The sequence below is a fragment of the Mytilus trossulus genome, chromosome 14 (assembly GCF_036588685.1).
Source record: "Mytilus trossulus isolate FHL-02 chromosome 14, PNRI_Mtr1.1.1.hap1, whole genome shotgun sequence".
NCBI lineage: Eukaryota > Metazoa > Mollusca > Bivalvia > Mytilida > Mytilidae > Mytilus > Mytilus trossulus.
The window spans coordinates 19,822,206-19,894,294 of NC_086386.1; the positions used below are offsets into that span (position 1 = coordinate 19,822,206).

Genomic DNA, 72,089 nt, shown 5'->3' on the forward strand with positions numbered 1-72,089 from the left:
TTGTCGAACATTTATCAAGAACTGATCAAATTAAATGTATTACTTTCAATATGTATATCCGTTCTTGTATAATGAAATGCAGCCAAGTATACCGATTGATAGTACATTGAGGACATTCTGGTGTGACACAGGTGACTGAACTGAACTGAACTGAATGTACTATGTTACTAGGAACGTAAAAACAAGAATTTGTATAGTTTACAAATCTTTGGTCAAAGAATAAAATAAATGGTTTGTGAATTTCAAATAAATGTGTCGAAATATTATACTACAGCAACATAATTATCTTGTACCGCATTATGAAAAATATAAGGATAAAACAAAATAAAATACATGTGCCGCTTTTATACGGATGATTAAGGAACCACTTTTAATTTCTTCCAATGTCGTAGTTACTTATGATAAGGATCTCATAATACTGATCCATTACACTAATTACAATAATTTATGCTGGGTGGCACATTCCTTTTTTTAGTGTGTTCATGCTATAAATCGAACACACATAACGTTACACAGTAGCTAAGCGTTTGGTCATTCAAAAATTACGTATCATAAACGGAGCAAGTTGTCCCTGAAATAAAGTAACAAACAAAAAACAATAATCGTATCATTTGTACACGTGAATAAAGACGTAGTATGCAATGTTTTATCATTATCACTACGAAATTCAAATGAATTTATTGAAGGCATGTTTGTGTAAAACGGATTGAAATGTTACATCGACGAAGATTTTTTTTTCTTTTGCATGTATGGAACTAAAAAATTAAATAAATACTTGTGAGAAATATCGTAGTTTATAAGGAACAATATAAATGTACTGTTTTCGATTTTAATTAGATGAAAACTAACCTTTTAATTTTATACCGTAAGAATGGTGATTTGCATAACATTGTTGAACTATCCGTCAGAGTGACGTGTAGTATACATGCGTATTCAAAATGAAATACAAAATCATACATAGATAAGATAAACTAATAAACGAAATATTAAGAACTTATTAATAAGGATGACTGAATGCATGTACAAGAAGGGACTCACCTTTTTATCAATACATCTAAATGAATAAACACGCTTCCAAAAACTGATTGTTTTCTATGTAACTATTTAAATATTTACTGTATATAATTTACGTTCGTTTTTCAACCACGAATAGCAAAACAGTTAATTATAAAATTCATGAAGTATATCGCTTCAGTTTATAAAGTACATTTCATCCCACTGTGCCATGGTTTGCCATCTTCATTTTTCTCTAAACAAAGTATGGTTGGTAGCATGTTATGAATTTATTTAGAATTTCGGAATTTTTTTTTTACAAAACCAATTTAACGGAAAAAAATTCACGCTATCATTAGTCGAAAGAAATAAAAAGGCAGGATGAGCAACTTGTCAAAATGATGTCAGGATGACGATTTATGTAAAAAAAAAGTCCGGACAAAGTAATAAAAAAAGGCAGGACCGAATAGACTGGCAAATAAAAAGACAGGACAGACAATTAAAAAAAAATCATCCAAGTCCCCCCCCATCAAAATTAAATGGCAGATCTCTTAATTCAGAACCAACTGAGAAGAAACAGTTTAATTAAATATTTCAACGTGAAAACTGTTAAGATTTTGAAATTTAAAATTATGAAATCAATGAATTTCACATGCGCTTGTGTTAAAGCTAGAATTACTATGGGATCATCAAGAACACAATCCTGTACATGAATACGACGATGTGGGTTATAACAACCTTGACCGGCTACGTGAATACTGAACAGTCCATTCAAGTTCTATTTTCGCAGGTGTGAGGTCGAACGTTTGAATTGACCAATGCAAACGATCGTTCCTTTACGAGTTAATCTATTAAAGTTTCTTTGACTGAATACGTCGCACTACCTTTCGCTAAGCTTGGCCGCATTTCAGTGTAATCAACGTTATGGTACAATAGACATTATAACAAAACAAATATACGTTAAAACTGTTTTGTCGACAGTGTTTTTGTATATCTTTTTTTTTTGCATATTAAAATCGATCTGTAAACTGCTTTGATGCAAATATTTGTACATAATTGACAATCAAAGCACCTAACATACAATAAGACAAATTGTCCCAACATGGTAATTAATCTCATATGTGACCAAACATGACATTTCCAGACTCTTGGAGGTATACAGTCATTGTGAGAAAAACAGAATAAACTGGGAATGTTTTTAATCAAACAAGTTTATATCTATAAGCATTTAATTACTTGGATTTTATATATATAATTACAAATCTTTTTAGTCTGAGATACATTATTTTCTTTTATATCTTTTATTTGCTTTAAACTAGCTTTCAATAACTGCGAGTACTTTAGAAAACTCCTTTGAGTCTTTTGTGATAGTGTTTTTGTTTGTAATACGTATCGATCTGATACGTGAAGCTCTTTCAACTGATTAGCATTGTTTTCAAGTTGTATTGCTACACCAATATTCTAAGTTTGGGGACGGTTTTGGCGTGAGCAAACATTTAAACACCGCCACATTCTGTATATGTGCATGTCCCAAGTGGGGAGTATGAAGTTCAATGGTTATCATTTGTTGCCTTGCATCATATATGTTTTACATGTATTGTGCTGTACATAAATTAGGTCAATAGTTTTCTTGTTTGAATTGTCTATCATTTGTCAATTCAGATATTATGCATATGTTTTGTTATAACTAAATGGCTAGTTTTTATTATAAAAATTATGTACATATACTTTTATTCTCCGGAAAATTCTTTAATACAGTGGAGATTCCTTCTAACCTCTCATTAGAACTGTCAAAATATCTGTCATAGAACTGTTCTTACCTGTCCTAGAACAGTTCTACCTAGAACAGTTCTACCCTAGAACTGTTCTAAGTAGAACTGTCAGAATCAGTTATAGGTAGAATTGACTAAATCAGTTCTGGGTAGAACTGTCAGGATCAGTTCTAGGGTAGAACTGTCTAAATCAGTTATAGGTAGAACAGTTCAAATCAGTTCTAACCGTAGAACTGTCAGCAGAACTAACTAAATCAGTCAGGACTGTAGAACAGTTCTAAATGACGTCACTGTAGTAAGGGCACTTTAGAATTTAGAAGAAATAAATCACTTCCAATTACTTTGCTATTAATATAATAGCAGATTTTCCATATTTTTTACTGATCAAACGTTACAAGTACAAATATCGAGTGAATAGAAGGTTATCCAACTCATCGGAGAAATATTTTTATAAGATTGCATAGGAAACATCATTGTTTACGTTTCTTCGTTCCCCGTTTTTAAAAGTCTCTTCATAAATATAACTCTGCATTACATTCATGAAATTTTAATCGTAATTTACCTTGTTTGCCTTGGATTTACATTCATTTAAGATTCTGTTTTGACAAATGTTCAAAGGAAAATTGTATTGTGAATGAATTATGGGATATTAATGAAAAAAGTGTTGTATTAGAACGTAAAAAAATATATACATTTGCACCATCTCGTCAATTTAGCCAGACTTATCCATAACAATTATAAATGATATCTGGGAGTCTGGAACTTAGAAAAATATACTCATCTGAACATGAATGAAACATTTGCCCCTGGACGTTCGGCTACAAACAAAATCATGCATATATATTAACAGTATACAATTCCAAGAAGAGAACTTCCCATACATGTAATTTTATTTTAAAATAAAGTATATGAATCAGTCATGTGAGTGTTGGAAGACGACGTAAAATAGTTTTGTTTAAAAACAAAAAACATTACAAATCTGAGACTACTATATAGTAGTTTCAGCATAAACTAACAGACTTAAAAAGTCACTTTAGTGACGGTTCATTATTAGGGATACAGAGAGGAAATAACGGCGCACTAAATGTAGATATAGTATAAATACACCTTATCGCTATTTGTCTGCCATTACTGGATATCACACAGGTTCCCGTCACAAAACAAAATATCTGACGCCACAATGGAAAAGTGATTGTTGTATGCTTCAAAAGTTCAAGAGGCCTGGTCAGCAAGAAATAGCAATAAGGTGTATTGTGTTCCAAAGTTGGTGTCATTTTTATCATACGATCCGTCCTGACATAGAAATATTATTGGTTTACAATGACTGAGGCCATATATATTTACATGATAAGTGTAAATTAGTTCAGTTTTGGTTGATGTGGTCAATTATTTTTGTTAAAACGACTCAGTCTGATACATCTATATAGAAACTACTGAAATTTGTTTACAATTCAATATTTTGAATAAAAAGACAATGAAAGAGGACTTGCAGAAAATTGCTAGTACTCTAAATTGATGTTGAAAATTTTTTGTAGCCAATGTGTTACAATATTGCTGTCATTTGAATTATACAATCCATCGTAATATGTAACTATAAGTGATTTACTATGCGGCTATATATATATATGTATAAAGATTTACATTATAAAGTGTAAATATTGTCAGTTTTGGTTGATGCTGTCACATATGGTCAGTTTTGGTTGATGCTGTCACATATGGTCAGTTTTGGTTGATGCTGTCAAATATGGTCAGTTTTCATGGTTTTGGTTGATGCGGACAAATAATTTTTTTATATCCATGAGTCAGTCTGAGATATAAAAACTACTGAAATTAGTTTACGATTCAAAATTTTTATTAAAAAGAGGACATGCTGGCACTATAAACTGATTTGAGCATAATTTTGTTTTCCAAAATTGCTTTCATTGATATTAAACAATCCATCCTGCTATAAAAATATAAGCTCGTGCAATATAAAATTCTACTCGGAACAATATTCCCCAATATTCAACCAATAACCCTATAATATAGATCATTTGTATTATCATGATTATACACTCGATCCCTACATAAAAATATTACAGATTTACTATGCGACTATAAGAGTTACATAAAAAAGAGCAAATATGGTCAGTTTTGGTTGATGTGGTCAAATACGGTCAGTTTTGGTTGATGCTGTCAAATATGGTCAGTTTTGATTGAGGCAGACAAATAATTATGTTACATGAGTCAGTCTGAGGTATGAAAACTACTGATATTTGTTTCTGATGCGATATTTTGAATAAAAATAGGAAATGCTGGCACCCTCAATTGATGCGGAAAAAAATTTGTGGTCATTGATTTCCAATCTTGCAGTTATTTATATACTACAGTCCCTCTCGACCTAAAATTATAACTGAATTGCTGTGCAGCTATATAGATTTACAAAAATATACAAAGCGAATATGGTAAGTTTTGGTTGATGCAATCAAAAGATTTTATTACACGACTCAGTCTGAAGTATAAAAACTACTGATATTTGTTTATGATTCAATATTTTGAATAAAACGAGGACATGCTCATTGGAGGATCAAGCAGAGGGGGTCCAGGGGTTGGAACCCCACTTTATTTTTGACATCAATGCATTTGAATGGGAGCATAAAAATGGCTGGATCTGCCACTGCATGCTGGCACTATAAATTGATGCGAACAAATGTTTTTTCCAAAATTGCTGTAACTTGTATATAACAGTCCCTCTAGAACTAAAATTAAAACTGAAGTACTGTGCAGCTATATAGATTTGCAGAAAGAAAAAATCAAATGATGGCAGTTTAGATTGATGCGGTCAAAAGATTTTTGTTAAACAGGTCGTCCGAGTTATGAAAACTACTCGTAAACTGGTATTAAATTGGTTAATGAGGTCCAATAATTTAGTTTTGTGATAACGAGCCATCCTGACTCCCGGAATAACAAATGCAAAACAATTCATACCATAATGCCCCACCCCCTCTAATACTAACGGCCTAATTTATGTACAAAAAATGAAGAAAAAAAACAAATAATTTATGTAACACATCAACAAAAGAAAATCACTGAATTACATGCTCCTGACTTGGAACAGGCACATACATGCAGAATATGGCGGGGTTAACAGGTTAAACATGTTCTCCTGCCGATTATAAATCTGAAATAAATCCGGCAAAATAGAAAATTTAACTCTCTCTATATAATTTCAATCGCTTTTTTACCCAGGCCTTTATATTAAGGCAAAGAGTTCTTAAAACTTATAAATCAACTCTAGCCGTAGAATTTATAAATCAATTTTAGCCGTAGAATTTATAAATCAATTTTAGCCGTAGAATTTATAAATCAATTCTGGTCGTACAATTTATAAAAATCAATTCTAGCCGTAGAATTAGAAATCAATTCTAACCGTGGAACTGTTCTAGAAGTAGAACTGACCAAATATTTCTGATACCAAATATTTGGTCAGTTCTAGCTAGAACTGTTCTAGAAGTAGAACTGACCAAATATTTGGCTAGAACTGTCTAAACTGTTCAAGGGTAGAACTGTCAGGATCAGTTCTAGGTAGAACTGTCCAAATCAGTTCTAGGTAGAACTGACCAAATCAGTTCTAGCTAGAACAGTTCTAACCTAGAACTGACTAAAAGGTGTCAGGCTGACAGTTCTACGTACTGTTCTAGAATAGTTCTCCTGACAGATTTAATGAGAGGTTAGAAGTGATCTCCACTGTATGTCCAGATTGAGAAGAAGTTCCCTTTTTTTTTTACTGGTTGCTTCCAGCAAACAATTCGCCGATATGTTTTCTGTATGCAGCGTGACCTTTCTCGTAAAAATCCGGTGATAGCAATAAGCAAGTGCGAAAGGAAAACTAAACGTAAACATCGATCCGTCATCAAGACAAACTATATTTTATTGTACCTGTTATACACGTGCTACCTGAATATCCATGCTTCTTTGTTCATTGTTTACAAACGGGTGGCAATCGTTAAACTTCGGATTAAAAGCACCACCATTAATGAGCTGCCATATTTTCACAAAAACACTGACCAACTAAAATATTTTTTGACGATTATACGAAATTTATGCGAAAAAAAATGATAAAATGTTGCACAGTAGACTAAGTTTATGATAGGTGCATGCATTGGTTCAATAATCGGATAAGTATTTGTTTTCTCCAATCACTCGTTTCATATGAATTTAATATTTAGCAAAAAGTAAGGAATCAATCGGGAACAGTAAAATGACGTAAAAATTGTGTATATTAAATACGAAAATTTAAATGAAGCACCTTTTCTTATCTTTTCACTAGTGCATTGTACGTCACGGTTTGCAAGTGAAATTTCACTTAATACCAATTAACATTGCTGTCTATATTCTTTTTTCAACACAATGATAATGACACTTTACTGCTTGTTTGGTTCGTTCACATATAACTGTCAATATAATGGAATTTTATGCGATTGTCTTACAAATGAGTGGGTTTAGCTAGCTAAAAATCATTTCTACATAAGAAAATGCCTGTTGCAAGTCAGGAAGATTACAGTTATTAATCATTCGTTTGATGTGTTCGAGCATTCGAATTTGCTATTCGATCACGGAATTTCTGTTTTGAATTTTCCATACTATTGTTATTTTACTTTTAACTCTCAATTATTCTCTATACAATGTATATTATGTTTAACATAGAAACAGCCAATGATAATATAAGGTAAAACAGTTAAACACATCAATGAATATTGCATTTCGATTTTGTTCGGGGTTATTATATGTTTGATATGATAATATAAAAATTATTCAATGTTATATTTGTTCCAGTTATTACAATATGTTTGATATGATAATATAGCTTTACAAGTATCTTCTCATTCAACTCTTTTGTAAAATCATTCATCCATCCAATTTCACTTAGAAAAAAAATAACATGACAAGAATACCAACTCCTAGAAAAATTCAAATCGAAAAGTCCCTTATCAAATGGCAAAATAAAAAGCTGAAACACATCAAACGAATGGAAAACAAGTGTTATATGGACTCAGTACCGGCATTTCCCTATGAAGAATTAAATCGTATTTTATAGCTAGTTAAATTTCTCATTTGTCTGACAGTCGCATAATATTCCATTAAATTGGCAAAAATGTGTGAACAAAATAAAAATACACAATTTGTAAAAATGTCAAAATAGGGGCACAGCAGTCAACTTTTTTTTTATTATCTGAATCACTATAAAATCAAATAGATATGTCAACAAAGAGACATATTTGAATATGGCGAGTAGAGTTTAAACAGTTAAGCTAAGTTATCAAATATCTCCCACCAAACATTCTTCTCAGCGCTTTTGCATAAATATTGAAAATCAAAAGCTGGTATTAAATATTATTTGTTTCCATAATGATGCAAGTGACTTTAAAATGATCTGTCTATTCATTTCAAGAACGAGATGTATTATATAGTTTTGTCCATGTGTTAAGACGTGAATCCGTGTGGTGTTTAACGAGATGCCTAAAATCATCCGATATCCAGACATAAGTAAACAGAAAGATCAGATTTTTTTATCATGAACAGCAAAAATAAAAATCGTAAGATATGCAAGCATGGTATATTTAAAATGCTACCTTCTGCATAAAATTGTAAAAATAATCTATAAATTGAAGACAAATCAAATTCAAAACTGATTTCAGTCTTTCCTAAAATTCAATCTAGATAAGTGGTTGATGTTAAATAGTCGTTTTGACATTGATATTGAAACGGTACATTACATTTTATTTGGTTACATATTTTTCTGGCAAGAACAAAATTTCAAGTAGTTTTACGATGATTTTTTTTAAATGGAAATTTCTTAAATTTGCATATTGATAAATAACTTTTCAATGTGTTTAAGGTGGTACCCATTACTTTAACTAAAATTAATTTGATTCTTTTAATTTTCTTAAAATTTTGACAAAGCATATCCTTTGACCCTTTGACAAAAAAATAAAAAAAATAAAAAAAATTGAGCGAACCGTTTTTTCAGAAAAATTACACTGGTTCTAGCAGTTTCACTGGGGTGAAGCTGATGACCGTAACTGCATTCACGGTCATCCCAAGATGTCGGATGAAAAATTAGGTCAGTAGTTTTATTGTCTGTTAAAGTGTTTCTACATCATGTTCTTTACAAAACATACTTTGATACGATGTAAATATATAAAAGATTCACACGGAAGTCACAAGTCTCTACCGAGGAACGTGTATAAAACGGGAATTTGGATTTGAAAAATTCGCGAGGATGACCGTAAATCGTAATCGAGATGACCGTAACAGGATTAGCAATTCATAACAAGGCTGACCGTAATTGGTTAAAAGATTACCGTTAATTGTTAAGGATGACCGTAATTTATAAAGAAAGACTAAATTTAAAAGGATGACCGTCAATTGAAAGAAATATCCATATTTGTATGCATTGTGTTTTGTTGAGTTTGTTGAGTTAGGGGCTTGGTTAGTTCTTTTTAACTATTTGGCTTGTAGTTGGATGCTACATATGACGAACCATATATTTGAAGCATGTCTTATTTTTGTCTACCTTTAGGATAATGTTGTCTTCAAAAATTACACCTTTGTTAAGCCAATTTAGTCTTACTCAAATGATAGATGAACCTACTCATTTTACTGAATCGTCGTCATCATTGTTAGACCTTTTTATAACAAATGATGCTCACATAATAAATTACTGTGGAGTCGGGCCACCTTTATTAGACCAAATACGTTTTCACTGTCCTATAATTAGTCTTTTGAACTTTCCAAAATGTCGTCAAAAAACTTTTAAGCGGAAAATTTGGCTATATGATCGAGGAGACTGTGACAGATATCGTAACATTTTATCTGAAAAAATTGGGATTCCGTAATTAACTTAAATAACGTTGAACAATTTACAACCGAAATAACAAAAACTATCATAGAAGCTGCTGAAAATTGTATTCCAAATAAAATAATAACTGTTCGCAAAAATGAACCTTCATGGCTAACAAATGATGTTAAAAAAAAGATAAGGGAAAAAAATAGAATTCACAGAAAGGCTAAAAAATATAAAAACCCATCGGAGTGGTCAAAATTTAAGAAAATATAAAATGAAGTTACTAGTTTAATAAGAAAATCGAAGGATGATTATAACAACAATTAAATTTAAAAAATCACGAACAGTAAACCGTCCACTACTTACTGGTGGAAAACGGTTAAACAAATATCCGGATTAAAAACAAACGACGCAAGTGTACCCCCATTAACGGTTTAATAACAACTTAATATTTGATGAAATCGAAAAGGCAAATGAATTTAGTCGGATTTTTTTCTTCCCAGTCAAATATTGATGATTCAAGTGCTGTGTTACCTGAAGAACTTCATAATATTAGTGATGACAAAAGTCACATTAGTTATATAGAACTTACTGTTACTGAAGTTGAAGATATAGTGAAAACTGTTAATCCCACAAAAGCTTCTGGCCCAGACCTCATAAGTCCCAAATTGTTAAAAGAAGCATGTTCTGTTTTAAAGTATCCACTATGTAAACTATTTAACTTATCGTTAAGTACGTCCACTTTTCCAGATCAATGGAAAAGAGCAAAAATTACCCCAGTTTATAAAAATAGTAAACCGAATGACGTTAAAAACTATAGACTTATTTCCTTGTTGAGTGTAACATCAAAGTGTATGGAACGATGTGTATATAAACATGTTTACAATCACTTTATGCGCAATAATATTTTAACGAAAAATCAGTCGGGCTTTACACGGGGGGATTCAGCAGTTAATCAATTAATTAACATTTCGAATGATTTTGGGAAGGATTTAGATAGCGGTAAGGAAATAAGGATAGTATTCTGTGATATAAGTAAGGCAGCAACCATTTGATTTTCTGGTTGCTGCCTAAAGCGTTTGATCGAGTCTGACATAAGGGACTGCTATTCAAACTTCAACAAGCGGGCATACCGGGTTCTTCACTAAAGTGGTTTGAAAATTATCTTACAAATAGAGTCCAGCGGGTGGTTATTAACGGTTCAAGTTCCGAATGGTTACCTGTAAATGCAGGCGTCCCACAAGGGTCCATTCTAGGCCCTCTCCTTTTTTTTATATTTATAAACGATATTGTAGAATAGATATAGGAAGATGTGGTGTGAGTGCCAATGAGACAACTCTTCATCCAAATAACTATTTAAAAAGTAAACCATTATAGGTTAAAGTACGGCCTTCAACACGGAGCCTTGGCTCACACCGAACAACAAGCTATAAAGGGCCCCAAAATTACTAGTGTAAACCCATTCAAACGGGAATTCAAGCTCAAATTAAGCTATTCGCAGATGACACTTCATTATATATTATGGTTGACAATCCAACAGAAACAGCTAAAATTTTAAATGACGATCTAGATAAGATTTATAATTGGTCAAAAATGGCTTCTTAATTTTAAAGCCCAAAAAAATGAAAGTATGATAATTTCAACAAAAAAAAAAACCCTTTCATACTCCATTTAATATGAACACCCAAGAGCTACAAAGAGTAAGTAAACACAAACATCTAGGTGTCTTTTTTTCTAACAACAGATCCTGGAACGACCATATTGAACATATAGTTTCTAAATCTTACAAAAGAATAAATAAAATGAGAAAAATAAAAAATGTTCTTGATAGATTTTGACTTGAACAAATTTCGCTCAATTCTTGAATATGCTGATGTCGTTTGGGACTCTCAAAATCAGAATTTGATTGCTAAACTTGAAAGTATTCAGCTTGACGCAGCGCGTATCGTCACGGGGGGTACTAAACTTAGCAGTATAAACAATTTATATGTTGAAACTCGATTGGAAAAATTATCTGAAAGACGACGCAATCACAGACTAACTCATTATCACAAAATTTTGAATAATAAAACTCCAGAGTATTTAAGAGACTTATTGCCTGATTCAGTAGGCAGTAGGCATGATCATAATACAAGACAGAGAAATAATATTTCACAAGTCAACACACGGACCCATTTATATTCTGAATATTTCATCCCTGCAACAACAAAACTATGGGACACTCTTAACTTAAACATAAGAAAATGTGAATCTTTATCATAATTCAAAAAACAAATTAGTACCCAAAATAGTAAGATCCCAGCGTATTATTATATAGGACATCGTTTTGGTCAAATTCTTCATGCTCGCTTAAGAATGGATTCAAGTTCATTGAAGTCTCACCTTTTCCTTCGTAACTTAGTAGACGCTCCAAATTTTCGTTGTGGTGATGTAGAAACAAATTCTCACTTCTTGTTATCTTGTCCTATATATACTAATTTAAGAAAAGGACTATTGGATTCTGTTTCAGTTCTTCCTGTCCAAGTTAACACAAAAACTTTGCTTTTTGGATCAACGGTACTCTCAGATGAGCAAAATGGTCTTTTATTTAGTTTGGTGCAGAAATATATTATCAAAAGTAAACGTTTTAACCCTTGATGTTAATGCTTCATCACTCAATAGGAACCAAAGCATTTCACACTGTATACATTACAACAATACATGTTTATTTTTATACGCCCGTCAAAATTTTGAAGGGACGTATTATGGTATACACATGTCCGGTGTCCGTCCGTCCGTCCGTCCGTCTGTCTGTCCGTCTGTCCGTCCGTCTGTCCGTCTGTCTGTCCGTCTGTCCGTCTGTCCGGCGTAAACCTGTCGCACCGTAACTTGAGAACGACTTATCCAAATTGCATGAAACTAAATATAGTTGTTTCTTATAAAGGTCAAATGATCTGTATACTTTTTGGTGAAAATTAGATTTAAACTTTTTGATTTACGGCACTTTGTAACTTAAACAGGGGTGTGTTTTTTTCACATGTCGCAATGTATCTCAAAAACGATTCTTGATTATGGCTGAAAACTTTAAACACTTCTTTGTTATATTAATCTAAAGATCTGTATACTTTTTGGTGAAGATTCAAAATTTTATTTTTGAGTTATTGAGTATTTTGTTAAATAGGGGAGGTTTTTTTTACATGTCGCGCCGTATCTCAAAAAATAATTTATGATTATTGCTTAAAACTTTACACACTTCTTTGTTATATTAATCTAAAGATCTGTATACTTTTTGGTTTTGATTCAAAATTTTATTTTAGTGATATTTAGTTTTGTGTAAAAAAAAACAACAGGGTGGGGGGTTTCCCGCCGTGTCTCAAAAACTATATATGGTTATTGCTTAAAGCTTTCTCAAAAAACTATTTATGATTATTGCACATAACTTCCACATAAGACGTCGGGCGTATCATGCGCTCATGGCGCAGCTGTTTATTTTTAATTTTTTTGTCATTAATTTTTTTCTTCTTTTTCTTCTTTCACCTTTTTCATATTCTTATATTTATTACAGAGCATGCCAGTATTTATATTTATGTATTGTTCAATAAGTGTATCATTTTTGTAAAGGAGACAGATTTGTAAAAGCAAATTGCGTGTTTCTGAATCCTGAATATTATTTCCTTTGTATAATATCGTATCATGATGAATTATCTGAATAAATATTGTTTAAACTAATGTTGTCTTATAAATACGTCTTTCACCAACACGATTAATTATTTGATACAAAAAAGGTAATACAAATACGGATATTTCTTAGAAATGACGGTTATACTATGAAAGGTACGGTCATCCTTTATAAATTACGGTCATTCTTTCGAAATTACGGTCATCATTTTACCAATCACGGTCATCCTTATTCAATGTTACGGTCATCTTGAAAATATTTTAAAGATGATTTACGGTCATCTTAGCGAATTTTTCAAATCCAATTTCCCGTTCTATACACGTTCTTTGGTAGAGATTTGTGACTTCCGTGTGAATCTTTGATATAATTACATCGTATCAAAGTATGCTTTGTAAAGAAAATTATGTAGAAACACCTTAACAGACAATAAAAACACTGACCTAATTTTTCGTCCGACATCTTGGGATGACCGTGAATGCAGTTACGGTCATCAGCTTTACCCCAGTGAGTTTGACAAACTCTTATTTTGATCATTGAGAAGCTTAATATTCCCTTAACAACACAACGTAATTAAAACGTTTTTAGCTGATTTTACAGAGTTATCTCCTTGTAGTGTTAGGTACCACATTTAAATTCTACATAATTTATTCTATAGAGTTTACATAATTATGAGTATTAAAATTGCATCCTTGTGATGAATGCACCGTATCAATTACATTATTGTATGAAATTCATATTTGGGATGTCATTACGAGGCAAAGATATTTATAACACAATGTTGACAAGTGTACCCATATTTTACGTCAACATGTTTGGTGGCAGATATTTGACGTATATTTTTATGTATTTTTGTAAACTTCTTCTTAAGCTGTTATACTTCGTATGCTACATTTATGTGTACTCGACTGTCAAATTTAAAAAAAATCTACATAAAGCTTTGAGAGAAATTCTAAATTGCACCAGACAAAGAGTCATTACTGTCGGTTTTCCAATGAATCTGTCATAACAACTGAACAGGATGTTTTCCTTTAGTATGTTCTTAATAAATATGCAATTAGCTCATTTTTACTAAAGGTACCACTATAAACTAAATTACACCAGAAAAAGACTTATTACATTTTGTTTTCAACAAGACTTACGTCATAATTAGATGTGCACTTATGTCGGATGGTTAAATCTATGTTTGGTAATATCAATTTGCCGTGGCTAGGTATTTATATATAGTTGATATACGCCAGACGCGTTTCGTTACATGGACTCATCGATGACGCTCAGATTAATATCATTAGAAAGCCAAACAAGTATCAAGTTGAAGAGCAGTGAGAACCCAAAGATCAAAACAGTTGAGCCAAATTACGGCTAAGGTAATCTATGCCTGGTATACATCACGTCATTGTGTTATGTTTATGTTTAAGTTTTGTATTTTTGTTTTTCGTTTTTGCTAATGTGGTTTGTTCTAATTGACAGATGAGTTTGTCTTTATTGAGATTAAGATTATAACACAATGTTGACAAGTGTACCTATATTTTCGAAATTTTTACTTCAATGTCTGTTTGTTTTGTTCCCACATTGTTATATATATGTTACACTGAGAAACGTGTCCTTCCCCCCAAACGTGTCCGATACTCCCAAACGTGTCCACATCGACGCCACTGAACTGCAAAACATGTCTAGTTGTAAAAAGGGCGTCAAAGCGTGTCATTTGTATTATTTAAACGCCTAGAAACGTGTCCATTTTTTAATAAACACCCAAACGTGCCCAATCCGTCAAACGTGCCAAATCCCCTAAAAATAAAACTGTCCTTTTCCGCTCCAAAAAAAATATAATTTAATTCCGAGTTACGATTTAGTGTAAATACTTAAAAACCGTAAAGTGTTTAGGCCTAATCCCAAATTCCCGGAATAATTAAGGTACAATCCACGAGTTCAGGCAAATATTCTTCTGCATCTCATTATTAAACTTATACAAAGTATGTTGTCGTCCTGTCCATGCATAATATTTGCCACTGGACGTAATGTCTCTTGTTTGCGTGTATTTAAGTGAAACACCCAAACGTGCCCAATCCGTCAAACGTGCCCAATCTGTCAAACGTGCCCAATCCCCTAAAAATAAAACTGTCCTTTTGCGCTCCAAAAAATATAATTTAATTCCGAGTTACGATTAAGTGTAGATACTTAAAAACCGTAAAGTGTAAATTCTTATAACTGTACACAATTCATTTAGGCCTAATCCCAAATTTCCGGAATAATTAAGGTACAATCCAAGAGTTCCGGCAAATATTCTTCTGCATCTCATTATATAACTTATCCAAAGTATGTTGTCGTCCTGTCCATGCATAATATTTGCCACTGGACGTAATGTCTCTTGTTAATAATAAAGTTCATAATAAAAAACCTTACTACCAGTTTATAATTTTTAGAGCTCTTTTCCATTTTTTGAGAGAATCGAATAGTTTCTTAGTGAAGTTTTTTAAAAAAATCGGTCTTTACTGGCCCTTTAGATTTTTAAGTTTAATTAAGGTTTATCCCGAATAATCGTAAACAAATTTAGGCCCAATCCCCGGTATGATAATAAAACTTCTGTATAGTATTTATTGTTAATATGATATCGTTCAGATAATGCATGAAATATTTGGCACTGGAATTATGAATCTTGTTTGTATGTCTTCACTTTAGTAGTGATGCTGAAAATCTAAAATTTATTAAAATATCTGATAAACAGTTTATCATTTGAATATCTTTTAAAATATCAGAACTGTTGAAAAGAAGGAAGTCAATTCTTTCAAAATCCTACCGTGCAATATTCGCGGATTACAGCTGATTTCCAAATGCTTGCAAGGTAAAACTTTGTTTGGCTTGCTTGCTTTGTTTGTGTAACTGTCAATACAAGCTTTGTAAATAAGACTGACATCTTTAAACAATATGTTTAGGCATAGTTTAACCTGAAGATATTATATTTGAATTTAATTTGGTGTTATCCTATGGTAAACGCTTAATCCAACTGAACTAGAATTGTTTGTACATGTATGTGCGTTCTTAACGAGCATAATACTTGCAACTGGAGTATAAGCAATTTCAGTCAAAAGTCGATTTATATGTTACATATTAAATTTGCAATAACAACCGGCATTGAACTAACTGATACTAATAAATGATCATTTTATCAACTGTGTCCCCCCCCCCCCCATTATAGAATTGCCGTAAACGTTATTGATTTTATTCATATATTAGCGCTAAAAGACGTGAGACGTCCTGGCGTTAAATAGTGGACACACTTTGGCGAATAACAATTAGCGGACACGTTTGGGGGTTATAAAATCAGACACGTTTAGGGAATATTGGATATTACGGACACGTTTAGGGAGAATAGACACGTTTGGGGGAATCGGACACGTTTGGGAGTGTTACATATATAATGCGACTGTCATAAAAGTGAGACATATAGCTAGCTATAAAACCAGGTTTAATTCACCATTTCTACATAAGAAACTGTCTATACCAAGTTTATAAGAATATGACAGTTGTTAGCTATTCGTTTGAGGTGTTTGAGGTGATTTTGCTATTTGACTGTTGGTTTTGAATTTTCGTTGTATAATATTTTAAGCCTGGTATATATGTGGTAGAGCTATGTTTTTATGTTTTATGTTAATTAAGATTTTATGTTATTAGAATACATACGGGATATATTCTATTTACAGTTATTATAATTTGTAGTCTGCTAGTTTATTCAGATAGAACATTTCCTACTGTTTATATCTTTTCTATTGGTCACTATGATTTAGGCGGGAATCTTTTAGTTAACTATTCTTTGTTCTCTTCAGGTGGCAAAAAGTATGTATATGAAGTGGTAGCCATTTTCTACAGCTCTATTGGAATTTGTTATATATCTTCAGTTTTGAAATAGTCTAGGACTTTCATATTCTTTTATAAGGTCAGTTTATTACTAATATATTCATTACAATAACATTCCAGTTTTAATGTCCAAGAGTGTGTAATATATAAGTGTATAATTGAATGAATAGATGACCGTGTTGTGAAAGGTGTGTGCGATTGATTAAATAGTAAAGTGATGTATAAACTATTCATAACACATACAGTCATAAAGATAAACTTGATAATATAGATTTATTTGTAAGATTTAATAAACTATATAAAATCTACATAAAACTGGTAAAAGTATGATTTATACTTAAATTTTTATTAACAGTGTAGCAAATGTGTTTGGGGCGTGTAATGCAATTGTTACCTGAATTACTAAGGGTCTTCATGAAGCACTAAGTACAACTTTGCAGTCTTTTAGGATGCGAAGTTTACTCGTTGAAGCTTGGAATAGAAGTGAGGCTCAGCATGGTTCCTTTCTGGTTCTTTATTTCCGTTTCCCATCAGATAGAAAGCGAGGGTAAGCTTGTCTGGTTCCCAGTTTCAGATATCATATTCCTCCTATATGGGAGAACCGCTAAAACGGTGTATCAATCATCCAACGGCACCACATTCCTCTCCGTTTTCTAGAGGAACAACTCAAATGATCTTGGTTTGTTCGCCATGAGCAAATTTGTTGACAATTAAAAGTAGTAACATTTATACAAATATCTTAAACCAATTACAAACCAGTTAATCCGGTGAGATGTAAAAGGCTGAAGACCAAAAGTGTACGTCAATGGGACACTTATTTAATCAACTATATATTATTTACAAAATATCGTAAACCAATTACAAACCAGTTAATCCGGTAAGATGTAAAAGGCTGAAGATCAAAAGTGTACATCAATGGGACACTATTTATATATTATTTACAAATCTTACAAAATGAAATTGTGTTTAAAAACTGCCAATCACTATGAATTTATGAAGATGAAATTTTTAAATTGCTGCCAAACTTTACTTCCAACCCCTCCCCCTTAACAACCATAAATCACTTTAGAAATTTTTTTGTAGTGGTGGCCAAAACTTCTTCAACAGGTATTAGTAGTAATTTTGCAATTTCATGGGCTACAAAGATGACTGTATTAGCAATTTCTTCTTTATAGCGGATATATGGTGCATCAGATTCCAAAACTATTCTGTCGATTCCTTTATTGCAAATGAATTGTTTGATGGTTGGATATTTGTTGGTAAAGATGAAAGATGTAACGCCAAATACAATGTCCCAAAAGTGTGATGAAGCAGATTCAAAAATTTCTTCTGTCCCTGTGAAGCAATGCCAGTGAATTTTGTGATTCTGGGGTAAAGTATTAACCATGGAGGTTAGAGTTGCAAGATTGAGGTTTCTGTCTCCTCTGCTATGGATGACGACTGGGATATTTTTCTGTACCGCCAAATTAAGTTGCTTCTCAAAGTATGTTACTTGATTTCGGAAATTTTGATAATTTGGTCTGTCTGTAGTGTCCAATCCACATTCCTCTACTGATACTGTTTTTGAAGAGTCCAAAATTGAAATTAAATTTTTGAAAAACCGGTCTAAAGTTGATGTTGAATTTGAGTTTACAATTCTAGGGTGTATTCCGAAAGAGAGTTGAATTCTGTGGTCTTTTCTAATTTCTGACCTTTCTGCTGATGATGGAAATTTTGCAGGATTACAGTAATTAGCAACCAAGAACGACAAGTTGGTCTTGTAGAGATCAGCTGTACCCATATCATCCAACTCATGGATACCAGTTAATCTGGTTTTTACCATGAGTTGGTCGAGATGAAAATGAGCATCGACAGCCATCAGTGGTCCAGTTGGTTTAACTGAGAGGCATCCAATAGGTAGTCCAAAGCGGTCTTTTTGTTCTTCGAAATTTTGTAGAAAGTTTTGTTGTTCCGGAGTTAATTTGCTGATTACAATTTTCAAGATTTTCCAATGAAGTAGAGAGTTAATGAATATTTGGCCAAAGTTGTTGAAGATGTTAAAGCTGAATTTTGGTAAATTGTTGATCTGACAGAAAATATCTGCCAGAAAAAAACTTCTTCTGTTCTAAATGTTAATTGTTGGGATGCTCCATACGATACATTACAAGCAATATTTAAACAATTAATAAAATTTACTAATCCATCTGGATAGGACACTTCCAACATCCTGGCTAATTCCCTTAGCAGACCATTGACTAACTGCACCCACATCTGATATTTGTCTGGGCCAAATTTTGCCTCACTGTCAACTTCTGGGTGTGTTTCATTTATGTGGTGTTTCAGCATTGTAACCTCCGAAAATTGTAGGTTACAATGGAAACAAGCTGATTCGGCAGCTACATACCATGGCAGATGGAGTTTTACTGTATGCCTAAATGGATGTCTCATTGGAAGCTGACAGATGAAACAAGGCTTACACCTTGGAGGACAGGCAACCAGTACCTCAGGTTCTATGGGAGGTATACAGGGATCCTCATCAGCCTCTTTCACTAATTGGTGATATTGTTCTGCCTCCGTTGGAATAATCCTTACAACAATGGGTATCCCCATATCTTTATCCGCTGCCTGTAGTACCTCCTGGTACTTTTTCTGATCTCTCTCCAGTTCTTGTTTCCTGGTGATGACCATAGGAACGCAATGGTCCTCGTCAGCCTCCCTCATTACCTGACGGTATCTTTCATCCTCTTTCTCCTGCCTCCTTTCTCTCTCTCTAATTACAATTCTAAGATCTTGTTGTTCTTCCTCCTGTTCTACCTCCTGCTGGGTATCTTCCTCATCTTGCTGTTCTTCCTCCTGTTCTAACTCCTGCTGGGTATCTTCCTCATCTTGCTGTTCTTCCTCCTGTTCTAACTCCTGCTGGGTATCTTCCTCATCTTGCTGTTCTTCCTCCTGTTCTAACTCCTGCTGGGTATCTTCCTCATCTTGCTGTTCTTCCTTCTGTTCTAACTCCTGCTGGGTATCTTCCTCATCTTGCTGTTCTTCCTCCTGTTCTACCTCCTGCTGGGTATCTTCCTCATCTTGCTGTTCTTCCTCCTGCTCTAACTCCTGCTGGGTATCTTCCTCATCTTGCTGTTCTTCCTCCTGTTCTAACTCCTGCTTGGTATCTTCCTCATCTTGCTGTTCTTCCTCCTGTTCTTACTCCTGCTGGGTATCTTCCTCATCTGGCTGTTCTTCCTCCTGTTCTAACTCCTGCTGGGTATCTTCCTCATCTTGCTGTTCTTCCTCCTGTTCTAACTCCTGCTGGGTATCTTCCTCATCTTGCTGTTCTTCCTCCTGTTCTAACTCCTGCTGGGTATCTTCCTCATCTTGCTGTTCTTCCTTCTGTTCTAACTCCTGCTGGGTATCTTCCTCATCTTGCTGTTCTTCATCCTGTTCTAACTCCTGCTGGGTATCTTCCTCATCTTGCTGTTCTTCCTCCTGTTCTACCTCCTGCTGGGTATCTTCCTCATCTTGCTGTTCTTCCTCCTGTTCTAACTCCTGCTGGGTATCTTCCTCATTTTGCTGTGCTTCCTCCTGTTCTACCTCCTGCTGGGTATCTTCCTCGTCTTGCTGTTCTTTCTCCTGTTCTTACTCCTGCTGGGTATCTTCCTCATCTTGCTGTTCTTCCTTCTGTTCTAACTCCTGCTGGGTATCTTCCTCATCTTGCTGTTCTTTCTCCTGTTCTAACTCCTGTTGGGTATCTTCCTCATCTTGCTGTTCTTCCTCCTGTTCTAACTCCTGCTGGATATCTTCCTCATCTTGCTGTTCTTCCTCCTGTTCTAACTCCTGCTGGGTATCTTTCTCATCTTGCTGTTCTTCCTCCTGTTCTAAATCCTGATGGGTATCTTCCTCATCTTGCTGTTCTTCCTCCTGTTCTAACTCCTGCTGGGTATCTTCCTCATCTTGCTGTTCTTCCTCCTGTTCTTACTCCTGCTGGGTATCTTCCTCATCTTGCTGTTCTTCCTCCTGTTCTAACTCCTGCTGGGTATCTTGCTGTTCTTCCTCCTGTTCTAACTCCTGCTGGGTGTCTTCCTCATCTTGCTGTTCTTCCTCCTGTTCTAACTCCTGCTGGGTATCTTCCTCATCTTGCTGTTCTTCCTCCTGTTCTAACTCCTGCTGGGTATCTTCCTCATCTTGCTGTTCTTCCTCCTGTTCTAACTCCTGCTGGGTATCTTCCTGATCTTGTTGTTCTCCCTCCTGTTCTACCTCCTGCTGGGTATCTTCCTCATCTTGTTGTTCTTCCTCCTGTTCTACCTCCTGCTGGGTATCTTCCTCATCTTGCTGTTCTTCTTCATCTTGCTGTTCTTCCTCCTGCTGGGTATCTTCCTCCTCTGCTATCCAAACATCTTCCTCTATCCATACATCTTCTTCTATACCTTACTCTTCCTGCTCTTCCCATACCTCTTCCTGCTCTGTCTCCTGATGATTATCTTCCTCCTGCTGAGTATCCTCATCATAGTCCAGGCCTCACGGTCATAAAACTTTCGAGCATGAGTTTTGTACTCAGACTTAAAAACCAACCAATCAAATTGCTGGATTTCATGTTTCGAGCATGATTTTTGTGCTCCGATCACTGAGCAAAGTTTTATGCCTTTAAGGCCAGGTCTTCATAATATTAATGCTGCCTATAAACCTCTTCCATCTCTTTTCCATCATTCCAACTTTTTGCCATGCTGGAAGTACACAATTATCCTCATGCTATTTTTTTTTCTTTTAAAACTTCTATATACAATATTTTACAATGTTTAGTTAGTTTTTTTTTGTTTTTTGTTTTCTTCATTATTATTTGTTTAAAAACCAGCCAATCTGGCAAAAATTAAAACTCATCGGACAAATCATAGTCGTCCAGGTATTTTGGACGATTTCTGATTCTACCACCATAGTTGTTAATTGCGTACAAAAATGTATCATCTAAATTATCAGTGCTATCATTATTTAAAAATACATTTATACCATCTAGATTATTTACAACATGTCTATCAGCTAAATCAACATCAGATGAATATCTTGTTTTTAATCCGGTACTATGCTGCTCTCCACCAACTTCCTGAATTTCTTCCGTAATATCAAGGAAAGACTCTAAATCTTGGAGTTGTTGAAAAGACTCTAAGCCAGTTGATCCGGCATAGTCTTTGTTTATACCTTCTTCTGTCTCTTGAACAAAAAGATCTGGTTCCCCGTCATTATCGTCTTTAAATAACTGTGATAAATCATGAATATTTTCTTCTTATGTCTGGCCAATCCCAAGGCTATAATCTACCTCACCTTGAAGAAGACGGTGTCTCATATACTTCAATCACGGTGGAATTTTCCTATCCAGGCATGGTTTTAACTGATCATGATGGATAGTTAGTTCTCTTTTCATTGTTCTCATTTTATACAAAACTGATGACAGTACTTCTACAATTAGATATGGTCCTTGCCAGGGTGCCCTCAATTTTTTACTTTCTCCTATTTTTGTAGCAGAATCAATTCTGTATACAATGTCACCTTTATTATATACCCTGTGATTAAGTTTCACGTCACAATCTCTTTTCTGTCTAAATTGAGCTGCCTTAAGGTTATCTCTAGCAGTTTTATGAGCTTTTTCTAGTGCATTTTTTAGATCTTTGATATACTGATGGGGTTGGTTTATTTCCATATTACTCTCTGCTGTTCCCAAGAGTAGATCTACTGGTTGCATTACCTCTCGTCCTAGCATCATCATATTAGGGGTGAAACCAGTTTGTCTATTCTTTGTGGATCTTGTTGAAGGAGAACATTCCAGTCTTTCTGCTTATCCTCCAAATATCATCTCACTGCCTGTAAAATCACACTGTTATAGCGTTCAACCTGTCCATTGGACCTTGGTCTATAAGGGGTTGTACGAGTCTTTGCAATTTCTAGTAGGCGACATAATTCATGGAATAGATTGCTATCAAAGTTTCTGCCTTGGTCAGGATGTATTTGCAAAGCACAGCCAAATTTAGAAAAAAAAATCATACACTGCTGCTTTTGCTATCGTTTCTGCATTTTGATTAGGCAGTGGGACAAATTCAATCCACTTAGTAAACTGGTCTATGATGGCTAGCACATATTTATTGTTAGAAATACTTTCCACAAGTGGCCCAAGTATATCCATGTGTACCCTTTCCATGGGAGCTCCTGCATGATATTGACCTAGTGCCCCTTTTGCTATTCTGTTTGATTTCTTATTAATATTGCATATTGAACATGTTTGAACATACAAAATTGCCTCTATTCTCATTTGGTACCAAATAAATCTTTGTTGTAGTTTCTGTATGGTTTTAGGTTAAAGTGTCCTGCTGTTTTGCAATCATGACAGTATTTCATAGCATCTTCTCTCAAGGATTTAGGAAGTAACAATATTCTTGGCTCTGCTGGATCCAACCACTTGTAGAATAGGCACCCTTTTACAAATTTCAGCTGTGTCTTACAATTCCACCAGTGCTTAGTTGCTGGGCTTTCAAGTTGTAACTCATGCTCCGACGGCGATTCACCAGTGTGTAGCCAATTTATTAGTGTTTTCAAATCATGGTCCAATTCTTGTTCTTTCCTTATGTCTTCCAAGGACCAACCTTTCATCCAATTACTTTCTTGTATAGAGGTTTCATCCTGAGGGTGATGGTGTATACTCCGGACTGCCAGAGGCACTACGTCACCAACATCATTCTCAAATTTTCCCCAGGTTCTTTGAGCTCTACTGCAATATGCGCAACCTTTACAGGTTAAAGATAAAAGATCGGCTCCTGCCGACATTGTTGTTAATACCCGTTATATCCTGCTCCGTCTTTTGGACACGCTTTTCAATAGTTTCCTGCCAAGGTACATAGTTTCGTTTTTTATCAACAACTCTGACTGCAATCTCTGAATCATCATCCGAGTCATCATGTTCATACTTTTCGAACTGTACTCTCCTGACATCACTCTTTTTGTAACCAAGTAGAACTCTCTGGTTATGTATAGAACTCTTAACGTACTGAAGAGCCTTGTCCATCCTGGTTGGATTTTTCTCCATGGCTAGTAATGCTGCTTTTTATCTGTACAGCCTTTCAAGAATGCATCAACAGAAATTGTTTCAACCACATGTTTAGGGGTGTCTATATAGCCATCTGTTGCCATCTCTTGTACTCTTTCGGCAAATTCTTCAATCATTTCATCCCCATTCTGTCTAGCATCTTGTAACTGTCGACGTATTGTGTACGGGAGATCCTTGTTACCAAACCTCTGGTTGAGTTTATCTGCCAGTAATTTAAAATCAGTTTGTATTGATAGTGGTCTGGTACTAAAAAATTTCAGAGCTTTCTCTCTTAAACACTCAATAAGTTTATCCAACTTTTGCTGTGTATCCCAATTGTACTTGTTGGCAATGTGTATGAACTGTAAATAATAAGGTTTCCACTCGCTCTTACCGTCAAATGTTGCAAGTTTTGGCGCTATTGGACCTTCATTTCTGTATCTGGAAATAGGACGTTCATCTAGTGTCGTTTTAGGTGTACTCTTAGCTGTTGACACGCTTGATTTATTTTCTGTTATCTTGACTGCTGTCTTATCTTCATCAACCTTTGGTATTATTCTGGACTTATAAACATTATCTGGTGCAAGATTTCCTGTTGTTTCCACCAACTTTGAAAATGTTTTTGTTTTGTATTCCTCTTCTAACTTCTGAATCCTGTTGGCATATTGTTGATCTTTCACTTCAAGATCCTTCTGTTGACTTTTAATTTTTTTCTCTGTCGCTATCAATAAGTCTAGCTTGTTCCTTAACTTTATTCATCAGCATTTCCCTCTCCGACTTCAACTGATAAAATGAATCTTCCAGTTCTTGATTTTTCTGGACCGTTTCCTTTTTCATTTCACGTTGCATGTCTTGTAAATGTTCAAATTCTTTTCTTTCACTCTCCAGTGTTGATTCCAGTTCATCACCTCGCTGGCGTTCTTCTTTTTTGGCATATTGTAGCTCTTTTTCAATTTGTTTTTGTATTTCTGCATGGTGTCCAACACTTCTTCAGCTTTGGCTGTAAGTTGTGCAGTGCATTGGCTCTTTACATCCGATAACTGTTTTTTCACATCTTGCTGCATTGATTTCTTATCTTGATCAGCGATCATTAACTTGGTCTTATAATCTTCAATAACTTTTTCTTGTTGCTGAAGATGATCTTGTTGTTGTTGAAGTTGTTCTTGTTGTTGCTGAAGTTGATCTTGATTTAGTGTAACTAATTATTTGTTCTCTGTAGTCACCTTTTGATCTTGTTGGATATTTTTTCCTATTTCAGTATCTTTGGTATCCTGTTGTTCTTCGAATATGATCTTTCCCGTAAAAATAATTGGATCCCAGATATTACTTGGTATTCCCTCTATGGCTTTCAGTGTCTCTACTGTCAAGGTTCCTAATATTTAGTCCTCTCAGCTACGATTAATTGCGCTCTCTTTTGTCCAATATCCTTTATGGTCATCAATTCTTCAATACCCGCTGTATTAATATTTACTGTTTGTTTCTCCGCCATATTGAGATATTAACAGATAGTAGTTCCACAATAAAATAAATTTACAAGTGTACAATAAATAGTTCAAATAAACCACTGTATCAAAAGTTATAATTTACCTTTTTGAAAAATAAATATTCAAAAGAAAAAATAGCCAAATTTCAAAAATCTAATAAAAGTTTTTTAGTATTATCAATTAAATTTGCTCAAATTTTCTTGAATTATTTAATTTATCGTTGTTATCTAATTTTTCCTTAAACTTGAAATTAATTTACAATTTTTCAAATGAATGTATCAAAACCAGTTTATCCGGAATAATACACACTCAGAAAACAAAATACAAAAAATAATAGTAATAATATTTAAGAACTAAACAGCCAATTCAAGATTAATTGTGTCAAAACCAGTTAATCCGGTATTCACACATACAAAAAATAAATATGAATGTATATGAATAATTATTTTATCAAAAGTAACAACTTTTAATGTAATAACAGTACACGTACAACAATATGAAATTTGTATATGAAAATTCTTTATTGAAATATATATGTAGAAAAGTCAATATGTAAAAATGTAAATATAGCAAATCACAAACTATCAATGACTATGGTGGTAGAATTACGAAATATTCAAAAGATCAAAGTTTGTCGTAATAATTTGCCAATCATAAAGTTTATGTATCAATACATTTATCCAGTTTATCCGGAATATGTATAACAAATGAAAATGACGGTTTGTGTGTGTTTTGTTTGCTTTGTTGTGTTGGTTTTTATTGTTTTTTTTTTATTAATATTCTTTTTCTTTCTTTTTAATTTTTAAATTATTAAATAGTCAATACCAGTTGTCCGGTTAATTGACTTGAACCGTACTAAGTTTCAGTAAACTTGAAATATATTTATGTATGAATTATTGAAGTCAATACCAGTTGTCCGGTTTATTGACTTGAACCGTACCAAATTTCAGTAACTTGAAATATCTTCATGTATGAATTATTGAAAAGTCAATACCAGTTGTCCGGTTTATTAACTTATATTCAATAATGAAATATTTTCATACATGTAACAGTTCAAGTTCAAATGACAATTTCAGGTATTTTTTGCGGTTTCAGATGTTTTTACATCTGACACCATTGTAGCGAATGTGTTTGGGGCGTGTAATGCAATTGTTACCTGAATTACTAAGGGTCTTCTTGAAGCACTAAGTACAACTTTGCAGTCTTTTAGGATGCGATGTTTACTCGTTGAAGCTTGGAATAGAAGTGAGGCTCAGCATGGTTCCTGTCTGGTTCTTTGTGTCCGTTTCCCATCAGATAGAAAGCGAGGGTAAGCTAGTCTGGTTCCCAGTTTCAGATATCATATTCCTCCTATATGAGAGAACCGCTAAAGCGGTATATCAATCATCCAACGGCACCACAACAGTAATATATAATCTATTTTAATAGTTTGTATGAGTGAGCTTTAAATTTTTTTTACTTCTATAAAGTTAATACAAGTAAATATTTGATTAACCAGATTTAAGGAGAGATAACTCTGATTATTCTAATCTAGCAGTATAAAGAAGGTTTCTATTATTTTATTTTTTTTGTCTTCAGGTATCAGTCTATGGAAGAAGCGAATCGATGATAACTTTTCTTATATCACATAGCGGTATTGTCTAATATCAATTGTAAAAATGCAGACATTCTATGCGGAAAATGTTATTTTCGGCAACGAAAAATTAAGAAAATACTAACTTTAAAACTTATTGTTCAAATATAAACAACAATTGAGTCTAAATATACATTCAGAAGTTAGTAAACGTTTGTGTCCGTGTAAAATTTGAAATGCTGTGTTTTTCTTATATACATAAATATACAAATGCTATTAGTTCTAATATCAATGCGATACTTTTAAAATATCATAGCGGTGTTTTTGTTATATCAATATTAGTACTTATTAGAATTAATATTTGACTGCTGTATCCATATTTTGACAATTGTACCTATTATGTCTGTTTTGTTCACACATCGTTGTAAATATGACAGAATTTGATGAGACTGTCATGCACGTGAGAGGTTAAGCGGTATAAAACCAGGTTCAATCCACAGTTTTCAAAATTCAAAAATGCCAGTACCGATGGGGTTTAATAAACAATGGCGTAATCCAATAGCTAAGTATCAAAATTTTGTTCACATATATAACATTTAGCAAATTTTATAATGCACGCACCGACATAATATATATCTGATATGCTCACAACGCATGCACGCATGGAAGAGTTTCTTTATTGATAAAAATGAAACTAACTTGTGACAAAGATGAATCATACTGTCCTCGTTCAGATTGATTTGACAAAATCTGACCTGTACTTTTGAATCTCCTTTTTTTTATACAAAAAAGACCATTGGTTTTCCTGTTTGAATGGTTTAACACTATTAAGTTTTTGGTTCCTATATAGCGTGGTGTTCGCTGTGAGCCAAGGCTCCGTGTTTAAGGCCATACTTTGATCTATAATGGTTTACTTGAAACACATTATTACCTTGATGGAAAGTTGTCTCATTCGAACTCATGCACCATCTTCTTATATCTATAAATCTTTTAAATTTCACCTTATAAATATCTGCTTTCCAGTCCTCCAAAAACGTCATTTGGGTGCTGAAACTTTTGTTAAGTGCAATATGAACTAACACACTTCTAAAGCTTTAACGGTAACGACAGTTATGATGGTACAAGAACGATTACGTCGATAAAAATACAAAAAAAAACAGCACTGAATGATCTTAGTTTATAAATATAGAACAGATATATACACATTTCTATCGTCAACAGACATTTATATATTATTTATTTGTTTTCTAAACATATTTTTAGTATTCATCGAAGAAATTTATAACAAGCGATACGGATTGTTATTTTGCACTAAGAAATGTTCGCGTATTTATACGATCGGTTACTAGTAAAAAACGAAAGTCAAATCACTGTGGCAACAATACAACGGAATGCCCTTATGGTCATTGCGATGTAAAAGAGCGTTCATGCGGCGAGCTGATTATGTTCATAGAGATATCTTTTTACCAAAGGGACAAATCTTTGATATCCAAAAAGAACTGTTTTTCTTCTCAATATTTTTTTCTATGTCAATAATTAATACATTTTCTGTTTGACAAGATTTTTGATTTTCGTTGTATCTTAAGTTGTTCAATTTATAGCCTGAGGCTACTCAGTTGGTATCTTCAAAGTTCGGGACATCAGCATTTGTACATTTTAATTTGTTTGGAATATTTATTTTACCATTTGAAATTCATTGTAATTTGGAGCTGTATTGGATTGGATTGTTTGAATGAATGTTTTTTTTTCTCTTTAAAGTAATGATATCTTTTGTCTATTTCGATATTACCCATGTGGATAGGCTATAGCAGTGTGACTTCAAGGGCGGATCCAGTCGTATTCAAAAGGGAGTTCCAAACCAAGGATAAAAAGGGGGGGGTTCCAACCATATGTCCTTATTCAAATGCTTTGATCGGCCAACAAAAAGGGGGTATCCAACCTCCGAAGCCCCCCCCCCCCTGGATCCGCCAACGGACCTATATTAGAATCTAATAGGTCGGTAGACTAATATTTACAATCGCATTCAAATTCCGCCATTGAATCATTACTTCAAATGGAATTAGTCGGTTAAACCATGTAATTGTACATTTTAATTTGTTTGGAATATTTATTTTACCATTTGAAAATTCATTGTAATTTGGAGCTGTATTGGATTGGATTGTTTGAATGAATGTTTTTTTCTCTCTTTAAAGTAATGATATCTTTTGTCTATTTCGATATTACCCATGTGGATAGGCTATAGCAGTGTGACTTCAAGGGCGGATCCAGTCGTAGTCAAAAGGGAGTTCCAAACCAAGGATAAAAAGGGGGGGGGGGGGTTCCAACCATATGTCCTTATTCAAATGCTTTGATCGGCCAACAAAAAGGGGGTATCCAACCTCCGAAGCCCCCCCCCCCCCCTGGATCCGCCAACGGACCTATATTAGAATCTAATAGGTCGGTAGACTAATATTTACAATCGCATTCAAATTCCGCCATTGAATCATTACTTCAAATGGAATTAGTCGGTTAAACCATGTAATTGTACATTTTAATTTGTTTGGAATATTTATTTTACCATTTGAAAATTCATTGTAATTTGGAGCTGTATTGGATTGGATTGTTTGAATGAATGTTTTTTTCTCTCTTTTAAGTAATGATATTTTTTGTCTACTTCGATATTACCCATGTGGATAGGCTATAGCAGTGTGACTTCAAGGGCGGATCCAGCCGTAATCAAAAGCCGTGTTGAAAACAATAGACTGTACAGGTTCTTAACACTTTCAACTATCGATAGGGTCAAGCAACATTTTCGAAATGATAAGTCATATAAGCGTTAATTTTGTTACAGATACGAAATTTTAGTGATATTGATCCTCAAACATTAAGCCGGTCATGAACTAAGTTTGTGAATTATGTTTGCGGTTTTCTTGACATGCAATGTGACGTGTCGTCGTATTTATTTTATATTTGAAAACTATAGCAGTTATATTGGAAAAGAATCGCATTCATAATTTTTATATATCAAAAACACATCGCTATGATATAAGACAAACATCGCATTGCTATAATGAAATATTGCAGGATCTTTGACTTGAAGGTGATTTTGGCTTAGCAAACAATTGAATTCATCTCAATTGCATTCCACTGAATTTGCTACATAATATGTATTGAATGTGTACATTTATAAATGATAAATCGTGCATTTATGCTTCATTTATTCAACAATTCAATTTTCTCGTTTAAATACACCTTGCTTGTTATTACATAAAATAATTCATGGAATTTTTACAGCAGACGTATGTCGTGTTAAATGTCACCCTGTTTTGAGAAAAGAGTCATTACTTTATACCGAGAATCTGCCTTTCTTCGTACAAATGCTAACATTCGTCTGAAATTTCCCACAATGCAACTCGTTGATATAAGACAATATCGCTCGTTGATATAAGAAAATATTATATCGATTCGCTTCTTCCATAGACTGGGTATTATATCATTGAAACAGAATGTAAACTGATTCAGAACAATCAGTTGGTGAAAACAAAGGCCTTTGCACTACATGTGAGGTTTGTTTATATGTAAACAGTTTGTATTATTCATATTACTTTTATGTTGCTTTGCTTACATGTATTGTCTGCCTTGTGTAACTGTTGCAAAACGTACTGTCTTGTTTGCATTTACAATTACGTATTATTAATTATGTTTAACTAACTATTTTTGGTATGATAATACAAGCGTAGCTATGCATTAGCTGTGAACTTAATCTGTCGTTGCATATTTCACAATGCACGAAATACAGAGAAATATATTATGTACGTATTTAATACAGAATTCGAAATGGTGTAATATCTTTTTGTGTAGCTTGTAAAACTATTTTTTTAAAGAGCAAAGGATATCTACAGTTTTCTTGTATTTCTTGAACCCATTTTTTACAGTGTAATTCCCCCCCCCCTAACTTGCAATTTGAGGCATTAAACATGGAGAAATAAATTTTGAAAGGGGTACAAAAATTAATGGTAAAAAACTCACTGTCAACACTAGGGACTATATTTGTGAACAACGAAAATTAAGGACGACAATTGCGGTCTCGGACCAGATGATAAACAATGATAGTACCTAGAATCTATACTTTAAGACCATGATGCATTATTTGTAACGTCAATACGGAATATTCATCCAGAAGTCTTGGTTTCTCCCGGTGATTTTTTTATTTTTTTTAGAAAAAGACAAGTTCTTTGGCATACTACTGGTTAATCAACTTTCTGCTCAGACACCGATGACGTTTTATAAATTTGAGTAGCACATGCAAGCTCTTGAACATCGAATGAGCTGGGAAATGTGTATCGCATATATGGAGGTGAAGTTATATATAGTTGCTAAAGGTGGGGAAATGTATAATTAGAAAATTAAAATCGTCTCGTTTGTCATAAAGTCTGGTTCTGATGCCACCATTTGTGTCACATTCAAAGTATAAGTCTACAAATAAGGCGGAGGAAACCGTCTTTATTCTTTCGTTATTTTCTAGTTGTGGATGATATATTAATTAAACCCAATTAGAAAAGTGGAAATTATAAAGGAAAGAACATCATCAATTTATCTGAAGGTGAAATTGAATGGTTTGTCTTCTTTGATCCTCTTGTTGAAGACAAGTCACTGAAGTAAACAAAATGAAACATTCAATTGAAGACAAGTAACCATGTATTATAGTATGTAAATATACTACATAAAAAAGCTTTTTATTAAAACTTATTTTTACTGGAATTTCCAATCCCAAACGTGTTCAAATATCGTGTGTCGATACTGTAAAAGTATTTATTATTTTAAGAGGAAAATCCTGTCTTGCTTATAAAAAGCATAACTTGTTGATGGTATTTCTGCAATGTTGATGTCATACTGTTTGTACTTTATAAGAAGTATCTGTCATAAGTGAAAATTGTACTGTTAATATTTGTTATGGTAAAAATTAAACCATCTGTACCATTCAAATAACAATTCTATTTGGCTATTTGAATTGGAATATTATTCTAGAATAAAGATATCTAGCTTTTAGATGTGAAAGGTTAGTTTATTCAATTCATACAATAGGAGTTTATGTAATTTTCCTCGTCAAAAACATAGGACACAGCATTATAAACATGACCAAACTGACTGAATTCAAGAGCAACTTATATTAACACTCAATTCAGTAATCCAATTTAAGAGGTATATTTATACTGTATGACCTATTGCTTTAAGCGAAGAAAAGATTTTTTTTTTTTTTAAATGGATTTGAAAAAATCCTAAATTTTATAAAAATCCGATTTTGGAGGGAAATTATTTTTTTTTTAGGTCACATTTTACGAAAAGGGATATGTTATCTAAATATCAAAGAAAAAGATATAAAAAACACTTATTTTCGGAATCAATATAAAAAATCTGTTATTTGACACCGGTAGTGACTTTGATTAAACTGGAAGTGGCGTATTATCTACCTCATTTTATGAAAAAGGTGTCTTAAACATTGCATTTTCGGAATCAATAAGAGATACGCTACCATCTTACAGTTAATTTTGTTGGTGTTGTTGTTTATGTTGTTTGTGATTAAGGTGGTAGTGTTGATGATGTTGAAAAGAAAAAAATATAATCCTCGACTGAATATTTAAGTTGTGTTTTTTTTCATGATATTTGGATTACGATATTTCGGCACAATGTTGAAGTCAGCAGTAATGACGAGTTCAGCCTGATTATTCATTAATTAAGAGCTAGAACAAGAGCAGTCGGTATTGAGATCATGTAACAAGTATTTGTAATGAAAAATTATTTTTATCGCAATTTTTGAGATATAAGTATAAAAATTGATAGATAAGAGTTCAGCAAAAATGACATCTATTGATTGGTTGTGTCGAGCCGTGGAAAATATGCAAATTTTATGATAAAAACCAATGATAAAATAACTATTGGAATTATGCAAATTTTATTAAAATACCAATGATAAAATAACGAAACTAATGAGTACAAACATTACTATGACTGAGCAAAATGCTTGAAGAAACATGATGAACTACTGATCAAGGATTGTTAAATATATAAATTGTCTAAAAATAGCTATATGAGCTTAAGTTTAATAGATAAGCCAAAGAATAACACACATTTACATCTTTACTTTTACAATAATGTTTGCTAAGCCAGAAAAAAAGAAGTTAACAAATTAATATTTGCTGTCACAATATACTCTACTCAGTCAAATCATTTAACCTGGTGATTTAGGCTATCTTGTGTAAAACGTTTTTTTTTAACAATAATACGAGATATTTCGTTTTAAAACAAGCATTTACTTGTTAGAGATATCTGGGTAGTTTTCAATTTAAATAGGGTGCTACTGATTAAGTAGGGAATATCCATCTTAACACTAATGGGAAATTTAAGTTTGATTAACTAATGAAGTGGGGAACAAAGTTTGAACCTATTATCGATTGGGCTACCAATGCGACTTATTTATTGGCCGGGAGAAAGAAGGGGTTGTTATAGTAAAGAGTAGAGAAAATTTGAAAAAAGCACTACTGAAATATATTTAGTAATTTGGTTTTTAGACTTAAGATATTAGTCTACGTGCCCTTATTAGTTCATCGAAATTTTACACACCAAACTTGTAAGACTACTAGAATATTATTTAGTTCTTTTTACGTTTCTTTTGTAGACATTTTTTTTGAACAAGTGGTATGCGGATACTGATGTTAGCACTTTTTTCTTGATGATTTGTTATATTGTTGACAATAATTGTGTCTATCAAATAAAACTGGTAGCTGTGAATTTTCTGTCATATCAGGTTTTTTTTAAAAATAAAATAAGAAACAATTTATGTTCGAATAAGCGTTACGAGTAGGACTATGCTATGTATAATACTAACAGCTGCATATAATTACTACATTATAATATTCCATTTACAATATCCTTTGAATATTAAAGGTCATCATGAAAGTATTCTTCTGGATTATTAAATTTGATGCCAACGTTTTCAGCAAATATTTTGTCTGAATCTGGCCTTCCCTCTTGACCATTTGCGTCACCAACATATACTGCATCGGACTTTTCAATTGAACTGAATTGGTTTAAAGAACATCGGTAATGTTCCCACATTCCAACATCCGGTTTTCTGTATTTGTTATCTTTCGTAGAAGCTAAAGCATACATTGGTACTCCAATCTTAGAAATTATGTTCTCTATTTTTGTCATCCATTCTTCTTTATTTTGCAAACCTAACCCAATTTCTTTCTGGTTACTCATTATAACATTGTTGATACCCTCGATTCGATTCTTGTACAGTCTTTCGGTTATTTCAGGAAACTTTAACTCCCAGTCATTTTCATCTATAGGGAAGTCGTTTCCGGATTTCGTTGTAATCAGAGTTCCGTCTAAATCAAATGCTGCAAGATTCAAACTAGATTTAAGGCCTTTGGATTCGTAATATAAAAGTCCATCCGTTTTTTCTGTCCACCATCCACTCAGACGGTTCAGTGGAGGGTATTGTCGTGATCGTCTAGTTCCATCAGCAGAATACACATCTTCAAGTAGGTGTCCGGCAAGTCCATCATACCAATCTATACCGGCATTACTTTTAAATGATCCAGTTCGTACATAACAAGATGATTTTCCATAGTTTTTAGACACAATTTTCTTTGTTGAAACATAGTTTTTAAGTGGTAAATTTAGTTCTGGTTCCGAAAAAATCAGTTCTCTAGCATCGTTGTTCATATATTTTAGAATTGAACATATTTCCTCCTCGCAGTTAAGTTTAAAACATTTTTTTGAACCAGGATTATTTCCATTATCTCCGTTAAAATAACCAACAGATTTTCACAGATCATTAGGATTCACATTTTCAAATGCCCTACACCATACTATAAAAACATAAGATGATTCTTGATGATTTGGTTCAGATTCTACATTAATAGGGGGAGTTTCTTCACGGTTAAACTTTGGGAAGCCTTCTGTAGAACATTTATTGTAGTCAATATTCAAGTAAAGTGTTGCTTTAATGACTTTATCTGCAATATCCCTTATATTCGAATTTTCATTGCAAACAAGTGACCACCGGTAAATTATTGCAGAAGTTGATTTCCCCGTTGATATCCATTCGCTCAAGACCTTAGTGTCTTTACAGTTCGTGTATGATTGAACAGAAGTAATATCCGGGTCATCCAGTTTAGTCGATTCAACTGGAATTGATAAGTCTTGACGTATAGCAACTTTAACGTACTTTAAATACTGAAATTTGAGCATATCCGCAAGTTTTTCTCCCATTGCATAGAGGGTTGCGGCAGGGTTTCCATCGGTTTGTGAGGCGAACGCTGAAGCATCACATACTCGCAACTTAGACACTCCCCTCACTTGTAAAAATTCATCTGCACATTCAGGCATTTTACATGTACCTACTGGATGCAATGCTGAAACAAACATTCCCCTCATCCACGCATCAAGTTCTTCATCCGTATCAATTTCTTTACCTGGTGCAACTTCATCAACAATTAAAGAACGAAGCTCTTCTCGAACATCAGCACCAAAATACATTTCTCGTAGCATTCGAATTTGGTCTTTGAATAGTTTGGACACTTGTTCGAACTCTTTTGTAGGTATACCATCTTCAGAGTATGTCCATCCATAATCTAATTTTGGCTTATCAAAAATGTTGGCTGTTACAGCATTAATAGAGCCTCGAAATTCTGGCCACTGATCAATAATACGAATTGTTCCTTCGTTTAAATCTTCTGAATCAACGGTATCATCTTCATCGCCAGAGAAACCATATTCCTTTAAATCACTGTGACCAGTTGTTGGAGCGGTACACAATGATCCTGTTTCGTCAAAAAGTTTGGAATTTCCCATCACATATATCTGAATGTCAGACATATTTTGTAGCGGCCGAGTTAAGTTTGATCTCAAATGCAAAATCCATGAAAAAGGACCATTGATACTGGATAATGTTCTTGTATCATAAATTTTACCATCAATATTTACTTTTGGTATTTTACTGTCTGGATCAGTGCAACATAAATCGTCTGATTCAGGTGAGAGCTTGAGTACATATGGCACGGAGATATGATCCCATAAATGCTGTCCAACGTGTTGATTTTCAGCGACTATATCAACTTTAATCTTCTTCAAAAGTTTTTTGGGACCAATACCACTAACCTGAAGTAAATGAGGGGTATCAAAAGACCCTCCCCCAACAATAACCTCTTTCTGGGCGTAAAATGTTAAAATTTTCTCACTATCTTCATTCAAACATAGGACCCCTATTGCCTTTGTATTTTGAAACAAAATTTTCGTTACAGTTGTAGATGTAAAGACATGCAGGTTAGCTCGGTCCTGTCTTCGTTCATAATAACCTGAAAAACTGCTACCACGAGCCGTCTGTGACGCTCGGTTATTTCGCGCCTCCGGTGTAGGAACAAAATTGTCTTTTCCAACTTTTTCCGTCCTCATTTTGAATTGTTGAAAAACACTACAGCTTATTCTATCTTCCAAATGACCGTTGTAGTTATGAGCATAACCACCCCATGGCATACTGGTCTTTTGGCAAAGATATTTCATTTCCCTTGCGAATTTCTGGAATGCCTCCTTCATCTGTGTATTTACTTGCATTGCACCTCCTTTACCATGCCATTTCTTGCAATCTTCTTCTGATATCCCAGTAACATCTTTTGAGTCATAATAACAATAATGATCTTCCATCTTCTTATAATAGTGGGTCAAATTGTCATGTTTCCATCCATCTGGCCACAAATCAAGAACAGCAGGACTAGCTCTTCTATTTATTGCTCCATAAACGCGAGATGTTCCACCACGACCACGAAATCTTGGGATATATATATTTCGTCCATCTCTGTTTGTATTTTTATTATTTTCCATTGTCTGTAAAACAGGAGAAGTTAGCCACATCGGATCATGAGGAGTAGTAAACTTGTAACTGTTAGTATACCACCCATCCATTCTCGATTCCATAGGGCCACGTTCTAAAATGCAAACTTTCCAGTATGGGACATCTGATAATAAACTGCCCAGAGTTAAGCTGGCTGTTCCGGCACCAATTATAACAAAATCACAGTTAATGATGTCTGATTGAGTCTGATATGTGTTTCTACAATAGAATAATATTTACCCTCACAAATCGATATATAGATAAATTTCAATACAAATGTGTTGATGATTCATTTAAGTTCTTTGATTGTCGATAGAAATAATGTAAAGATCTAGATACCTCTGTTTTCTTAATCTGTGACGGATGTCATTTTTCAGTTGATTTAATTTTGAACCATTATCTATGTTTTCTTTTTTTGCAAAGTACAAACTACTTAGTAAAACGAATATCCACAAAAATATACGACTAATTTCAACCCGTACTCCCGAGTTTAACAAGTATTAACAACTACTGTTAGGTTCACAGGTATAAATTTAAAGGATAAAACAAACAATAATCCACGGGGTCTCCTCCTCATACAAAACATGCTATTTTCTTATATATATATTTCTTTTACACTGCTGGATTCCTATTTTTTATCTAATTGCCCTCCACTTAATAAATCAAGGTTTCCCCATAATTGCAAATGGTTATATATTTGTGTGTGTTTGTAGGTGTGTGTTGGTGTGTGTGTGTGTGTGCGCGCGTGGGTGACATCCGTATTCAATACAAAATATACATGTTTTAACAGAAATACCTGCAAAAGATGACTAGTACTAGTAGAGTACATTCAAATATAAGGATCTTCAAACCAGCCATATTCCTAAAAATAGAAATAAACTAATATACGGTGACCTATAATTGTTAATCTTTGTGTCAGTTTGGTCTTTTGTGGATTGATGTCTCATTGGCTATCATACCACATCTTCTTTTTTATATTTTCAACTAGATCGACAGTGTTTTATTAACCTATAATGTTTGTTTCGTTCACGCATTGTTTCAGATATAATGGATTTGATGCGACTGTCATAGATTTTAGAGGTTTAGCGCTATAATACCAGGTTCAATACACTATTTTCTACATTTAAAAATGTCTGTACCAAGTTTGAAATGTGACAGTCTGGCGTACTTAATTATAATTCTGGTACCTTTGATAACTATTTACACCACTGGGTCGATACCACTGCTGGTGGACGTTTCGTCCCCGAGGATATCACCAGCCCAGTAGTCAACACTTCGGTGTTTGACATGAATATCAATAATGTGGTCATTTTTATAAAGGAGTAGGTCCAGAAAGACCCCTTTTGGTCCCAAAATATAGCAGTTTTACAAACAAAATTGTTAAAATGTAAACTTTCAGTTATTTATTGGACAGTAGAATGCTTCTGCTACATAAATATGGGCTGTTTTTGTAAATACACTGCACACATATTTAGTACTAACACCATTAAGTCATGCTAAATTACTGAAATCTTCACAATTCTAGCATTTTAGTTAAATTTTAGACGGTTTTCGTGTAAAAACGAAAGTGGCCGCATTCGTGTGCATCATTAATATTGAAATATAAGTTGTAATTTATGATAATACATAACATATATAAAGGTTGACGATGAACACGGATGCGGCCACATTCATTTTTGGTAAAAAAAAACATCTGAAAAGTGACAGCTTTCGGCATATTTGAAAGATTTTTCATATTTGAGCTTGAATCGGGTCGTTCTTAATGACTAAATCAGTTAAAATCTTTCACATAAATTAATTGATTCAAATGAAATAAACGTTTAAGTGTTTAAAAAGTACTCCTATCCTGTTTACAAAACTTTGAATTTTTCGAAAAACTAAGGATTTTCTTATTTCAGGCATAGATTACCTTAGCCGTATTTAGCACAATTTTGGGGAATTTTGAATCCTCAATGCTCTTCAACTTTGTAATTCTTTGGCTTTATAAATATTTTGATATGAGCGTCACTGATGAGTCTTATGTAGACGAAACGCGTGTCTGGCGTACTTAATTATAATCTTGACACCTTTGATAACTATTATTGTCTATTCGTTCGATGTGTTTTATCATTTGATTTTGAATTTGATGAGGGTTTTTTCCGTGTTCAATTTTCCTCGGAGTTAAGTATTTTTGTGAATTTAATTTTTACTTGATTAAAATGTAAAGAAAAACTTTCATAAGAATATATAATCTTGTAATATAATTATCTTAATCAATAACTAGACAATACTAATATCATCTAAAGTATATATAAAAATAAACTTTGATAAAATCAAATGAAAATCGTTGGATCATATAAAATGCTACACGTTTGTACTGGAACGCTCTATGCTAAAACTAATCTGAAATATCAGTAACATGAATGTGACATGTTTAACTAGAATACAAAAGTAATATTTATTCAATATTTAAAAATTTATGACTAGTACCTAATAATTTGTAGACAATAAAGAAATTGAACCCACCTTTGGATTTTCAGTCCTGTTTTTATAATTATGTACCTAAACATTGAATCACATTCCGGTTGTATGGGATGTACATATCCGTTAAGACCAACAAATAACTTCAGTCGATGTACATTATTCACTATAGTTAATAATATTTTCGGTGTTAATTTAAATTTAAAATCATGTAAATTTTGAATTAAATTACTGAAAGTCTATGTAAATGAAAATATCCCATAACTTTCATTTCCTAGACACCAGGATTAAACCTAAACATCTTAAACCAAGAATGTATAAAAAAACATAGTTTAAATATTTCAAAATGTGAGACAAAATTAATGGTCGAAAACTTCGCTTTTTCAGACAATACAACAAGTATCAACCTTAAGTCTGCGAATACGTAACTTATTTACTCAAAATTTAAACTATGAACTAAAAGTAAAAGGACAAATATGAACTAGTGTTTATTATTTTCCAGGAGTCAGCTAAAGGCCACCTCCGGGTTGAAGGCTCTCATTTACTGCATCCTTCCAATCTTATTTAAAGTATTTAAACGGACTAGTCAGCAATGATTATTCATACTGACTTTTTGAATTGCATAACGTCGTATCAGCACAAAATATTATATCACGACGACACTTTATAACGCTAAACGGGATCGTGATGTGTTTAAGCTTAGGACAGACTAACTCATAAAATTGAGAATGGAAATGGGGAATGTGTCAAAGAGACAACATTTTTAAATGTGATTATGCCTTAATATTTAGGTTCTTCCTTTCTAAAGCCGTTTGACATATTAGAAATATTCAAATTGATCCGTAAACTGATTTACAATATGATCGTCTGGTCGTCTGGAAAACAAAAGATATATAGGTTGAAAAGATTTGAATAACAACAACGATACAAACAGTCTGTTTAATGATACTGAAATGAGTGTTGTAAATACGACGCGAACACAACGCGGGAACATCACTTATGTCTTATATTGTTACGTCAAAACTTTGTTACGTGTCATTTGTATATTTGGGCATTATATAGATCGATTACATTATTAGAACATGCAACGTTTTATTCCTTAATTCACGTATTCCCGACACCTCTCAGCTATGCATCCATCCTTTTAGAAGGACCTTCTCCTCTCAGACATGCATCAAATATTATATAAGGACCATCTTCTCTCAGACATGCATATTTCATAATATAAGAACCTTCTCCTCTCAGACATGCATACACTATAATATAAGGACCTTCTCCTCTCAGACTTGCATCTAATATTTAAAAAGAACCTTCCCATAAACATGTATCCATCTTTATATAATGACCTTCTCCTCACAGACATGCATTTATCATTTTATAAGGACCTTATCCTCTGAGTCATGCACCCATCATTATTTAAGGACCGTGTCCTAGCAGTCATGCAACCATCATTATATAAGGACTTTCTCCTCTTAGACATGAATCCATCATTATATAAGGACCTTCTCCTCTTAGACATAAATCCATCATTATTTAAGGACCTTCTCCTCTCGGACTGCATCCATCATTATATAACGATCTTCTTCTCTTAACTCCTTGCTGCCAAAGGGACATTTATGGCTTCTACACACAAATCTTGTTGATTGTGTAGAACGTCAAAGGCCCATTGTAACGTCACAATACTCAGGGGCACCGACAACGTCAAAAGACGCCGTCAAAAGGGCGATTTTGGCGGGAATGAAGCAGACTAAAATGCTTTAAAAGTATACTTAAAACAGATGTCATGAAATGATACAGGATCATAAGCTTGTTAGTACTATAATACCAACTTATTGAACGTGTTAACTAATTATTGAGTTCGTCATTGTCATGTAAAGAAATTTTTTTTTCGTACATGATCTATCAATCAGAATTGCAGAGTATCTTTTATAAATCAAAAATCTTATCTTTGTTAAAATAAATAATCATAACAAAAGGTGAAATGTTATACTTGATTACGCGAAATATTGATATTCATTCACAATACACCATATATCCACGATTTATTTAAAAGAACTGGATAATTTATTAAGGACCCAAATACAAGGATTGAAATCTCGGTTAGGATTTTTTTGTATAAGTACACACACATGTTTACCGATGCACTTGTACAATATTGCCATACGATATTTCAATACATTTTAAACCTGTTTCATCATGGAAGCACTGACTTAATTTTTTTTAAATTTTCATTCGAAATGGGAATGTTAAATTAGTAGTAGACACAATGATTTCTATTCCTAGATATTCTTTCCCAGTGGTAACCTCTTTTTTCTGACATTCAGTCATTCACCACAGATCTTTTACTTTGTAGGACCCACTGAGCAATATATTTATTGTATATTGAATTTCAGACGTCCTTAATATTGCATGAAATACTTGCCGCTGAACGTTACGAAGATTACAATTTATCAATTATAGTAACAGATTTTAAAGATATTTCGTGTATGTCAATTACAGTGTGTACTTTATCATAGTAAATGAAAATGAATTATTATTGATTCATGTTCATTTGTAGACAATAGAAATTCATTTTAAAGAATTTCTTTCCTCGTTTTTACTATGTTTTTTTATTCATATTCTCTAAAACTTTGAGCAATAAGTGGTCAACAAAAGAATAATAAACATGATTAAAATATAAGCAAAATGAATATCGATAATAAATTTTATATAAAAAATATATCCTCGCCTACCGAAACAAGGATTGAAATCATGATAATTTTAATCTGACTCGTTTGATACTTTACAACAAGAAGTAGTTTATAGAATCATAGAACAGCTGCTCGGAGATTTTATTTATTTTTACTAATTAGTACGCGCTTTGTTTTTATTTTCATTTTCATTGGGTGCCGTTGTTTTGCCGTTTATATAATGAGTTGAGAGGTGTTTTTTTTTACAGTATTTACCTATTACCAAATTAAAAAACAACCGAGAATAAATATTTTAGTATTTTATAGGTGGCTAAGAATCGTTTATCCATTTCACTTGACAAAGATGAAACAAAGTCGTCTTCAAAGCTAGCATAGCAGTTGGTATATTATTTTCAATTTGTTTTAAGACAAGAAAGATAAAAAAAAATATATTCCAAGGTGGAAAGTTGTATTTTTAAATAATGTTTTATTAAAAACATCGTTTATGACAATCTTAGAGCAAGAACTTCCGTAAAATTACTTATACATCACTTTTCATAATAACTGCTCCATTGACACGGGAAAAACTATGGACGGCGGGAAAACGCAGTTCTACAGAGAGGCACAAGTTTTGCAACTTCACAGATAAGAAACGTCAAGATGCTTTTGGCGCGAGAAAGCAAGAAAAAACTCGGCAGCAAGAGGGTTAAACATGCATCCATCATTAAATAAGGACCTTCTTCTCTCAGACATGCATCCATCATTATAAAAGGACCTTCTTCTCTGAGTCATGCATCAATCATTGTATAATGACCTTCTTCTCTCAGACATGCATCCAATATTATATAAGGACCTTCTATCAGACTACCATCCATCATTACATAAGGACCTCCTCTTCTCAGACTGCATCCATTCTTATATAAGGACCGTCTTTCAGACATGCATTTATCATTATTTTTGGACCTTTTTCGTTCACTGATGCATCCATCATTAAATAAGGACCTTCTTCTCTCAGTCATGCATCCATCATTATATAAGAACCTTCTCCTCTCATACATGCATCCATCATTATATAAGGACCTTCTTCTCTCAGTCATGCATCCATCATAATATAAGGACCTTCTTCTCTCAGACATGCATCCATCATTATATAAGGACCTTCTTCTCTCAGATATGCATCCATCATTATATAAGGACCTTCTTCTCTCAGACATGCATCCATCATTATATAAGGACCTTAATCTTCTTCTCTCAGACATGCAACCATCATTATATAAGGACCTCCTCTCAGACATGCATCCATCATTATATAAGGACCTCCTCTCAGACACGCATCCATAATTATATAAGGACCTCCTCTCAGACATGCATTTATCATTATATAAGGACCTCCTCTCACACATGCATTTATCATTATATAAGGACCTTCTCTCAGACATGCATCCATCATCGTAGAAGGACCTTCTTCTATCAGACATGCACCATTACATGAGGACATTCTTCTATCAGACATGCATCCACTTTTGTATAAGGACCCTTTTCTCTCAGACATGCATCATTCATTATATAAGGACCTCCTCCTCTCAGACATGGATTTATCATTATATAAGGACCTTCTCCCAGTTTTTTCAAAGGTATAAAGATTTGGTTTTGAAGTTCGGTTGTACCTGTAGAAAACTTATTTCAAACGGGATAGCACATCCTCATTTTTACGGAAATGTTAACCATGCCCGGAAATTTAGAAATGATCCGTCTAGACTTGTCGCTCCTTTAAATAAACTTATTCTAAAAGGTTACCTATTCAACACTGTAATAAGATCATTAAATATTGTTTTTATTGGTATAAATATTGATTTTGTTATCAGTAGATTAAAAACTAACTAAATATAACTAGTATGGTATCTACAATCTGTCGATACCTGTAACTTGGCATTGCACAAGGTCATATTTTTTTCTCTGGCTGTTTATGACGTCTTTACACTAAAGCCATTGGATGTTGGCTGTGTGCGGATTGGTAGTTTAGTCTTAGATGCATATTAGTTGTTAGTGGCTTTGAACTAGCTGTCAGATAACTGCGAGTACGCTCAGATCTGTTAATTAAGTCTTTTTGTGTCGGGATGTATAAGTACCCGGCAACGTCCACTTGTATTTTTGTCCATCTGATGAGTTAAGCCTTTTTTAACTAATTTTTATAGTTCGTTCTTATGTTTTACTGTTATACCACTGTCCCAGGTTAGGGGAAGGGTTGGGATCCCGCTAACATGTTTAACCCCGCCACATTGTTTATGTATGTGCCTGTCACAAGTCAGGAGCCTGTAATTCAGTGGTTCTCGTTTGTTTATGTGTTACATATTTGTGTTTCGTTCATTTTTTATTACATGAATAAGGCCGTTAGTTTTCTCGTTTGAATTGTTTTACATTGTCTTATCGGAGCCTTTTATAGCTGACTATGCAGTATGGGGTTTGCTCATTGTTGAAGGTCGTACGGTGACCTATAGTTGTTAATGTCTGTGTCATTTTGGTCTTTTGTGGATAGTTGTCTCATTGGCAATCATACCAAATCTTCTTTTTTATATTCTCTTAGACATGCATCCATCAATATATAAGGAACTTTTTCTATCAGACATGCATCCACCATTATATCAGGACCTTCTCCTCTCAGATGCATGGATTTATCATTATATGAGTGCCTTCTATCATACATTTATCATTCATAATTAAACAAGTTGAAGGAGATAACAACAAAATACACCACAAAATTTTGTCTCATTTAACGATGTCATTTTATGGTAATTTTATAAATTCACTGTTTGCAAAAATATTAATTATTCGAAATGCTAATGATTTTCTTATTCCAGGAATAGATTACCTTAGCCGTATTTGGTACAACTTCTTGGATTTTTGGGTCATCAATGCTCTTCAACGTTATAGTTGTTTCTAACTTTTTTTTATGTGAGCGTCATTGATAAATCTTATGTAGACGAAACGCGCGTGTGGCGTTTCAAATTTTAAGCATGGTACCTATGATAACCATTGAGGCAGGCAATCTAAAAATCAATCGCTTGAAACAAACACTTTAAATAATATATTTACAGCAAAATCAAATTATAAAATAAGATTTGTAACCAGCTTAAATATAAAATTTCAAGACACAAGTGTTCATATTAATCAGAAACACTGTAACAGAAATCACCAAATCATTTTAAACTTAATACAAAAATCAATCAAATTGAAACAAATGATAAAAAAAAATACATCTGAGCAGACAAAACACAACACTATTAAAACATATGAAACGAAAATAGTTTTTTTGTTGGATAAAAGTCTTGATATTCAAATCTTTCAAAGATGTAAACCATGACAAACAGCTGATTAGTGTTATTTTCTTATCTGTCTTCCAAATATGCAAGACTCACAAACTAAGGCTTAATATATAGTTAATTGATTTTAAATAAAACTTCTACCACTTTTTTCTAATCTGGTGGATAGTTGTCTCATTGGTAATTATAGCATTTCCCTTCATTTTTAAACAAATATATGTATATATTGCATGAAATTGACTACATTTCTGTACATGTTTGTCAGTTTGTAAATACAAATGCGTTTAGCAAAAATGTGGTTGTTTGAAATGCAATTCCGTGCCTCTGGTATAGAAATGCCATATGGTTACATATATGAGTTACACAGCTTTTAGAAAGTAAACAATATCAGTCAAATAATATTTGGAAAATATACTGAAGGATTTTTAACTGTACTGCAAAGGTTCACTTGTTTTGAATATTGTGTAAGGGAAATGTATGATTAATTGATTAAACATCCAGAATTTTATTTGTAATTTTGCTTAGTTAATAAATTCATAGTTAAAGATTTGTTAATCTTTATCTACCAGCAACTTGAAGTCTACATAATCAAACAACCCTTTTCATTTGTTCTCATCATGGTTTGCAAACTGTCAGACTCTTTTGAAAGATTCTGTCTTAATTCAATTTTTTTTCGATGGAGATTATATTTTTGCATCGCAAGTTTTCTTTTTATTTTGTGCAGCTGCTTCAATTTTAAATCATTTTCTTTAATATCAATTTTTGTTTTGTTCTTGAGCTCACTCTTTTGTTGCTGTAATGTACGACGCTGGTTTTTCACATGGTTTAAATCGGCGGTGATATCTTTAACCTCTTTATTTTTATTTTCCAGCTGCAAGTCGACATCTTCAACCTCCTTTTTCGATTGTTCTTGTAGAGTTTTATTGAATTCTTCATTGCTCAGAATTTTCTTTTCATATTTATCGATAAGTTCATTCAAATCTGTCTCCAAACTATTACATTCTACAGATACATCTTCGAATAAAGATTGATTTGCCAAGGACACACCGGAATCATGGCTTTGTAAAGAAATATCGTCGAATTCATTTTCGTCAAACTCATCTCCGTCTTCTTGATCTTGATTACTATCTAATTTGTCTAATACCTGCATGGCCGTTGCTTTACTCAAAGTGGTATGGACTTCTCTAGCTTCATCAATTATTTTGTTGGTAAAATGGCCACCGTTGTTATTGTTTACTATATCATTTATAGCTTTTACCACTCCCGTCACCATATCAACTAAGTTTGATCCGTTCGCATTGTTGTTTATCCCAATATATCTATTCTTGCATTTCTCAACGAAATCGATTAGATGTGAGCCTGATCCCTCAATAAAAGATTTGATAGATTTCCCTTCTCTTTCTAATTCTTCCGATCTTGTGAAAACAATCAAAGCATAATCCCCCATGGATGTACCAAATATCTTGAACAAGTGTTCCAAAGACTTTGTTTCTTCCTCTGTGAACCGTGTTATCTGCAGAACAATCAAAAACACATGTGGACCTGGTAACGACAATTGAGCGCAGCGAATTAATTCCCGACTTATTGCGTCATGAGATAAAGTTGTGTCGAACAAACCGGGTGTATCAATTATTACTAAATTTTTGCCATTACAAACTCCATCAAATTTTTCACATATCTTAGTTACTGAATTTCCACACACATATGAATCAAAATAGCTTCCTCCTAAAATAGAATTTCCAGTAGCACTCTTACCCGATCCTGTTTTTCCAAGCAGTATGATTCGAATTTCAGCTCCATCATCTAAAAAGAAAGTCAAACTATTATGAGTTATCTCTCCACACCCTCTTTTCTATTGAAAGAATCCGTATGGTATATCTGAACAAACCATAACAAACGTTTGATATATATATATCACCTGTTCTTGTTATGTATTCCTTTCGAAGAATGATAGTAACTAGTTAATGTTTATGTTGCAGAATTAATTAAAAGTAATTCTAGGTTACCAAAATTAAAGTATTTTTTACCTTGTTTTTCCTGCATCTCAGCTCTTTTGTGACTGTTACGAAGCGGCAGTGGTGGTGGTGAATCTAAAAGAAATAGTATTGAATACAATTTTTTCTTTACAAAAGAAAAAAATACCGTAAATCCTTCACTATTGAATGATTTCAAGTTTTAAACTACCAGTTTGGCATGATTCTATCTGCAAAATTGACTAGGTTTCAACATAATATTGCAAAAAGTGTATTTACTCGTTCTGAGTTCAACAGCTTTCATTTAGACAAAATAATATAGTTAGACAAAAATGTACGACATGAAAAAAGAGACCAAACGAAGAGGTTATAACGTTTCGCAGTGCATATTAGCAAGCGGTTTTATAAACATATGAACAAGGAATATGTGATAAACACTTTCTATTCGACAACTATTGACCTAAGAATCAAGGGACAATGATTTGAACAACTACAGTAAACTAAATGGTTTCACAATTTACAAAAACTGAAACCGTTTAGTCAGCTATAGCTGCCAATCGAGACAACTAGCAGCATGCCTTAGATAAAAAAAAACTACATTGAACATCTAAAATAAAATATGAAGAGATTAAACACTATTTGAAATGAAGTTATCAATGTTTTAAAAATTAAAAATACACAAAACTATACCTATTCAAAACTCAACGCATTAACGGACAAATGTTTAAAATAAAATATATTTAAACTAATGGAAAATATTAAAGTTTTATGAAATTGCAAGTATCTAAATTGTGTACTTGCCTCTTGAATTTCAAAGATGTCCAGAACAGACATGTATATTGAAAATGGAAAAAAAAACAGACCGATTTATCTTTTTTTGAGCTATTAAAAATGATGCGTATCCCTATCTTTTAAAAGCTATGAACGTTAAACTTTTCTCAAATATAACCTTTGATGATAATCTAATTCAATCACATTTGTTTTAAAAATGATCCTTAGGTAAATTGACCTCTTAATTAAAAGAAGTCATAGTAAAAGCAATCTTAATTAAGATATAAGGTTCCACTTCCGGAATATTTGAATTTAATGTTGTCTTTTTGTATAGCGTTCCTAAAACATAGTTTTCTGTTTATTATAAACATTTTTTATTCTCATGTGGGTTAATCCTGATAAAAAAAGGCTTGGTATGCAACAATTTATAACGTGTTTTTTATCAATGATATGATAGTTTTGTCCTCCTAAGTTATTCATACCTTCATCATGTGTTACAAAATCCACACACCCAACTTGAATCCATCCTTCGTTTCCTTCAAATTCCACCCAATAGTACTCTGCATATTTATTTTTTAATGTTACTATATTTCCAATTGGCACTTTTAATAACTCATCAACATAACGTTTACTAGGAGCTTTGACAACTAGCAATGACTTTTCTGAAAAATACGTTATTGTTTAACCTGTTAATAGACCCATCAAATAGATTAGGTTTGAAACCATTTACGACAGACGCGCGTCTAGTTTACAATAGACTCATCGATTACACACCAGACAAAACCAACAAGTAAAGGACGAAGCTGAAGAGCATTAATAACTCCTCTTAGCATTACCGGGTAGAAAATTATTAAGGTGATTTCATTTATTTTCGTGGGTACCAATTTTAGTGGTTTGAGGAAAATTTACATATTCGTGGATATTTAATATCGTGGTTGAGCAAAGTCTACACTCATTCCTTTAGACAATTTGTTTTTCATTGAAAATTTGAATTCGTGGTTCTCCTGTACCCACAAAATCCATGAAAATTGGTATCCAACAAGTATAAATGAATCCACAGTAGTATTTTTTAAGGAAAATCTCATAGTTTTTAACAGTTTATCTGACCATATAAATAACGAAGTTAGTTATAAAAAAATGTATTTAAGTGAGACTTTCTGGAACAGTTATCAAAGGTACCAGGTTTACAATTTAATGCGCCAGACACGCGTTTCGTCTACATAAGACTCATCTGTGACGCTCAGATCAAAATGATTATATAGCCATACAAGTACAAAGTTGAAAGACTTGAGGACCTAAAATTTTAAAAGTTGTGCCAAATATGGAAAACTGACTTAAAAAGTCGTCATCAATAATATATTATTAGCAGCAAACTAATATTTTTTGTAAAAGATAGAAAACGTTTCAAACATTTAACACATTGTGTCCGTAAGCAAAACACATTCATATAATGATAAATCTTTTCAAGTTAAGGAACAATAACTTCAGTTGGTGCATTTTAAGTTTTACTTAAATAACTTGTTTGCTTTTTACAAATACTCGGTTATTAACACTTAGAAAATGAGACTAATGAAATCGATTGATTGGAAATTTGTTGTTTTTTGTCATGACAGTATTCAACCAATATGTGTGTCTGCATTTAGACTGTCTGTAGAAGGGGGCACAGACGTACACTGCATCCAAATTAGTTATTGCTTTTTTCGCTGTTCATGTAAAGAATGCTGTTATGTGCAAGAACTTTTTAATCTTCTGACATATGGTCGATATCAAATTAATGCATAAAAAATGGATTTGTTCCTTTGTTAAAGTAGAACACAAAATATCAATGGGCCATTTTAATTCATAACCCCAAAACAACTTAAACGATAGGCAATAATAAGTGAAGTAACTCGGTAGGTCATATTAGGGGAACGGAAGACGTCATAGTGGTATCGACCCGACTATATTTGTTGTGTGTATCAAGTGTGGACCATGTATTGCTAGTATGTGGTATATTTTGTGTTTGCGAGACTTGGTGTATATATTTTTTTGTGATTGGTGTTTAACTGCTTGATTGCTTTATCACGTTTTGTTATATAAATGCTATGTCATTATTTCAAGTGTCAACATATTTATTTCTATCATAAATGGAATATATTTATTGCACAATGTACTTTTAACGAGTATGTATACAATTAATTATAAGCTAGGCGTTACACTTTTGTGGTGTTTACAAAAATTCAAAAAGAGAGAGAACATACCAAGGCAAAACAATCTTGAAATTTATCGTACTGTTTTATCAAATTTAATTTGTTTTGCTTATACTCTTTTCCAATCATAATAATTTTGTACTTAGAACGATTGATTGCCGTCGTGTGTAGTTGTACTATATCATGACTATGTTAAACCACCATTCTGAATCATCCCTTTTATCTCCGACATGGGACTTTACGCCTTTGTTTTGAGTATTGCAAACAAATCTTCTAATAGAAGTTCTAGGTAGTGTTTTCCCATAATCTTGGAAGGAGGTTTGGGATCTTTATTTTTGTTTACATTAGTGCAAAAATTACACAAGCGGATCGCATCACTGTCATTTGAATCTGCAATTTGATGTTTTCCAATAGCACCACACCGAAACTTTTGTATTTTATAATTATAGTATGATTACAGATACATGTAACACAAAATTATAATTGGACATTTAACAGAAGATTCATTCAAATGAGTAAAAGGTACTTTCCCCATATATCCTTTATATTGATGCGTCTGGTATTTTTAGGGATCATTATCATTTTGATGTATTTTGATGTATTTAAAACTAGTGAGCTTCATGAATTTGGAGCAAAAAGACAACTGCGTGTTGTTTTTACTAAGTATCTATAATACTAAAATTACGAGGTCCAATTTGTCAGCCGTCATCACGTAAAAACGACGAATCAAAGAATTTAACTTTATATATAACTAATATAGTACAAAGGTGTAGATTAAAAATTACACCACTCCAGGCCCTTTTGTTTTCCACGTAATTAATATTGCCAGTAATTAAGAAGTTCCGGGTCGAGTCCGATACCGATACCAATAGTATATTCACCTATAACCTTATCTGTACGTTCCGCATCTGACAGGCGCACCACCAAACGGTGTATTCAGGATTAATGATGCTATATACACGGGTCATACTCACAGGATTGACTCTACTAAATTGTCAAATTGTTACCAACTGTAGTATTTTAATCAGTAATTTAGTAATTTCTAAGATAACAATACGAATACTAAAAATCTGGACTTAAAATGAGGCGTATTGGTACAGTTTCCACTTTGTTAGCGGGAATGACATAAAACAGCGAATCAAAGAATTCAACTTTATTTATAACGAATATATGACAATGCTGTTGATTGAAAAGTACTCCATTCCAGTTCCAGTTCGACGGGTTCAAACAGAAAGATTTGAAAGCAGAGAAAACTGTGTATCTTATCAGATGACAATACTAATACTAAAATAAGGCCTTGCACATAGTTATATACTTTAATTCAGTCACGGAACCTCGATAACACGGGTATGTTCTAGTATTTTGTTAAAATTTGGGCGCATTAAAGTTTACCATATTGCCGAGGATGGGACACTGTTGATTTGATCCTTTACTATTCCAAGTTAATAACTTATCAAAATATAGATTTTTGAATTACCACGGTCAGGAAACCTATCAAATAATTGAATTTGTGTCAGTACTTTTTTTTATCTATTTACTTACTACTATTCAAATATTAAGTTGATCCTACCTGGATTGTTTTCAAACGGTTTAACTAAATTCGCAGGAAATTTTCCTTCAAGGGGGCCAATTCGTCCATCCATGAATCCATCACTTCTGTTACCTGTCACTGTAATAATATCTCCTTTTGCAAATATCAAAATGTCATCTCCATCGATTTTATTATCGTACTGTGCTTCCACATACTCAACTGAAAAATATACAGATATGATGTTAAAACATATTGTTAAATAACTTAAACAAACTGCTAAAACAGAAAGAGTGGATTGATATTTCTTCCGTCATTCGGTATCAAAACAGGCAACAAATGCTAATCTCTACAAGCCGTCTTGTTTGTTTTTTTTTTTGGTTTTTTTTTATATGAAGATGAGTTTAAACGAAGCCTTATTTGATATTTTCCAGGACAGATGAGCGACTTCAAACTATTATCTATGACAAACGTGAATATTTCAACTTTCTGATCGTATTATTGTTTCCCCATTTCTCATCTGTTTCATAACCCTTTTGCAATTGCATAGCGTTTACATATCTCAAATGATACATGATCCAGCTTATTTTATTTTTTTTATAGTCGAATGTTATCTTTGCACGAAAACTGCTGAATCAGATTAATAAAGAAGTACAACTGAAATCGACTCTACATAAGTTTTACAGTCACTCTTTGAAATATTACAAATTAGTTGATTGATACGAAACGTCTGTTTCTCAGTTAACATACGACACTTTACATATAAAACAAAATGATCTGTTGAATATATTCTGCAACCTTATTTCTAATGAGTTTGCTAAGTTTTTATTCTTACATTTTTAACCATCTATTGCAGAGGTCTGTTTTTTGACAGGAATTATCATTGAAATGGTCATAATTATAAATTAACTGTCTGCACACTTTTCACATTTTAATGCTCATAAGGCATTTCTTATTCAGAAATTTATTACCGTAGCTGTAATTTCCAAAACCTGTTGGAATTATTTGATGCTCAATGCTCTTCAACTTCGTTCTTTATTTGACTTTTCCAAATTAGTTTTATTCTAGAGTCATTGATGAGTCTTTTGTACACGAAACTCGCATCTGGCGCATATACAAAATTTCAATTCTGGTATTTATAATGAGTTTATTTAAAACCACATAATAGGTGCCACTGCTGGTGGAGTTTTTTTTATTACCCGATGGTATCAACAGCCCAGTAGTCAGCACTTATGTGTTGATATGAATTATTATTGATATGGTCATAGTTATAAATTTACAAAATTTACATTTTTGAAATACTATGGCACTTCAACCTCAGGAATAGATTACCAAAGCTGCATTTGGCAAAACTTTTAAGAATTTGTGGTTTTCAATGCTCCTCAACTCCGTACTTTGTTTGGATTTGTAACCTTTTTGGAATCGAGCATCATTGATGAATCGTTTTTAAACAAAACTCGCATCTGGCGCAAATACAAAATTTCAATCCTGGTATCTATAATGAGTTGATATACAATGACGGTGGAATATTTATGTGGTCTAACCACTCTTACTTCAGTTTTGTGTGCAATAACCTTTATATTGATTGTCCTTTTTGCAAACTTACAGTTTGTCAATTAAGTCGACTTTTTGTAAAACAATTATATAAACATCACACTATTGTACAAGATAATCCAGTTTCATTTACTATAAAGAAATTAACAAGCATTGAACACATTATTTACTTGTTACTTAGTATTTTAAACTGACCAATATTACGAAACGAGTACCTTGCCTAGATCTATTGGATATAAAATCAGCAGAATTAACCGGAATCCATCCCTCTTTTTCTATGTACTCAACCCAGTACCAATCACCAGCTTTGTTGATTAAACCAACTTCACAGCCAACCTCTAAGTCCAAGACATCGCCAATGTGAGGATTAACAACTATTCTTTTAATTATTCGAAGTATTTTATCTAAAATATACAATTGTGCGAATTAATGCAACAATTTACTAAAACCAGTCAATTAAAAAAAGCAACCAACATTAAATCAATCACCAGACTTATCCATATAAGCAGTATAAAATACCTATGCAAATGTAAAACATTTAGCCTAAAAACTAAAATAAATTCAAGTAGCCCACAAACCACAATATAGTTTATTTAATTTGCATTGCCTTTGCAAAGGTCTGTTCCTATATTTTATATATCTTGTTTTATAATCGAACAGTTACTAATTTATAAACAAAATTCACAATACGGCAATAACAATACTGATTTTATACACTTTATATTTTCGATTGGTTTGTAATGTTTGTTTTTTCGCCTTGTAAGATTAAAACGGCTTTATCGCGATGAATGTTATTTCAAATGTTTATGAACCAGCTCTTTTTTCCCCACTTTTTTGTGTTTTGCAATGGCATTGTCAGTTTATTTAAACTTGTTTTCGGCTACCGTTTTTGACATGTGTGCTGCCTTTAAAGGCCAGAAAAAAGTATTATATTACTCTTAAATCAAATTTTGAATCATTTTACATCTAACATTCAACATAATGTGTGGTAAAATCAATTTAAAGTAATTTTCAGCCAATTCAATACTTCAAGATTTTAGAATATATTCGGTTTTAAAAAATAACATTTAAGTACTTGAAGAACAATCGACATACTAAACAATACAAAATAAAACATTAGTTTATGACAATATAACTTGTCAAAATTAAAAAAAAAATCTAAATTTATTTACGACAATATAAGTACATGTAGGTCTTCAAAGAAATTATATCTTGCAGAATATATAAATTGATTTATTAAATTTCATATTTATAAATTGTCTCGGGTAAGAATATGCTGTACGCTGAAAAAAACGAATCCCTTTTAAGTTGGGTATATGTTTGACTCTGTGGGACCATAACATAAGAAACCGTCATTGAGATTAGGCCGATTCAGAAAAACATATAAATTGACAAAATGATGCGATCACATATTCAAATGTCAGGCCTGAAAATGAGCGACCTCATGCCACCCATAGTCCAAATCCATACCATTATCACCAAACATGCAAATGCTAGACATATGTTATGTCAGACTGAATGCGCATTACAATTTCTTTTACAGAAAATAGTCAAGGATTTTACTACGGTCTCTACTGTTAAGCAAAAAAACCAAAAAGATATATTTCTATAAACATGTAATATTCTCGGTTCTATAAGAATAGGATTCACAACTTATTTTTTATCGTTATGATGCCCATTTTGTATTTTGAATTTTCACCAGGCAACCACGTCTATAAAATGAAGTATGCATTTAGTGTCAATATAATGCATCCAACTCTATACCTTATCAATGTAACCTACTGGAATGTAACAAAAAATATGTGAAATAAGAAGTGCTACGATTTCCATTGAGACAATTCTCCACAGGTGACCACATAACACACGAATTTACAACTATAGGTCACCGTACACAGTGACTATTGGTTGTGTATATATGTAGCTGGAAAAAAGAAAATGCATTTTCGAACGAAAAATATTGTCACATGAAGGTATTTTATTTTTAAATCACTGATAAATTATTTGAACACTAACAGTTTGTATCTTATGGCAAATATATAGCATATGAAGTATCTGAATATTTTGGTTGTCTATGCTCTTTAACCACCCTATCCTATACTTATTAGTATTGTATCGGGTGCTTTAACAGCGTATAAGAGAGATAAATATATTGTATTTTAAGATTGACCTCCGTTAACGTTGATTTAACTATCGCTTATTGAGTTTATCTAGCGGATCTAAGTTAACGGATAATTATGTTTTACGCAGGCCAATCTTAAAATACAATATAGTTGTCTCAATTATAATGCCACTTATTAAAACAATGTACCGTCATATGTATACTCTGATGTCAAACATAAACACTAGACGTACTTATAATCTTTTAAGCTTCTGAATGGTTTCAATGTTAACAAAATGAAGAAATACCCCCCCCCCCCCTAAAAACGTTTTCAAAATGGTGGCCTTCTTAGTTACGTACTGGTAAAACATGGAATATAACCCTTTTATTGTCAACGTCAAATGAAATGTTATCGTTTCAAATAAATTGCATAAGATTTAATTTTTCCTTTCAAATATTTTAATTGGAGCGCCCTGTCGAGGCCTAGTGAGTTTTTGTTAGACGAAATGGCGTACTGCTAACCTCAGATTTGTCTTAAATTTAATTCTAATTTGCATATACTAGCGCTTCTATTAATTGCTAAAATATATGCATATAAGTTCTGCATAATTAGTTCCGTGATTAAGAAACACATAACATTGAAAAATTAAATTCAAAGAAGACTCAATTGCCCTATAATCATATTGTTTCTGCAGACTTATATATAATCTGTCTTACTATAGGCCGTTTGAACACCTGTGTTTACATTCTCTCACAAGGTGTTCACCTCGCACTTGCAAAGTGAGAAGGCCAAAGATATAACAAGAGGTCAGCTTGTAGTTAAGGTCATTGTTTACGAGGTAATAACAGCCAATTAATGTCTGGGAAGCCAATAATTCAATATCGGTATACTTATTAAGTTTTTAATAAAAGAAAGGATTTACTTGAAGAAAAAAAAAAGTTCACGATCACATATTTTAGAGTTAAACTTTATCATTCAACTATACTTAATAAAACATATCCGACTTTTTTTTTACAGCGGATTCCATTGAGTGTGTAGCCAAAGGTAATATCTTTGGTTAGCTTGCTTGTTATCTGAACCTTGAGGTCATTGTTAGGTTAGATAACTACTTTAAGAATAGGCTAGTCCGACAGAAAACCAATCGATCTGTCTGTTGGACTATGCTTCTTCGAAAGAAGGATAATATACCTGACCTAAAAATGACTGCAAGGTTCAGCTAACAGGCAAGCTAATTAAATATATTATCTTTCGCTACACATTCAATGGAATACGCTGTAACATTAAATGTTCATATGATTTTAAATCCAAATATTTGAACTTGTGATATTTGCACCTTGTGTTGTTTTCTCATACGGTCTAACGTGCGAAGATGGAAAAACTCCCTCGCAACAACCAAGTCTTCCTTTCATGTACCCATTGCCATTATCTTTCAACAGAGAGATAATATCTCCGGTCTGGATTGTAAGTTCTTCCTCCGATCTTTCGTAAAAATCGTTAAAAGCTTCTACAAATCTGTCTATAGTACAAAAAAAAGAATTAGTTATTTCGTAACATTATTGATAGATCATTATATTAATTAAATAGAAATGAAAATATTCTATATATGTGTGTGTCTGTTTCTGTGGTGTTTGTCTGTGTGACTGTATGTGTATGTGTCAGAGTTGTTTGTCTGTGTGTCAATTCATACCTTTTTTATTTATATTTCGTAATAAGTGTCAGATACGGAAACTCTTACAATTTTTAAATATTATATTTAGAATAAAAATGATCCAAGAGCTTGATTATAGCTCTGAGAGAAATATGACCATTTCCCTCACTGGCATTAGTTTTCTCTCGCCAAAAATAATTATACTGCACATGTATTTGTAATTGATTCAATGTATTACGTTGTAAATACAATAAAGTTTGATACGATTTTCATACAAGTGAGATGTATAGCGCTATGAAACCAGGTTCAATCCTTTCAACATTTGAAAATCCCTGTACCAAGTCAGGAATAAGATATTTGTTGTCCATTCGTTTGATGTGTATTGTCATTTGATTTTACCATTTGATTAGGGACTTTCCGTTTTGAATTTTTTCTCGGTGTTCAGTAATTTTGTGATTTTATTTTTCACTATCACTGTGGGTTCATTATTATTCGTTCGATACCATTTTTCGTGGTTTTCGTTGATACATTTGAAACACAAATTCAAAATTCCAAAGAATTACAATATAGACTGTCATAGAGAATTTACCGAAACATGAAATCAAATATTCACGAAATTTTTTCTAATCCATGAAAATTGATGCTCTCGGTCATAATTGTATCCACATACAACCTCATTGAACGGGTACATTTTATATTTTGCTATACGTTTAGACTATTCCACGATATACACGATATACACATATCTTTAGAGAGTAGTTGGTTGATACAAATCTTTGTCTATAACACATGTTAACTGACTTTGTTGGTTTATGTTATACTTTTCCGTATGCAAATCATAAAAATGAATGTCAGTGTTTTGTATCTTAAAAATTGATAACGGATTGCAAAATAGAAGTACAAGTATTTATACATATATATATATATATATATATGTCATTATGTGTCTGTGTATGTGTGTGTTAGTATGTTTGTCTGTGTGTTAATTCATACCTTTAAATTCTACATTTTCATAATCATCTGAATTGTCTGTGACTGTGTGACCTTTGTTAAAGTTATCTGTAACAAATATGATAATAGTAATATATAATAAATAATTCATCCTTGATGTTTGGTGTGTGTTTTCGTCTTATAATTTTGTCATGAAGGTCCGACAAACTATATCATATGTTGACATCTTGATGGTTTAAAGTTGCTGTAATGCTTGGCGTTGTATGCACTTCGTCAATTGTGTACCTGCCATTTGCCACGTTAAAGGTGCCCAATCTATACCCTTAATTTATATTATTATTATCTATTGTATATCACATAAGGTCAGATAGTACGTTTTCATGTATGCTTTTCAATGTAATTTGGACGTCACAATGCCTTCTTCATAGTACGAATGAGACGAGGATCATTCATATTATTGTATAATTATATAATTATATGTATAACTCATCATAGATACCTGAATTTGAATATTTTATTCGCGCCAGACGAAAAAAAAATGATAGTATCTTTTTGAAAAAGTTAGTCAATCAAACCCCATTCTAGTTTTGAATTCAGCTGTATTTTGGCTGCCATATAGCAACAATTGTCACTTTAACCTTTTATATATATTGGATTGCACACCCAATTTGTTAAAAAAAAAAAGTATACACTACAAACATAAATTTTAAGGTAATACGGTAAATATCTCGTACATAAAAGAAATGGGTGATATTCATCTTGAATTAGAATATGGGTAATCAAATCATGTTTCTTATGGGTCAGCTGAATGACGCATCCGGATGGGCGAGTTTCTATTTGCATGGAAGAGCCATTGGTGGCCTTCGGTTGTTGACTGCTCTATTATCGGGTTCTTGTCTCTTTGAAACATTCCCCATTTTCACTCTAAATTTTATTCTTACCAGACATCTTGTTCTCTTCGTCTTTCATCCTTTCTAATAAGAATTCGTCAGCTGAATTTCTGTCTCCTCCTAGATGTCCAGATTTAGGTTTCGTTAACTTCGATTTAACCTTTCGCTGCTGGAGTTCACTTTTAAGCTTAGCTACAACTGTACAAAAATGCAATGAACCCTTTTGTTAAGTATACAAATTTCAAGCTGCAAACCACGATGTACATAATAGTGGTTCTTGTTGGAAGAAGGTTTTTTTATTTAACCTTTTATTTGGATTGATGTTTCCTTTACTGCTAGTGACCAATATTTTATCTATATTCATAAAATACTGAAATTGGTCGGGGCCTACTGGTATGAAATTTGGACTACAGCTTGAAAGTGGTATTTCTGATGTGTACAGACTTTTTGCAACAGGCCACCTAAGAACCTCAAAGAGAGCTTTCACAAATATATATACACCTAAACAGTTAGTCATATACGAACTCCCCACTTTAGTTAGACTTTTACTGACAGACTTGAATACGTCAAAAGGAATGAAATGTTGTCTAGAATTTCCTCAACAGTGTAAACAGGCACAAACTATCAATGTTGTTACGACTAGAGAAATATAGATTCTTACACTGCAACAAGTGTATTACGATATTTCTCTACTCGAAACAGTTAAATTTTATTATTTAAACAATAAAATGTAACTGTCGAGAGTGGAGAAATATCGTAATACACGAGTTATAGTGTCGGAATCTGTTTCTCTAATGCTTTTTATCGTTCTTTTTCAAAGATTTTCAGAAAATTGTGCTCTTTATATGCGACGTCATCAGGCAAGGTCGACCTTTTTCATGACGTCACAATATGAAAATTGAGAAGAAAACAAAACATTTTGACGTCATAATCAAATGTCGACTAATCATTTGCCGAGAACAGATTTTTCACTAGTGAGGAGTAATATATTTTTCTCACACCGGTCAGGAAATGTGAAAATAGCACAAAGATTAGAGAATTGAAATTACCGATATGAATGACTGAATCGATGTACGTGACTTCTGTCATAAACTGTTTTGTTGTATTTCTGGAAGTAACTATTTTTGCTTTAAATCATGCCAAATGCATAATTTTATGACCAAATAGTTAACATTTAAAGGAAACACCAAACAATTTTGAACAATGCAATAAGTTACAAAATTAACATCCGAGGTGATTCAAAACTCGTTGAATTTACAGTTTTGGTTTTTCATTATACTTTGAGATTCAGATTTTTATCTTTCAGAAATATATGTGTTTTTTTAGTAATATTTCATGCAGCTCATATACTCCTGTGGTATCTGTACGGACGATATCAAGAATTGATTAACTGCAAAGGAATATCTATTTCACAGATGACGACGAATATGTTCCACATGTCGCAACCACATTCACGTCCTCGTTTCTCCAAGGAAACTGGAGAATTTCAGATCATCTAATGTTTAAATGGTGTTTGCATGAGTCAGGGTTTGGTTTCTATGCTATGTTTTGTATACTGTTGTTTGTCTTTTGATGTTTTTGTCATGACGTTGTCCTGTTTTCGACAAACGTGGCTGAGTGTCCCTTTGATGTTTTTGCATCTCTTTTGAATTATAAGTTGCCTTGTAAGCAATCTAAACAATGATTGTTTGAGTTTTTGTGTGCTGTATTTAAAAACAACATATTTGATGTGAAAAGAGGACAAAAAATACACAACCTCTGGTTTCTTGAAAGGATCAGACACACTCGAGTCCATTATACTTTATGAATGCTCTTATGATTTCAAGATCAAACAGCTTTGAACCATTTAGTTAAAGTTCCCTTTTTTGGTTCATATGAATCTCGTTTTACCCATTTTCTGTCTAAACGTCAAAATATCTCTCGCCTTTAAGATTGATCCAAGCCTCAATTCTCTAATGTAGATAAAAAGCTTAAGTTCAAATTCGAAAAAAAGTTTATTGCAGGAGGAAAAGATACGTCATGTTAGAATATCATTTTGGTAGTATAAAAGCTTGAAATTAAAAATGAAAACATTTGCAAAAACATCGTTAACGAACATTATCCATGAACAATAAATGAGCAACAGGAGCTAAGCACTACCATAGGTATGAAATATACAATATTAAAACAGTAACATACCAAAATATTTTTGAAATATAAGTATTACTTTAAATACCAAAATTTATGAAAAAAGCTATAATTTTAATTTTCCTATAGTCAACTCTACATTTATGTATAGCAACATCCCAGCGGCACCAGCATATGGATCATATGTGTCTCAATTGATACGTTACTCTAGAGCTAGCTCAAAGTACGTTGATTTTGTTGACCGAGGAATACTACGTTCTCAAAAGTTGCTAAGACAGGGATCGAATCTATCAAATTAAGGTCATCACTCAAGAATTTTACGGTTGCCATCATGAGCTGATTGGCCATTATGACGAAAGTGTGTCCGAAATCATATTTGATATTCTTCCTCAATCATTATTACCTTCCATCATTACCGAACTGAAAAAAGAAATAACACGACGGGTGCCCTATACGGTGCAGGAAATGCTAACCCTTCCGGAGCACCCGATTTCACTCCCGGTTTGTAGTGGAGTTCGTGTTGTTTTCTATTTGTTATTTGTAACTGATGATGCAAATGTCCTTTGTTTACTCCTTGTTTTTGATTGTTATTGTCTAAGATTAATCTAAAAATAAACTTTTACATGTAAAGTATGCAAAGATATACTATGACTGAAGGTGTAAGAGATGTAAATTGTCTATATAGTATGTTCTCAATTCAAGACACTCCATATCAAGGAGCACTTTTATGTTATTGGTAGTCTAGATAAAATGACATTGCTTTTTAGATAGCTGAAGAATAATGAAGTGGGTCTGAATGAACATTCAGATTGTTTTTTTTTAAATGCTATATTATACAGGTGATATTTGACAGTCCGTTTTAATCATTCGATACCGCACCTAAGATCGGCATAGAAATTATTTCAGCGTTTTCTTTTCCGAAAAATGTTTTAAACTCAAACCTTTGTTTTAATTTTTAGGAACAGTAATGTAAAATGCATATAATTTCGTGTATTCGCTTGGTGGTTTAATTGTAATGGTTTCAGAAAGGAATTCTACCATAAATAAATGTTGGAGGAAATTTTCACGGGCGACTGTAAAACTATCAAACTGTAATTTTCAAATACCTCCATCAGCATAGTCTGCCGAACATTCTGTGCATTTCATTCCTTCAATTGTACTGAATTGTCCACATTTATTACAAATCCACTTCACAGTGTTCGACATCTCATGAAATGAAAATATATTACAACAAATTGGATATCTCATGCCTGCTATTATATGATACATTTATTTCATATCAAAAGGTCTACTTGAATTTATTTATACCTCCACTCCTGAAAATGATCGAAACATATTCTTGTGATCAAAAGAAAAAAATAGACCACGTTTACATGTCTAATGCAATTCAAATGTATGTTTTCTAGCATACCATCTCAAACATAATCAAACTACCTGTGCTAAAATTTTATCTCAATCTGACCAAACTTTGTTCCTAGTCAGAAAAAAGATATGAACCCTTATTGTATAGAAAACATCAATATCTGTTTGTGAATTTGATGATGAGCAAAATGCAAAACAAAGAACTATCTGCTCTGCGTTATAAATATAAATGTTCCAAGACTCCAATAATTACATATGCTCTCTTGTATTCTCTTTAACTGCATACTTTGTTTTGTCTTTTTTACCTTATTGATTCGAGTGACGTTGGCGATTCTTTAGAAGACGAAAATGGCGCCTTGTCTTTAAAATCTTTTCGACTGATATTTATAATGAGTTCGTAAAAATGTGGTTATACACGTTCTTAACTTAAAGTACTTTGTATGTTACTTTATATTGTTATATTTTGATTAAGTACATTGGCAAACATAGTATTAGGTGACGTGAAAGAACTAAACAATAATTTAGGTCCCTCCAAACCTAGTTCTTTGTTCTACAATTCTATTGATTTTATCGCTTATTAATTTTAAATCCTAAAAAAAGAAGATAAAAGATATTCCCTGAATATTTTATGAATAATCGCTCCATTGAAGTTTTTTTTCGAACGACATTTAATGTATTTAATTCGTTATTCTATTATTTTGAAAAATATATTTTACCTCTAACGTTTTGTCGAAAATTTCAAGATCTCAAAAAAATTAAGTTACCGCTTGTTAATTTCGAAAATAAATAAAAATTAGAAATATTGCTCGTTCCAATATTTTAATTCACGTAAAAGTCCGACAATTTAAAAGTATTAAAAAGAAAGTTACCTTACTTTAAAAAAGATATCAACGGTAAAAACTGCTGTTTCTTAGATTTATATGTTTAACACGGAGAAACAGGGACCATTTCCCGTTCTTTGTTGTTAATTTTCCTCTTCTTTCATTTTGATATACCTTTCGCCACTATCTGACGGTGTTTCTATATCACAACTCGTTCGCTATGTCTATCTTTAAAAGTTAAGCTTATTTCATGCGTTTTATAGGTACGATTAACATTTAACTGAATGTGTTTAACGCCAACATCAGCTCTCCATTAGAAATTATATAAATTATTATTTTTAGATGGCCAATTTCTATTGCCTGGTAAAGCCTGGACGATATAAGACATCTTAATAATTTAAGAAGAAGATGGTTAATTGTGTAATACCGAACACAAATCCTTGAAAATTCCTGTACCAATTCAGGAATATGGCAGTTGTCTTTCAATTGTTCCGTTGATGATAGCGATTCGTTTTGTCAGTTTTATGGCATATTCCTTTTTGAATATTCGTCGGATTTCAGTATCCTTGTTATACTCTTTTAAAGACAAAAAATAATATAATTACCGCTTATTCACAGTTATATCAGAAATGTTCCTTTTCGTTGAGACATGGATCTTTCAATTTAAAAATATATCATAAACATTTAATTCTTTTAAATTGATGATTCAGTCAATATATTCTGAAGATTTAACTAATTCCAATATCAGAATCAGATCATATACTGTATTATCTTTTACTTTGTACTAATCATTTGTTATATACTGAATTTAAATCCTTATTTATTGGCCATATAGGTATGCAATACCACACCTCCAGTCATAATTGGAAATTTGATCCTATTAACGCCCGACCAAATTCAGTGTATAGCAATATATGTGCAGTGTAAGCAAGTTTATTAACTCCGTGTGGTGTATTTTGGTGACTTCGAAATAGGTTAATAAGTATTGACAATGGTAAATTCACTGATTTTATTATCTTACCCCATAATGGTAATGTCATTTCAGCAGGTCATAAAAAAAAAATTACTATTGGAGAGATCATAGATAAGATGTTTGACAAAAACGAAAAAAAGAGAGTAAAAACCGAACACTATACTGTAAATTCAGAAATTATTGCGTGCATTTATTATTGCGATTTTATCATTTTTGACAAAAAAATCGATTTAAATTTTTGTGATATTGAGAAAAATCTGTTAAATTCATATACAAAATACGAGTTTTAATTATTGCGATTATAACCCTGTCACAATAGTTTCGGAATTTGCATTGATAGCGAGAAATTTTAAATAGCAAACATTATTAGTAGGGCAAGATCTAAATCAAATTTAACAGTTTACATGGAAGTCTTCTTTATAATGATGAATTTCACCCATATTTTGCATGTCTAGCTACAAAATTTTTTTTATTAAAATTCATAGACAACAAAGATCCCAAATACTAGTTCTACAGATTAGTCAACATGACCAAAATTGCGAGTCGACCTGATATAGTATAAACTGCCTTTTTACATAGATTTTTTACATTGTTTTGGAAAATAATGTATGATAAGCGGAACAATACCAAGAAACAGATCTACAAAGCCGAAATTGTCAAACAATTTCCGAATAGGAGAAGCATAACAAGATAAAAACAATCAGATCCTAAATATTAGTAACCGAAACCTAAGTGACACCATCACCTTATTAAAGTGAAATCACCAGTATCAAGCATTCCATAGCAAAGCGTCAAAGGGGGCAATATGAGTAAATTAGGATAACAATCTTTAATTTTCGTAGAATAGAGAGTACCATGAAAAATCCTTCGGCAGGAAATTTTCATTCCTTGTCAATTATGACAACGAACTAAGTAAAGTGCCCGAACTAATAACCTAATAGTTGACCGCTAGTGTTCCAATTTAGCCAACTTAATTTCTACTCAATTTCATTTAAAGCAAAGAAATCATCAAACTAAATATATCAAATATAAAAAAAAAGATGTTGTATAATCACCAATGAGATAACTTTCCACAAGAAACTTAATGGCATAGTGATTAAAAACTATGGGTCACTTATTTGGCCTGAATAATTGGATATTGTATAGTTAATGTTAATATAGCGTAAGAACTCTTGTATTATAGAAAATATACACGACAAGTAATTTTTACATATCGATCAGGTTAATTAAAAGATGTAAAAAAATATAGCGAAATTTATCCTTATAACAATTCAACTCGCATGAGTTAACTAACTTTTGAATTCATTAATTCGTGGACGTTAATTTTGAACGGCCATGCAATCTATATATCAGGCGTTTCTTTTAAAATGCTTGGTTTTGGTTTTAATGACAAAACACATCCAAGGTATTAAGAAAATACAGAAAACATTAAAAACACTACTTTGTATATGATGGGATGACCAACCAGTCAGCAGTGTTTGTTTTACACAACATGACTTTTCTTAACAATCAGGAGTTCATCTAAAAAATTGGAAACGCGTTACAATTTTTACGACTATAATTGTGATCATTTACTGTGAAACAATATGAAGAATTTTACACATTTTTGTTTTTATCATAGTATTTTCCACTTTTACAAACAAAATGAAGATTTACTCACATTATAATATTTATTAGGTCGTCTATCCCTTATAACGTTTAATTAATGTTTTGCTATCTTGATATCTTTTTATTGGTATGAGGTTTATCCCTTGAATGCTTCCATTCTTTAAACAACTGCGGACAACATACAGGTAAACTATATTTCCATTCAATGAATATGGATTAAAATTAAATGTAGCTAAACCAAGTCTTCCATTAAATGTTAACTTATGTATTATTATATTTTTTTTATTTCATTCCCCGAGAATATCACAAGCCCTGTAGTCAGCACTTTATTGTGCTGATATGAATTGTCATTGATATGGTAATATTTTTAAATTTACTGTTTAAATTGTTTTTGATTTGTTTTTTTAAACTAAGGCTTTTTTTTTACATCAGGCATAGATTATCTAAGCTGAATTTGGCAAAATTTTAAGGAATTTTGGTTCTCGATGCTCTACAACTTTGTACTTTATTTGGTTTTTTTTTTCTTCTTTTTTTTTTTTTTTAATCTTTTTTGGATTCTAGAGTCACGGATGAGTCTTTTGTAGACGAAACGCGCTTCTGGAGTGTATACTTAATTCATTCCTGGTACCTATGATGAGTTTATTTGCAATGTATGTTTGTTTGTTGTTCCTTTTTTCTGTTTTTTTTTATGAAGGATTAGGTTTTTATGGAATGATAAACAACATGTTTCTCTTGTTTACAGCCGAGTTCGAGCATATTTTAAGATATCTTAAATAAGGAAAATCCTAGTCTATTTATTCCGTAACAGTTGTCAATGTTTATCTAAACATGTATCACACGAACATTTACGTTTTTATAAAAACATAGCATCATTCAGCGACCATACACTTCATCCCTTTGACATGAGCTTTGGTGGATAGTTATCTCATTTGAAACATCTTTTTATTATTATGCTTAATTGTATATCTAATTCAAGTGTATGAGATTTACGGCAGAATTGGCAACCTGAATTGTTAGTATCTCTTTGTTCGGATGTATGATCTTTCGTTTCAAGAGTTTTTTCTTCAATTTATACGTACTTTGACTTCTGTAATAAGTGCAAAAGTCGCTGAAATATCATCAGTGCCACTTGAAACAAAAACAAGTCGATTCAGACAGAACATCTTAAATGTATTTCTTTAAGAGCCAGTAGTAATCAAAGGAACCAGGAGTCAGCCATTATGAGGGTTAGTAGTCTTTAATCCCTCTGTTCGTTAATGATTTGACAAATACCGGCTACCTCCCTACTACTACTTGCTAACATTTTGATTGTCTGTGAATTGACATCAATGTTGATACTTGTGTTCTCTAGTGCGTTCAACCAGACTTTTTCGTCAATTTCAACTGCCATATTTGTTATAATTTTACATTAATTTTTCTATAGTATTTAAAAGTCGAATGCTGTTTTCGCTGTTTTTCACTTTCTTTTTAACTTTTTAACTTTATATCTTATAACCCTTTTCAACCACCAGTTCATTAATAATGAGTTAAATTTTAAAAAGATAAATTAATTTAGTTTTTATTTGACTTCATAAACAGGGTTGGTTTATTTTTTATTGTTTTCGAAAAACTAATCCTGGTACCTTTAATATCAAATAAGTTTGTTGCGTCTAAATCGTCTGGTCCGTTAAGTACCGAATGTGACATATTCCCGAATATGACTGTTTTACCGAATTTGAATTCGTATTGTTATTTGACATATCTTAGTTATTATATATCCCACTAAAATGTATTTCGTTGTGATGTTTCATTTGTATTTCCTATTGAATATGTCATATGTTCGCTGTTATGGACGAATTGTGTCGGTATTTTAAATCCCGCTTTTGATATTATTTTGTTACTTTCTTATACGTGCGGATCCAGTGGGGCATTTTGTTTTGACTTTGTATATAAACGAGACAATATGAACTACAAACAAAACATTTGGATGACAAAAACATATGCCTTAAGAATTTGCATAGGATATATGCACCTGTGCATTTTTAGTTTTATAGTCATTGCACACATTATATATAATATAATAAAGATATGCAGGGTATTATGGTTTGCCTGTAAAGAAGAATGTTTGATTGACATGTGATTTACACAAATTGTATGAATGTATATATTATGGAATGTAACTTATGTTTTTTTGGGTATCATTTACGAGAGTAATGATTTTCAAATCTATATAAGCAAACGTTATTATGGTAAATCATATACATGATATACTTTTGAAACACTATATCATCGGTTGGGGTGGTATGTGTTTCTTTGTTATTATTCTGATTCAATCTGATTTGAATTTCCATATACCTATTTTGTTGGAATAACGAAGATTGTGTTACTCATAAAGTTTGTATGTTAAACACTTTGAATATCATATCTTTGTCACATTTGATTCTGCAAAATTTGAAAATTTTTAATGACCGATTAATATTAAAAATTCTTATAGAAAACCAAATTTATAATTACTTTACCATAAAAAATGAAAATAACGCCGTATATATTTGGTGCGTCCGATAATCTTTGTTATATCATAATACATTCTACTCAAAATATAGTATGTGACCTAACATACACAATAAAAACACAAATAAAAGGGCTATTATTTAAACTTGGAATTATTTTTGATTATGGAATTTGCTTAAATTCTTGTGTTTGAATTTTTTAATCAATTCCATGTTGTTCTGTGCTGAACACAACACTACCTTTTACACATTATTTCAATAGAATGTACTGTGCCGTGCACAACACTACCTATACAAAATACATTGTATGGAAAAAGTTATGAACTGCTCAAAACATTATAATACCAAATAAACATGGAATTTATTAAAAATATCAACCACAAAAAAATATGTAAATTCCATAATTAAAAATGATTCCAAATTCAAATAATAGCCTGTCAAATATACTTATAGACTCTTTATTTCAAATTGACTGACACAGTTTAAATAAGTAATCCTCACCGTAGTAAAAAACAAACTTTATATTAAACTAGTTTATTACAAAAATGTTTAATTGTATATTTGTTATTGCTAATAAAAGGCAATATATATATATACCAAAAAAAACCAAAGCGACTACGGTACTGTAGAATGAACAGTTTATTTTCAGCCATTGTATTAGTTGCAGTTTATATCTACGAACTTTTCATTTCATTCTCAATCAACTTAAGATATGCCGTTTCCCTCCCCCCAAAACAATGCCGCTCTCTTATATTTTTAAAGGTGAGATTTTGAATGTAACTAATTTTCAGGCCGTCATATGTTAATTTTCCATGACCTTAGTTTGAACTGCTAAAGATAACCGATATTTTGTTTTGTTTCGTGAACACTCGCTTGTGATGAGTAAAAAATAACAATATTTGATATATAGGTTTTTTCTAACGTCTACATATTAATTAGGTAGAATTCAGCTGATCCTTACCTCATTCTCAGTGATCTACAGTTACGTGTTCAAATACTTATCCCAGATACTTTAAGCAACACGTCAAATAAATTTGGTAAATTTATCTCAAGATTCAATGATGTAGTATACGCTTTATTGCAGAAAATTTGGTTTTCCATGCATTAGCTATACACAATCTGTTAATTTTAAACACGGTGTAACGTGAAAATAAGCCCCTTGACCCATTCTTTTTATAAATGTTTTTTAAAAAGCATGATATAACTAAATGTCGGCAAAATATCAAAAAAAATCCCAGGAAAAGATTATACCTTTGCCGTATTTGGCACAACTTTTTTTGAATTTTGGGCCCTCAATGCCCTTCAAATTTGTACTTGGTTGGCTTTTTAACTGTTTTCATATGAGCGTCACTGATGAGTCTTATGTAGAGGAAACGCACGTCTGGCGTACTAAATAATAATCCTGGTACTTTTAATAACTATTTTTTATTCTGCATAAAGCAAGGATGTATTTTGTTATCTTAACTTATCGTAGGTGATGGAATCAATATCAATTCATTTCATTTATCCATAGTGAATATAATGTTTCGCATTTCTGAAAAGGCATATTTTTATAAAATTTTGCCATGCTTTATGAAAACAGGTAATAATCTTTTCCATACTTGTTAATAACACTTAATGACCTTTACATGAGGAAATATAAAATTCCTTTCTGTTGATTTTGCCAATAAAGGAATTGATGCAATCAACATCTGCAATGTTCTACCTCACAAGTAGGTAACATCTAAAATTCCTTTTTATTTTCAAAACCAGTCTTTTCCTATTGTATCCTACAGTTACACCAAAACCATTGCAACTGTAAACAAGCATTACAGGACCTTGACTTAGAACTATACCTAAAAAAAACTCCAACATGTGACTGCTACCACTCGCCTTATAATTACAGCCCCTCTGGTCATGTTATAAATGGCGATCTTGACATAATTCAACATGAAAATCTCCGAAAGGTGATTTCACATGGTCCTTAGTTTAGAGAACCCCAACACATTAATTGGAACCATAACTTCAAAATAATTATTGATTCCATTGAGAACTACGCCAGAGCATGAGCTTAGCGAGAATAAGCTGAACTGGACACTTTGTCAGAATGGGTTAAAACTATCAGGTCTCTGATGAAACGTCGCATTCACAAGTTGAAAAACTGTGTGCCAAAGTCTGTTTCCAGAGACAAAGAGGTCATGAAATGTCTATCATCCCTTTATGATAAGTATGTTGTCGTTCCTGCGGAAAAGGTTACATAATATTGTCTTTGTTTGTAAATCGTATTACTATGAATGTCTTGTAAAAGAAATAGGTACAAATGAGCACTCAGGGTCACTGTAATTTCGCATACAAAAACATATCATTTGACAAGGATGAGATTTTAGCAAATCATAAGTCCTATATGGCTTCAATAAACATTATATTGAAAACCAAATTGGAGGACTTTTCTTGTTTGTATTGGATACCAAAGCTTTATAAAATTCCGTTCCATCAACGGTATATTGCTGGCTCATCTTGCTGTGATTATTGACTTTTCGAATTGATTTCCTCTAAGTTCAGTATTATTGTGATTTTACTTTATGATCCACTAAAGAATTTTCCATTATATTCACTAAAATTCTGTCCACAGTGAAAGGGGGTCATTAGAAAGACTTTGAAACGGATTACTCGCGTTGTGGTATTTATCGTATGTGGATTCTCAAAAATTCTAAACAATTTTTAATCTCGCTGTTTTTTCTGAAAATAGTAATATCAAAACTTTTGATTTTTTTCAACCCTGTATACCACCATTCCCCATGTGAAATTGAAAAATCGCCGAAAAGAAATAATCAACAATACCTTTCAACACAAAAACGGTAGCATATGCTATGAATTTATTACTTTGGGATATCATAAGGCATATTTCGCTACTAGTGACAAACAAAAAGGTAAAACATGCTACACAAAAGAACAAGTGATCAGAATGCTGGAGTTTCTTATCGACAATATATTTGTTTAGATTGGGGGAAGACTTTTCAAATTGTCGGCATTGCTATGGGACCTCTTCTTATTTTCATATGAATCGGAGTTCATTCAGACACATGTACAAAACAAGAGTATAAAAGAAGCCATATTATTTAATTTCACTTTCAGATGTATTGATTATCTTTCCATAAACAATTCGAACTTTTCTGAATGGGTTCCTTTAATACATCCCCCAGAACTAGAAATTGAATTAACATCAGACACGGATTACTCTGCCTCATTTTTATACTTATACATCTTCGGATTTCAAATGTTTGGCTTTGAGCGTTCCTGATAAAGGTAAACCCAGAAAAGTGTTTCGGACGCAATACATTATTTTACGTGTTGTTTTCATTTTTTTAGACTATTCTAAATCTCGGTCTTTTCTTACATACTTTTGATTTTTTAACACTGTATGCTAACATTGCCCATGTGAAGTTTTAAAATTGATTGTATATATATTGAACGATAAATATATGCGACGTATAAAATTTTCTGACGTCAGACACGCGAATAAATGAATATGTTTGTGTGTTGTTAAATTGTTTCTTTTAAAATTGTTACACGATGATGACTGTTGTATCCATATTTTTTACTATTT

General features: G+C 32.6%; 4 protein-coding genes across 4 annotated transcripts; all 4 read right to left on the bottom strand.

Moving 5' to 3' along the window:
- Nucleotides 1-18,161: 18,161 nt before the first annotated feature.
- LOC134697551 (putative deoxyribonuclease TATDN2) lies at nucleotides 18,162-18,959 on the bottom strand. Its single transcript, XM_063559831.1, has one exon. The coding sequence runs from the start codon at nucleotides 18,957-18,959 to the stop codon at nucleotides 18,162-18,164; it is 798 nt and encodes a 265-aa protein (XP_063415901.1).
- Nucleotides 18,960-34,112: 15,153 nt separating this feature from the next.
- Nucleotides 34,113-34,904, bottom strand: LOC134697552 (bifunctional polynucleotide phosphatase/kinase-like). Its single transcript, XM_063559832.1, has one exon. The coding sequence runs from the start codon at nucleotides 34,902-34,904 to the stop codon at nucleotides 34,113-34,115; it is 792 nt and encodes a 263-aa protein (XP_063415902.1).
- A 98-nt stretch (nucleotides 34,905-35,002) lies between these two features.
- Nucleotides 35,003-39,638, bottom strand: LOC134695699 (oxygen-dependent choline dehydrogenase-like). The gene is made up of 3 exons (XM_063557063.1): nucleotides 39,577-39,638; nucleotides 37,868-37,933; nucleotides 35,003-37,290 (listed from the first exon to the last, which is right to left on the bottom strand). The coding sequence occupies exons 1-3, from the start codon at nucleotides 39,618-39,620 to the stop codon at nucleotides 35,007-35,009; spliced, it is 2,394 nt and encodes a 797-aa protein (XP_063413133.1). The 5' UTR covers nucleotides 39,621-39,638; the 3' UTR covers nucleotides 35,003-35,006.
- Nucleotides 39,639-46,100: 6,462 nt separating this feature from the next.
- Nucleotides 46,101-48,327, bottom strand: LOC134697553 (GTPase IMAP family member 7-like). Its single transcript, XM_063559834.1, has 3 exons — nucleotides 48,291-48,327; nucleotides 47,548-47,610; nucleotides 46,101-47,323 (listed from the first exon to the last, which is right to left on the bottom strand). Exons 1-3 carry the CDS (start codon nucleotides 48,325-48,327, stop codon nucleotides 46,101-46,103), a joined length of 1,323 nt encoding a protein of 440 aa, XP_063415904.1.
- Between the last annotated feature and the right edge of the window lie 23,762 nt (nucleotides 48,328-72,089).

Excerpts from the sequence above, each read along its gene's own strand:
- LOC134697551 (XM_063559831.1), bottom strand. The coding sequence starts at position 18,959 with ATGGCTGTCGATGCTCATTTTCATCTCGACCAACTCATGGTAAAAACC.
- LOC134697552 (XM_063559832.1), bottom strand. The coding sequence starts at position 34,904 with ATGAACAACGATGCTAGAGAACTGATTTTTTCGGAACCAGAACTAAAT.
- LOC134695699 (XM_063557063.1), bottom strand. The coding sequence starts at position 39,620 with ATGTTTAGGTACATAATTATAAAAACAGGACTGAAAATCCAAAG. Across the intron at positions 37,934-39,576 it reads ACAGGACTGAAAATCCAAAG|GAATATGGCTGGTTTGAAGA; the intron begins GTGGGTTCAATT and ends TTCTATTTTTAG. Across the intron at positions 37,291-37,867 it reads GTACTAGTCATCTTTTGCAG|AAACACATATCAGACTCAAT; the intron begins GTATTTCTGTTA and ends ATTCTATTGTAG.
- LOC134697553 (XM_063559834.1), bottom strand. The coding sequence starts at position 48,327 with ATGTCTGTTCTGGACATCTTTGAAATTCAAGAGGCAA. Across the intron at positions 47,611-48,290 it reads CTTTGAAATTCAAGAGGCAA|ATTCACCACCACCACTGCCG; the intron begins GTACACAATTTA and ends TATTTCTTTTAG. Across the intron at positions 47,324-47,547 it reads TGAGATGCAGGAAAAACAAG|ATGATGGAGCTGAAATTCGA; the intron begins GTAAAAAATACT and ends CTTTCTTTTTAG.